The 72,089-nt window shown below is 35.9% G+C and overlaps 2 protein-coding genes across 3 annotated transcripts; one reads left to right on the plus strand and one right to left on the minus strand.

The window, feature by feature from the left end:
* Positions 1-12,433: 12,433 nt before the first annotated feature.
* LOC133294288 (ceramide kinase) lies at positions 12,434-30,555 on the plus strand. Of its 2 annotated transcripts, none has more exons than XM_061492939.1 (12): positions 12,434-12,646; positions 15,451-15,609; positions 15,697-15,864; positions 15,968-16,060; positions 17,690-17,782; positions 18,899-19,124; positions 19,734-19,827; positions 25,667-25,816; positions 28,242-28,343; positions 28,776-29,156; positions 30,006-30,072; positions 30,147-30,555. In XM_061492939.1, the coding sequence occupies exons 1-12, from the start codon at positions 12,470-12,472 to the stop codon at positions 30,282-30,284; spliced, it is 1,848 nt and encodes a 615-aa protein (XP_061348923.1). In that variant the 5' UTR covers positions 12,434-12,469; the 3' UTR covers positions 30,285-30,555. The 2 variants fall into 2 exon arrangements, with proteins under 2 accessions (XP_061348923.1, XP_061348924.1); XM_061492940.1 differs by having other exon boundaries at positions 19,740-19,827.
* A 15,826-nt stretch (positions 30,556-46,381) lies between these two features.
* LOC133294287 (U-box domain-containing protein 35-like) lies at positions 46,382-55,602 on the minus strand. The gene is made up of 10 exons (XM_061492938.1): positions 55,347-55,602; positions 54,569-54,807; positions 53,857-53,978; positions 53,652-53,773; positions 52,004-52,194; positions 49,975-50,297; positions 49,578-49,679; positions 48,920-49,348; positions 47,482-48,234; positions 46,382-46,961 (listed from the first exon to the last, which is right to left on the minus strand). The coding sequence occupies exons 2-10, from the start codon at positions 54,765-54,767 to the stop codon at positions 46,779-46,781; spliced, it is 2,424 nt and encodes an 807-aa protein (XP_061348922.1). The 5' UTR covers positions 54,768-54,807; positions 55,347-55,602; the 3' UTR covers positions 46,382-46,778.
* Positions 55,603-72,089: the final 16,487 nt, after the last annotated feature.

Genomic DNA, 72,089 nt, shown 5'->3' on the forward strand with positions numbered 1-72,089 from the left:
TTGCCCAAGTCTTGCATTCATCTAGGTGGATTCGCTTCCTTATTTGACCGGATCTAGATCTTCTTCCCTTTTTTAGAGGGAATCTCCACACCACCTGTTTGATTATTTTTTGCAAAAATATATGCAACATAATAAAGTATGAAGAAGGAAATTAGCAATAATATTGATTCAATCAGCAATCAATAATTATCCAAGTGGAATCAGATATATGAGATACCAGCATTTTAGAACTCAGTTGGCGCATGGGAGCTGAGCAGGTGGGGGTAAGGGCATGTGTTCGAATCTCCCCAGTACCACATTTGGGAGGGGTTTAAAGCCTTAATCCTGGACCCGCCTCGAATCGGACTAATCGCGAAGCGATGAACCGATGGAATATTTCCAAAAAAAAAAGAAATTTCAAAGCATGTAAAAACTTTATCCAGCAAGAAATTATATAAAATTAAGGAAATGAATATTTCCCTGTTAGTTTATAACTGTTGTAAATAATAGTTTAGAATAGTAGTATAGAAGTCCCACATCATGTATATCTCTTTGTATTTTCTTTCTTTTGAGTTATATAATAGTCTCTCCGCTGTGTAGTTGAGACACATGGATTACTTATAAATCTCCTTGTTCTTGATATTCAACATGGTATCTAGAGCCTAATAAGATCCGCATCTTTCCGGTAGACCCACTGTCTACCGAGTAAAAATCTTCCCGGAAACTGTCACCATCGTCAGTTTCCGGCCACCGTCTGCCACCACCGTCCTCCACCGAAAAAGTTTTCCGGCGATCGTTTTGATCAAAAAGTACATCAACGGACTCAGAAAGAGCCGATCTACCCGACGCCGCAAGACCCACCGTCATCAGAGGTTGCCAGCGTTGTGGACCACCATTTGACCACCGTTGACCGCCACCACAGACCACTTTTCAGGCACTTTTTCCGACGAGCCACCCACAGTTGTGATCGTCACAAGGAGGCGGTTCTTTCCGTTCACAGCCCGCTCCTAAATTCCGACTGAAGCACCCTCACGTGCGTGAAACATACGCTCGGCTTCCACCGTTAGGATCACCCTTTCCTTCCGTGTTCAGATCGATCCTTACCTTGTGGTTTCGAGTCCGTTGCGGCCCTTCTGAAGCATTTCTCCTCTTTCCATTACTGTTCACGATTCAACGAATTGTTCTTGATCCATGACTGATTCTAGCTCATTTATCCTTCCTCAAGATATTTCTCGGCTCACGATCACTAGTTCCACTACTACTGTTGTGCATACAGGTAATAGCGTTGCTGGTTTCACTCAAAGTTCATCATTTGGTCATTGGGTTCTTGATTCTGGTGCCTCTGATCATATTTCTGGTAATAAATCTTTGTTTTCCTCTCTTTCTACCTCTGGTTATTTGTCTGCTGTCACTATGGCTAATGGTTCCCAGGCTCAGTCTCATGGGATTGGGAACAATACATCTCTTTCCCTCCATTACTATTGATAATGTGCTCTATGTCCCTGGTTCACCCTTTAATCTCCTTTCCATTAGTCGTTTAATAAGTTCTCTTGATTGTCTCATTTCTTTACCCAAAATTCTGTTGTTTTACAGGATCGAAATTCGGGGAGAACAATTGGCAGCGAATTTGAGTCTAATGGCCTTTACCTGCTCTCCAGCTCCTCTCATGCTTATTCTGTATTAGATTCTCCACTCATTATTCATGCTCAGTTGGGTCATCCTAGTCTTACAAAGCTCCAGAAGATGGTGCCACGTTTGTCCAAGTTGTCTACTTTGCAATGTGAATCATGTCAATTCGGGAAACATACTCGCAGTTCTTTTCCTAATAGAGTCAATCGTCATGCCTCCTCTCCTTTTAGTTTGGTTCACTCTGATGTTTGGGGACCCAGTCGTACTGAATCAACTCGGGGTTATAGATATTTTGTTACCTTTATTGACGATTATTCTCGAAACACTTGGTTATTTTTACTGAAAAGTCGCTCTGAGTTGTTCTCCATATTTCAGAAGTTTTATCATGAAATTATTACTCAATTTGGTATTCCTATCCGCACTTTTTGTAGTGATAATGCTCGTAAGTATCTGTCTCAACCATTTCAATCATTCATGGCATCTCACGGCATTCTTCACCACACATCATGTGCGCACACCCCCCCAACAAAACGGGGTTGCTGAAAGAAAAAATCGTCATCTTATTGAAACAGCTCGGACACTCTTAATTCATGGGAATGTTCTTACTAGTTTTTGGGGTGATGCTGTTCTCACCGCATGCTATCTCATTAATCGCATGCCTTCCTCTGTCCTTGGTAACCAGGTACCGTATTCTATCTTGTTTCCTCATCAGCCTTTACATTCATTACCCCTTCGTATTTTTGGTTCTACTTGTTTTGTCCATGAACTCAGTTCCAATCGTGACAAGTTGTCTGCCAAATCCCACAAATGTGTGTTCCTCGGTTACACCCGGACACAAAAAGGTTATCGGTGTTACTATCCCAGTCTCCATCGCTCTTTTGTCTCAGCGGATGTTACTTTCTTTGAGTCTGTGCCATTTTTTGGCTCCACCTCCGTTCCCGATGACTCTGTTGATACTCAGTTACCTTTACTCTCTGTTCCAATTCAATATGTTCCGGCACCAGATTCTACACCACCACCGCCTGCACCAGATTCCACACCACCACCGCCTATTGTCACTTCTCCATATGTCCCAGCACCAGATCCTCCTCTCCAGGTTTATCATCGTCGGTCACATCCACCCATACCCCAAGACATTGATGAGGTTCCTATGGACTTAGATCTGCTGTCATCAACTCCTGCGGTTTTGGTCCCGCCCTCTGAAATTGACCTACCCATTGCTCTCCGAAAAGGTACTCGTAATATTCGTCCTCCACCCAGGTATTCAATAAATATGAGTTATCATCGCCTTTCTCCATCACTTTTTGCTTGTCTTTCTTCTTTGTCTTCTGTATCTGTTCCTAAGACTACAAGTGAGGCATTATCCCATCCCGGATGGCGACAGACTATGATTGACGAGATGTGTGCACTTCATGGCAGTGGTACTTGGGATCTGGTTCCTCTTCCCTCTGGAAAATCTGTTGTTGGATGTAGATGGATATTTACTGTCAAGGTTGGTCCTGATGGACAAGTGGATCGTCTCAAAGCACGTTTGGTGGCCAAGGGATATACTCAGGTGTTTGGTGAAGATTATGGAGATACATTTTCCCCTGTGGCAAAAATGGCGTCTGTTCGCATCTTTATTACTATGGCTGCTATTCGTCACTGGCCCCTTTATCAATTGGATGTCAAAAATGCTTTCCTCAATGGTGATCTTGCGGAAGAAGTTTATATGGAGCAACCTCCTGGATTTGTTGCTCAGGGGTAGTACAGTCTAGTTTTTCGACTCCGCAAATCTTTGTATGGTCTCAAACAGTCTCCACGAGCTTGGTTTGAGAGGTTTAGCACCATTGTCCAGCAGTTTGGTATGACTCGGAGTGCAGCTGATCACTCAGTCTTTTATCGCCACTCAGACTCTGGATCTATTTATTTGGTGGTATATGTTGATGACATTGTCATTACAGGTGATGACCATCAAGGCATTACTCAGTTAAAACAACATCTCAGTCATCATTTTCAGACAAAGGATCTTGGAAGACTACGATATTTCACTACAAAAAAATAGGCATTTAGCGGCGGTTCATTTTTGGTATACGCGACGGTTACAACCGCCCCTAATTGCAAAAATGCATTTAGCGGCGGTTGTAATCGTCGCGTATACCAAAAATGAACCGCCGCAAAATGCCTGTTTTTTTGTAGTGTTTCTTGGGAATTGAAGTGGCTCAATCCAAGGATTGTATTGTCATATCCCAGAGGAAATATGCTATGGACATTCTAGAGGAGACAACTTTGTTAAATGCTAAGCCCGTCGATACCCCCATGGATCCAAATGTCAAGCTTATGCCAAATCAGAGGGAGCTATTTTCAGATCCAGAAAGGTATAGAAGATTGGTTGGGAAGTTGAACTATCTTACAGTTACTCGACCAGACATCTCATTTGCAGTCAGTGTAGTAAGTCAGTTCTTGAATTCTCCTTGTGAAGATCATTGGAATGCAGTGATCCGTATCCTTAAGTACATCAAGAATTCTCCAGGTAAAGGTCTCCTCTATACAAACAAAGGTCATACCAGAGTTGAGGGATACTCAGATGCTGATTGGGCAGGTTCCCTCAGTGATAGAAGATTCACATCTGGGTATTGTATATTCCTTGGAGGTAACTTGGTTTCTTGGAAAAGCAAGAAACAAAGTGTAATTGCCAGATCAAGTGCTGAAGCAGAATATCGCTCCATGGCCACAACCACCTGTGAACTTATCTGGTTAAAACAATTATTGAAGGAACTCAAATTTGGAGACATTGGCACAACATCTCTCATTTGCGATAATCAAGTTGCTTTACATATTGCTTCCAATCCAGTGTTTCATGAAAGGACCAAGCACATTGAGATAGACTGTCACTTTGTTAGAGAAAAAGTCCTCTCTGTAGATATAGTCACTAGTTTTGTTAACTCAACTGATCAATTAGCTGATATTTTCACTAAGTCTTTGAGAGGGCTTAGGATATATCACTAATGTAACAAGCTTGGTGCATATGATTTATATGCTCCAGCTTGAGGGGGAGTGTTGTAAATAATAGTTTAGAATAATAGTCTAGAAGTCTCACATCATGTATATCTCTTTGTATTTTCTTTCTTTTGAGTTATATAATAATCTTTCTCCGCTGTGTAGTTGAGACACACGGATTACTTATAAATCTCCTTGTTCTTGATATTCAACAATAACCATCCTGCTTGCAATAGAAGACGGTTGCTGTAGTGGGGGTAACATAAACGAGCTCGGGTCCTTTTAATTAGAGTTGGCTTTCTTCTGAATCCACAGTGGGGGCAGTATTCCCCCTGCATGCTCAGTTTGTAAGGATTTTATACAAGAATTCAATCCACTCAAAGAGCTATTGCTTGAGTGGGCCCAACAGCTTGCAAATGTAGTTGACCAATGGATGGGGATTTTGAAATCCATTGCTTATAAATGATCCACAGCATTATAATCAGAAACCATTGTCAATTACTTTGGGTCGTGCCAATTCTAGAACGTCAAAGACAACTCTAGAAAAACCATGAATTAAAATTCATCAAATATAGGATTGTAATAAATTCCCGATCTTTGTACGAGATCAAATTATAATTAAGACAATTATGCATGTCACAACTATAATATGTAGCAATTTTGGTTAAAGGATGAAGGATAAAGTAAACTCCCTTTATTGCGTTGGTCAGTCTCCCTAATACTTTTTGGCTTATAGCCACATTCTCGCCAATCAGCAACAGTGGTGTGGCCTCCTGCACATCCTCTACCGACCTTGCAGTCGTGGGACGATGATAATGATGAATAGCTTCCAAGGAACACCAGCCGAAAGATATCTCCAATATTGCTGCTAGTCGCCACGTTGGCAGCTTTTAACAAAGGGAAAAGTATCTCATTGATCATGAATTGATCGCAAAAGTAGCGAGGTTGCTTCCCACTACAAATATTATAATTATCACAAATGTTTGCAAGCCAAGAATATGGCAAGCATCAAATGCGTGGTCCTTTAGATCTATTATTCTCTTCGTGATGGAATTTCATTAAAGTCGTGTTCCTTGCTAGCTAACGTTCCATATGATTTAACAAATTTATGGAAACTGTGTTTTCTGAGGATGACAACGATGATGACAGTGAGGGCAGTGTGGGTTTGAATGATCTGCTTCTGTCTTTTGTGTCATTTAATTCACCACGAATGTGGGACTCCCATAAAGTCCAACCAAAAGCAACTCTGGATGACTTAAAAATGTATGGAAGCATGCCAACTGGAGCAGGTGAGATACCAGCATAATAATTGCTAATACCACCATCTTTATAAGTATTTCTAATTGCAATGGAAGCATATAATATGAAAAATAATTCAAAGGAGCATGATAAAATATATTCATCCGCTTTAATGTGGAAATCCTGACATGATAAATATATATCTAGCATTAAAGTTTTTTTGTAGTTTCCACCATATATAATTATATATTTGGTGTGAGGATCACCCCGCTCATCACATTGAGGACGCCAAGCTATTGTTGCTTCTGGTCTTTGAGCAAGGAATTTACTGACGAGATGCCAAGCGGCCATACTGATCATGTAGGGATCATGTAAAATTGTGCCAATCAAAAGCAAGATGCAATACATGCTAAAAATAAAAAGCAAGAATCTCTTACCTTATATGTTTAGCTCATTTCCTTTTTCAAGGAATTTTTAAGTGATCTGCACTTACTACCATCATGGAAATAGACAATAGGGCATTCATATCCGGACCACTTGCACCAGTTGATGAGGTCGTGCTTTCTTTTGCAATAAAAACAAGAGCTATCTTTTCTACGCATTAGATTTTTAATTTCTTCACCATGAAATTTCATACAAGTGCCAAGCATGAATTTGCAGAGTGACACACGCACATGATCAGATATGTAATGCCATAGATTTTTTATATATTTAAGTCAACGAAGCATAACTTGCATATTGTACTTAAAAGTGGGCCATGAACATAAAGGTGTATTCTAACACTTGTCACAGAAAAAATCATAAACTATAGATGTCATTTTCTTGGTGGCCCCACGGATCCAAGACCTTCTCGTAATCCATGATTGTTATTTTTCATTTTTCATTCATGATTGTTATCTTGTTCATACGTCGGTTCGATTCTCATATACGACGCCAATGTTACGATCTGATAGATCTTGAATAATGTCCAATCATAGATTGGTATTTTAATGTTGGATCTGTTTGTCCTCTCTCATGTACCTACAGGGGAGGTACCCTAGAGATCAGCACGGATCACTGTGCATAATAATATAAACGACATAGTCAATGCGTGGGGTGTGTGCACAGTGACAAGCTAAGAGAGAGTGTTTAGAGAGTGTACCTTATTGGTTTAACCCCTTATTTATAGATGGATTACTTGGCAGGAGTGGACCTCTTAGGAGTATTGGGAGTCCAATTGTTGATCCATTGCTGCCGTAGTAGGATTAGCATAATTAAAGAATATTTCCTTAATTCCCTCCTAGTCATTAGCCCTATTTGAACCTTCTAGGATCTGGGTCTTTGTCAGGTCCATATCAATATTGCTCATTTATTTGAGCTTTATTGTGCATGTTTTGTGAAGTAGAAAACAATGTTAAATTTAAGTGAATACAATTTTTTGAATTCGTGCAATTTTATGATTTCACATACGATATTAGATGTGTGCGATGCAATGTGATAAACCTATCCTTACTAATTGTTTATAACCTTTAATAAAAATTTAAGTATTCTTCTTACTTAACTCATATAATTGCTACTCTATAATCTAATACTAGACTTACCCCGTATGACAATGAATTATGTGAGGAATTGAAAAGATTCATTAGGAAAACACATCAAAAGGAAGAAAATATAAAAGAATGGTGTTTTGGTTCGGCCTTCACAACCCAATGTATATAGGTTGACCTACAAAGGCACATTAAAGGTCACTTCCCTTCCTCCCCTCACTATAGAGGATATTTCACTCCCTTGTATAGCTCACCACAGTGCACGTAGTGGTGCGTGTCCTCATCATTATTATGTTCTCATCATTAGCAAATGGTTATGGTTCATCTCTCTCATCATTAGAGAATATTTTTCATTTATATAAACCTTTCTTCTCCCTTTGAAGAGGCATCTTGCATCCGTTATTTTTTCAGAAGCGATTACTCTACCAAATTCTAGAGCCATGTTACACGAAGAGCTTCATCCACACGAGTGAAGCAACATTCTGTGCTACTTAAAGACTTTGTAGCTTAAGGAATGTATCAGCTATAGGAGTTGAGTTAGTTAGTTGGCTAGTTTACTGTTAGTTAACTAAGGTTGTTAGTTAGTTGGTTAGTTAACTAAGGCTGTTAATAGGCGGTTAGTTGGTTAGTGAAGGGAACATGTATAAAATGAATTCTTGTTGTATGAATGGGTTACTTCAAATTAATAAAAATTCTCAGTTCTTTCAATTTTCCTTTTCTCTGTTAGGTTATCCCTAACAAGCCACCACGCCCATACACATTCCCTCATTCTCAACCCAACATGAGATAACACTCACATTGACTCTCTTAGAGATTTGATCTATACCGTTGTCTCTTTGAGCATCTATACAACGAGATATTATATTTCTAAAGGGATACAAAACTAACTCTAACTCAACAATAATTCAAATGATAAGTAATAAAAGTATGAAAAAAATGAAACAGAACTCCCAAAGTGTTTAAAGAAATGAGTACACAGATGAAAATACAAAGAAAAGAAATGTAATTGAATGTTTCTTAAAAAGATAGTGAGCTTGCGAAGTTTTAGTTTAAGGAAAAGATATTTAGGGCATATTTGGTGCATAGTATAGGATAAGGCCTGATAGTATGAGACCTGATAGTATAAGACCTGATTGTATAAGACCTGATAGTATAAGACCTGATTGTATAAGACCTGATTAAATTTTAATACTATCCAGCGTTTGGTATGGTATTGTATAAGATAATATCCTCCCATATTTTAAAAATTAATATATTAAAAAAATTATTTTAATATATATATTGAAATGATATATTAGTTCTTGGGAATTGTACTTGTAAGTAATATTAATACATCAACCCTTTATCAGGCCTAATCCACCACTCCTATGCCTGATTAAGTTATACATCATTTTGATGTATAAATGGATCCTGCTGTATAAGCTTATACTATACCATGGTCACACCAAACAACTGAAAATGCCATAACATATAGTATAAGCTTATACTATCAGGCCTTATACATCACACCAAACAAGCCCTTAATAGAGATAATCCCCTATTATTATAATTGTTCACTTTTGATGTACTCTTATTTTTTTTTTTCTGTTTTTTTCTCTTCTTTGTTTATCATAAATTCTATTATTGGATATATAAGATAACTTTTGTAAAACAAAAAAATAAAAAATCTTATCAACATTTGAAAATGCAATGAATTGTGCAGAGAAATGTGCAAATGACATTATTCTAATTCAATTAATTACGAAAAATTGATATTCGTATTTTCATCTCTATAATTTTAACAACTTAATTGACTTGGCTTGTCTTTTGAAAATTCTGCCATGAAGAAATATATTCAAGTCAAATTACCTTTTTTTCTAAAGAAAAAACGTCATCCTAGTTTTAAATATAATATACAAAAAATTATCACAGAAAACTTGTTCTGTACCACTCACATAAATTTATATGAATGACTAAGATTGATTTAAGTGGTACTGTTATTCAAATTTACCGTTTTTTTTTTTTGCAACCATTTTTTCGTATTAAATGGTTGATTCACCATTTTACTCATATTTTAAAAATAATTATTACTTTGCCAATCTTTTCAAACATTTCCCCTCTTAAACTATGTTTTGATCGGACATATTTAATTAAAATTTGATCAATACTTATTCAAGTAAATAAGTTGCTAAGGACCAAAAGCCCGTTTGGATAATTTTTTTTTTATTTAAAAAAAGTATTTCTCATTATAAATTAGTGTTTGGATCAGTGTTTAAAAACTCAGCCCGGCCATCGACCCGACCGAGGTCAGGGGTCACGGGTTTAACCGAGGGTTACGAGGTCACTTTGTTGACCCGATTTTATACATTAAAAAATATAAATATATATTTTATGGAAAAAGTATTTCTCCAGTCACCGGAGATAAATTTATCTACAGTGAGCTCAAAACGACGTCGTTTTGGGATTATAAGATTAAAAAATTACAATGATATAAAAACTAATATAACCCTGCAATATATTATAATTACAAAAATACCTTGTTTTTCGTCCCAAAACGACGTCGTTTTGAGCTCACTGGAGATAACTTTATCTTCGATGACTGAAGAAATCCTTTACCCAAAATATGAAAAATTCAAAAACACCACGAATCATTAAAAATCAAAATATACACTTACCATAATTCAACCAATTACATCTACAAATCAATGTTCACAAGCTAATCAAACTATCAAAGTATAAAACACATATTTCAATGGAGTTAATGAAAAGTTATATCATCAAACCCAGACCCTTCTTGTTCTTTTTATGCACCTACAATAGTATGTGAAAGGAGATATCCCTTACCCAATAGATAATAGCGGAGGAAAGGTGGCGACATGACAAATTAACGGTGGGGAAAGAAGAACCAGCACGATGGAAAAGATCACCGGAATAGGAAGACTGAGTCAAGTCACCGAGAAAAGATCGGAAGAGAAGAAGAAGAAGAAGAAGAAGAAGGATTCAGATTTCAGATCTAGTTCTAAATTTAGGCAGAAACGAGTATTTATTTTTGATTTTTTTTACAGATCAAATGACGTCATTTTGTGTATAATTTTTTTTTTTTAAAAATGCAGTTACCCCTCTGACCCAGGAGTTAAGGGTTTAATCGGGGGTTAGAGGGGGTTAGAGGGGGTTAGAGGGGTCAACGTGTAAGTAAGGTCTAACTACTAACCTGAACCCTCAGCGAGGGGGTTAGTGACCCGGAGTGGTCGACCCCGGGGTAGGACGGGGTTTTAAAACACTAGTTTGGATGTCTACTTTAAACAAAAAGAGCAATCGCGAAAAAGCTAAAAACTTATTTTTTTGAAAGCTAAAAATTTTAACTTCTCAAAAAAGTAGAAATCAAAAGCCAAATATTTTTTTTTTGCAAAAACCAAATATTTTTTCAAAATCTAAATATATTTAGCTTTTGTAAAAAATACTTTTAAAATAAACAAGACATAAAAAATTCATTTTTTAAAAGCTCATCCAAATCCAAAATTTGGCCATATCAAAAACTAAGGTTTGGTAAACTATGAACAAACTAATATATAACTAAAGAAAAGAAGCATATTATTATGTAATTTGGAAAGAAAAGTAAAGTGTTTTTTTTAAAAAAAAAAAGAACAAAACGATCAATCGATCTTATTAAACACAAGGAACCACTTTTTTATTTTTATTTTTTATTTTATAAATAAGAAAAGTGTTTGTCATTTTAAATAACATAAACTTACTTTATTTTAAGAGAGAGATAGACACATAATTTTATTTTTTTATTTAAAATTTAAATTAAAAAAAACCATCCACTTTCTCTCTCCCATGATTTCCATTCGCTGTGTCTATCTCTCTCTTAAAATGATATAACTTATATCATTTAGAATGACAAACACCAAACTCTTTATAAATATATAATTTTATTTATTTATTTAATAGGAAGGTTATATTTACGAATTTTTTATTTATAAATTCTTACAAACTATATTATATCTTAACGGTAAGACATTCTTGAGTGAAATCTTATCGGTAAGATATAATGTAATTTATAAAAATAATTGTTAATATAACCTTCTCTTTATTTAATATTTCAACTTCAATTGCTGCTAGAAAAATTACCTTGTCTATTTTATTTATTTTGCAAGATTTTTTTTTCCAGAGTTTAATGTTTCTTATGTTATAATAGATAAAATTATTATATATATATATATATATATATATATATATATATATATATATATATCAGAATCATTTTACACCAGTGTAAGTTACACACTTAATTTTATCCGTTGATCCCACTTATATCTAAGGGCTCTAATTTTTTTAGTAATGTGAGTCATTGGATACAAGTGGATCAATGATCAAGATTGAGTGTAAACTCTTACACCGGTGTAAGAATATGTTGCCCCATATATATATATATATATATATATATGGAAAAGTGTTTATCCTTTTAAATGATATAGAGAAAAGTGTTTATCCTTTTAAATGACACAACTTATATCCTTTCACTCTCACAAAGAGATGAGACCTACACCTTTATTTTTTTTTGTCAACTACTCTCTCTCCCCTCCTTTATCTATCTCTTTCTCTCTCTTAAAATGACACAACTTTACATCTTTTAAAATGACACACACTTTACCTATATATTTATATATATATAAAAGTATGTAAAATTTATTTATTTATTTTTTCTTTACATGAATCTACATAAATCTCACCTATTTTTATGCGTTGCAAAGACATAAATTTATTTACGAAATGAGAAATTTTAAATTTTTTTAATATATTTTTGCAAGAAAGAATAATAACCATCCACAATTCCAAAGCAATGTTTGGTAAAAGGGAAAAGGGTATTACATTGTCAATTTTTTGTGTTCCATTTCTGGCTTGGATACTAAATCAAGTCAATGGTTGTGTTGGAACCCAGACCGTGAAACAAGACAACAAAAAAACCATAATAATAAAAGACTTTCCTTGCATCTTCCTTCCACTTTTCAAACGTGGGTGTCTGCTAGAAACTTGAACCTCTCACGTTGGCTGAGGCTACTTTCAATCTTGCCAGAACTTGGAAATTTTTGTTGGGTTAAACATATTATCTCGTTTCCTTGACTCTTCCATTGGGAATGGAGAGAGAGGGAAACGATTGTGTTGTGGGAGACAAATCTCACCCTTCTGCTGCACCTTCCAATGGTGAAGCATCCATTTTGAGCTCTACCCTTTTGTTGGATCATGTTGGGGAGGTCACCCTCACCTTCAATTCAGATGGGTTATCTTGGAAATTGGTGGAATCTTTTGATAATGTGAGTCTCATTTGATTTGCTTGTAACATGTTTGTGAAAATTTCTTGGCTTATTTTGTGAAATTGGTAATGGGGTCTTGTTTTTGTGCATGCTGGTTTGCTGTTACCGTGTTTGTGCAATCTGATATGGTTGGATATGTTCTTCGGCCTAATTATTTGAGTGGGGTTTAAATCTTGTATATTCAGGTGGGGTTCACATGTAGTATTGTTGGATGTTGTAATTTTATTTTGTGGCTAGGATTAAATGCATTCTGTCATTGGTGGTTCAAGTTCTCATTGTAATTGAGAATGATATTGCTTTGAGTAGCTTTTTGTCTTAGTTTGTTCAAACTTGTGATTGGGGTAAAGGAGCTACCCTTGAACCTTGCTTGCTTGGCTGTTTGAAGTGAAGATTATTGTATGATTCACATGATCTTGGTTGCATGTAGAAGATTGATTTGACCCCAAGTTCAGATTATGAAAGTGGTACTTGAAATGAATATTGCTTTTCACATGTCTGCGGTTATGTTTGATGTAGTTGTCATTTTATCATTCTAATTTTCCGTCAAATATTAATGGAAATTGTTAAGCTCAAATCACGTGGCCATTTTTTGTACTAGATTTCTTGATGGAAAAAGTTCAATTTGCCCCCTCCAGCTTATACTCTACTGTACTTTGGTCTTGAAAATTTCTGTTAGTGTTTGATGGAAAATTAGACGGAAGGATTAAAACCTACACTTTAGAAAGTTTAGGAATCGTGTTGCACTTGTTTTAGGTTTTAGGACTAAAATGCATATGGGGTAAACTAGATTTTCCCCTAGTTATTATTGTTAAGAATCAATTCAACTCAAAAGTTTAAGCTGTTAGGTGAGGGCCTTTTTAATGGTTTTATACTATTCTTTAACACACTCCGTCACATGAGAGCCCACTGGGGTTGAAGGGTGGATAATGCACAGGCCCACTTACCTGTGTCAAGAAACTCCACATGACTTAATTAATTATTAATTAAATGGGGGGCGGTGAGGATCGAACCCATGATACGGAGGCTCTGATACCATGTAAAGAACCAATTCAATCCAAAAACTTAAACTGTTAGGTGAGGGTCTTTTTAATGGTTTTATACTATTCTCTAACAATTATTATACATATTAACTTCAAACTCTTATCTTTTTTTTTTAACTCAAAATTACCCTAAAATGCCATTTACAAAGCTAAGCTTTCTTATAAGATCATTTATAGTCTAATTAATGATAACTTAGTCCTTCCTAACTCTATTTACTTCTTCTCTTTAGGCAACAATTGCACAAGGGTCCTCAGCTGGATTCTCTTGGATGCATAGAGTTAATATTCAATTTAACATTTACATAATATAGACCATTCTGTTTTGAGGTGTCCAAGCCCGGATTACATTCCAAGTTCAAGATCAGACATCAATACACTTCCTATACTTTCCTTAACTAAGTATACATAAATCATTTCTTGCAACCAAGAATTATATATAACTTTAAAACGAAAATACTTGGGACTAGAGCATAAAGATAAGGACTTAAAGAAAAACTTTGGTATAAACCTACTCTGATTGGAAAATAAATTGATGTGCTATTACAAGCCTTGACACATGTAGTAACACCATCTTTTGTTAAGCCAATAGGTTCAAGTTAAATAGTCTTTCATGTAATGGTTGACATAGTTGATTCTATGTGTTTTGTGCCATGTCTGACCCTTGTATGCTAATTAGGGACTGGTTCTCTGTGCTTTCTGCCATCTTTGATCTCATTCAGGAACTGTTAGTATAGTCATCCTTTTTTAATAAATTTTCAGTATTTCTAAAATTAATAATAAGTTGAATATATATATGTTGAGATATATAGTCCCACATTGGTTGTATGAGCAACTAATGTGGAGTTTATAAGGTCTTGGTCACTCCCACCCTTTGAGCTAGCTTTTGGGGTAGTGTATCCCAAGGTTCTTTACATGGTATCAAAGCCTCGCCGCTCCCCACTTTCTCTTGTGGAATTTCTTAGCACAGGTAGGCTGGGCCTGTTGCATCATCCACTCTTCAAGCCCGATGGGCTCTCGTGTGAGGGGCGTATTGAGATATATAGTCCCACATTGATTGTATGTGCAACTAATGTGGCCTTTATAAGGCCTTGGGCACTCCCACCCTTTGAGCTAGCTTTTGGGGTGGTGTATCCCAAGGTTCTTTACAATATATATATATGTAATCAATTACAATTTTCGAGAATTTATTAGTTGGCTTTAGTTCCTCTCTTTTTATCTTCCACGGAGCATAAATGTATAAGAATATATTTTTGTTTTTAATGTCATTATTTCCCACTTATTTGATTTTTGGGGTTAAATCAAATATTTTTTAAGTTATTAATAAAGTGCACAATCAACTTGGGATAACTATCTTAGTATGGATGAACCAGGGATGCAATTTTATCAAGGTTTTGGTTGTGTCATGTATAATCGTAATCCTGACGTGATCTTGTTTTCTTAAGATTCGTTTTTGTATTTTTCCATAAAAATTTATTCGATCATTTTCCCTATCCAAACAAAAATTGGCAGAAATTCCACTGTCTAGCAATTTCTTCTGCCATTTCATCATAGCATCCCGGATGAATGGTCATAAATACCATTTTATGGTTTGATTCAGTCAATCAGTCTTCATGGCTTGTTTGACCATGTTTTATTTTTTTCCCTTGTCCCCTCATATATATTTAAAATAAAACACCTTACTGTGTTATCAAACTAATATTTGCCAAAATAAACACAGTTTGTGTTTCATCTAATACTATTTTCCCTAAATGTTCAATGGAACAGGATGATTCAATTTGTTTAGGCATTAAATCTGTTTCTAAAGTTGTTACCGAGATCAAACTTGCCGACATATATGCTGTCGAGTTAATCGATCATGGCTCGATTCATATATCAAATCTACCTCGTGCTACCGAACGTCTACTTTTAGGTCATGGCGTAAAGGTTTGTTCTTGTTCTCATTCTTGGTTTATGCGATTCTGTTCCTTTATATGTTTATCATGTTTAATAGTTTTTTTCTTACTACTGTAGATGTACCGCTTTAATGTGCATGGTGTTATAAGGAGCAAGAATCAACCTTCTCAGTGGATCCTGGCTGAATATACTTTTGGTCATAAAAAATTGCAAACATGTCAGAAATGGGTAAATCAACTTAATGCTTCCTTAAAACTTGAAGTTGGAAGACCAAGGAATCTTCTGGTATGTTCTGCTTTTGGTCAAACACCTGCCTTATTATTTTGCTTTTTACTTTCATTGATCAAATGAAATGAACCTTTCCCAGAGATTATTTCTGATTCACTAGGTTTTTGTTCATCCAAGGAGTGGGAAAGGTAGTGGCTGTAGAACCTGGGAAGCTGTGGCTCCTATATTCTCACGTGCTAAAGTAGAAACAAAGGTGAAATTTTATCATCTCTAGTAATTTACTAAGGGCATGTTTGGTGCATAGTATAGGATAAGGCATGATAGTATAAGACCTGATAGTATAAGACCTGACTGTATAAGATCTGATTAAATTTTAATACTATCCTGCGTTTGGTATGGTATTGTATAAAATAATATCCTCCAATATTTTAAAAATTAATATATTAAAAAAAATTATTTTAATATATTAATATTGAAATGATATATTAGTTCTTGAGAATTGTACTTTTAAGCAACATTAATATGTCAACCCTTATCAGGCCTAATCCTACCCCCTTAGGCTTGATTAAGTTATACATCATTTTGATGTATAAAGGGATCCTGTTGTATAAGCTTATACTATACGATGGTCACACCAAACAACTGAAAATGTCATAACGTATAGTATAATCTTATACTATCAGGCCTTATACGTCACACCAAACAGGCCCTAAATGGATAGCTACTGATAAACTTTTAATGTTATGTTTATATATGTTTAACTCCAATCTGCTATATATTGTTTAAGAAGCTCATGCCCAGTCTTCGTATGGGCCATCAACTCCTTGCTGAATAGCTTTTCAAATCTTATTTTGGACCATGGTAGTGGTTGAAGTAGAAATAACCGTTTCCATTAATTTCTAGCTGCTAACTTTGGAGTTTAATAATAACAATGAATATTCTAATCCTCTATACATTTTTAGAATAATATGTTGTTTTCTTTTATTATACTTGTCTTGGCTAGTCAATCCTACTGCTTATCACTAGGGCTATAAACAAATAAAACCACTTATAAGCTATTTGAGTTTGTCTTGTTAAAAGTTGAGTTATACTTGCTGTTTATAAATGTTTAAACAACAAGAATATATATCTTGGTAGATATTATTAAATGAGAACTGAATTCAGGTTATGAGATGCTTGACTAAACCGAGGCTGATTTAAAATTTATATTTAGGAATGAAGAATATAAATATCCATAATGACATGATTTTATTGATAATTAATAAAAAGAAATTTATTAGATGAAAACATGTATTAATATTTTTGAGAAGAGGAGAAAATGAAGTAAAAGCAATTTTGTGTGAATTTGTTTTTGCTCATGATCTTGACTGACTTGACTCTTGAGCTCTATTTCTTAAGCACAAAAAATATTGACGCTTGACTTATTTTTGAACTTTCGCTTAGGATCAATATATTTTAATTGGTAGCAGATAAGATAGCATCCTTGGGGTATTCTTTCTCAGGTTGGGATTTGCATGTTTTGCATGAGGTTCCTGTTGTTTGTAGAGATCTGTTGAGTAGAGACAGGATGGGTGTTTCTTGCCCCAGACTTTGTAGTCTTTTAATTTCATCAGTTTTCAAAAAAATAAATATATATTTTAATTGAATTTGCTTGAGCTGATTAGTATTTAACTTGGCTCATCTTAGTTGCAGCTCTTCTTTTGCATCTGCAAGTATTTGTGTTTAACAAATAGCTACTCACATCAAAACTGAAGTTTTTGTTTGCTCCAATACTGCAAATTAGAGCAAAAGAATTTCAGCTTTATTATAATATAAAGTGGTAACTGATAATCAAATAAGATTGTCAATTGTCCTAGTAATCAATTTTGCTTTTCTTCACCAGGTGATTGTGACAGAGAGAGCAGGACAGGCATTTGATGTGATGTCATCTATAACAAATATGGAGCTTAATTCATATGATGGTGTTATAGCTGTTGTGAGAACTTAACTCCCTTCTTTTACATTCTTATAGAACTGGACCCAAAATAGCTGAATAATACTGTATATTAGTGAACTACTGATGTCAACCAGTATGATATCAGTAATGGTGGTAGGTTTGTACAGAAACAGTAGATACTCTCTTCCCCTTTTTACAGAACAGAAACAGAAAATGTAGGATATCCGAGGCAATTTGAGAGGCCCGGTTCTCTCTCACATTGTCCCTATTTATTCCTCCCCTCCCTCACTCCCTGTTTTCTCTTTTTATTCAACTAACTTGCTGCATCTTTTCCTGTCTTCCCATGTTCTCTGCCACGTGAACAGGAGGTTATTTTTCCCTTCCACTAACTAGTCAAATTCCTTCATGTCCTCCAGCATTCTCGTCATGACTCCTGTGGGTCTGATTCTCTACATTCCTTTTTCCTCCTTCAATATTCCTTAGATATTATGGGCCTAGCAGTGGGCTTGCTAACACATTCGTACTCTGAAAAGTAACTAAGGATGAAATTGTTAAAGAATGTTTTGTGATAGTGAAATGAGATGCTTCTCAGAAAGCATAGCGAGCTCCATTCCTGTCTAGTTTCATGTTGACATACCATGCTGTTAGTTGCTTTCCTGTCAAACAATGAACAGTTTGATGTTTGAAGTAGCTTTTCTGTTTTCACCTTACCTCTACAATTAAAAAAAGTAATAAAATAAATTATAAATAATATCCATTGAAGGAAAAGCCTCTTTCTTTTGTTTATTATCTGAACCATGAAACCACAGATGAATAGGGAAAACCTAGCTTTCTGATCTAACATACCCTACCAAATGATGCAGTATCACAAAATGTCATCACTGATATAATGAGCATGTGCAATATTGAGATTTGAGATTGACATTTGGATTTGATATTTATTATATGTCCTGCTCAACGTTGCGAATTCCAAGAACATTATATGCAGAGATATTTTATTAATCTAATTCCTTGATCATGTTTTTGATATGTTTATGACATTTGTTCTAATAGAGTTTTAAACCTTAGTGTTTTAGATGCATCCATTTGTTATTTTCTATTTTTTTTTTTTTTTTTTTCTTTCCAATAATTGTATTCTAATTAAGGTGATTCCAGGGTGGTGATGGATTTTTCAATGAAATCCTTAATGGGTTTCTTTCTCCCAGGCTTAAAGCTCCCTACCCACCAACTCCACCAGATTTTGTTCATTTGGTTAAAGATAATGGTGATTCCTTGGTTCTTGATGATAATGAAATAGTTGAAGAAACTTCGAGTCAGAGTGAAGACCAGTTTCCTCTGATTTCAAGTCCAAAGCAATCTGGGTCCAGAATCTCAAATCCTAGTGAGTTCAGTTTATCAATACTTAACTGGATTTCAAAAAATGCTTTCTACTTGTGATTGCTAGCTGACTCATCCATTTACATATTTTCTTGGCTATTGTATGTCATTGGAATTACAGTAACTGAAATTATTGTTGTAAAACTCGAGAATAGATCTTGAGGACAAATTAAGAAAGTGATTTGTTAATTGCTTGAGTGGTTTTTACTCAGCATGTTGATAATTATATACAGGAAAGAACAAATACAACTTGTATTTACGAGAACAATAAATAAGAATTGAACTATTTCCTAACCCTTGTGTTTCCAATTCTACATTAACTCCTAGTATTTCTGATGCTGTATTAATTACAGTCATCATTCCAACATTTCATTAATTGCATTGTATCATTTTTTTTTTTTTTTTTGTAAATTGCATCATATCATTTCTAGCAGTAAATATGTTAGTTTTTCCATACTTTAATAACCAACATGAAATGTTAGTTTTTCCAACCACCATTTCTCTTTCGCCTTTACATTCTCTAGTTTACTTTATAGAAACACAAAGCCACAATGAAAAGATAAAGGGAAAAATCCATAACAAATTAATACTAATTATTATGTGGCTTTTGAAGATTCAGAAGACAAGGCTCCTGAGTTTCCTGTGCCCAACGAATGGTTTAGATTTGGGATCATTCCTGCAGGTTCAACTGATGCCATTGTAATCTGGTAATTTCTTTCCTTCCTTGTATTTTTTAATGTCCATTCTGCACGAGAGAAGAGTTATGTTTCATATCTAAAATCTTTTACTTTCCATTATAATCTGTATTGATTTTCATGGGTTAAAAATCTTAACCATATATGCAATACCTTCTTTCAGAAACATCTTTCTACCTTGTGCTGCATAAATTACTTCTAATAGTTATAATTACTTCTGCATAATTACATTTACGAGTTCGAATCCGGGAACTAGTCTCTTTGAAAATATGCAAGGGTAATAGTTATAATCACTTCTGCATAATTACACAGGGTGCTGAATATAAATCATTTAATAAATCCAAGCTATAATCGAGGAGGCCTTGAGGCGAGAGGCACCAGGGTTGCTTGCCTCCCTAAAGAAAAGCCTTACAAATATTATTAATTTTACTATTATGCATTAATTTGTCACACAAATTAAATATATTAACAATAAAATGTGAAATTATATATGACAGCCCTGAAGTTCCAAAGTTCAGTACCACACAAAAAAAGTTGAAGTCCTTGCTCTGGTTGGTAGAAGTTGAAGCATCCTCTCCAGCATTTCCTGTGGTTGCTTTGCTATTAGGACTGCTAAAGCAATATATATATATAGATCAATATACACCGATATAAGAATAATAAATCTTACACTCAATCTCAGTCGTTGATTTCCGTCTATCAAATGACTATAATTGTTTGCGTTATTCTCATTAATTAATTATTAATTCCCAATAAATTACAACCATCAAATGTACAAAAATTAACGGTTAAGATTGACTGTAATATTTATTATTCTTATACCGGTGTAAGAAGATTCTCCTCATATATATATATAAAACTTACATCGGTATAAGTCTAAAATCTTGTACGCGCTTTTTTAACCATTGATTTTATTTGTATCTAATGGCTCTCATGTCCAATCAATTAGAACTATTAGATGCAAGTAGAATCAACCATTAATAAAGGGATATAAGATTTTTTAGACTTACACTTTGGTAAGTTGATCCCTCCTCATATATACTTGAAAAGAGTATTCTGATATATTATAAAATTGTAAATAATCTGTACAAAGGGTTCTCTATTTATAGAGAATAAAAGACCTAATATTTGACCTAATGGGCTTGGCCCAATACAACAAATAAATTAATAAATAAGAAAATAACTATTATTTACAACACTTCCCCTCAAGCTGAGGAATAGATATTTATCATTCCCAGCTTGCTAGTAAGCTCTTGATATCTGTCTGAAGTAAGTCTCTTTGTCAATACATCAGCTAACTGCCTGCATGTGTTTCTCCTTTGGATCATGCATAAACTGACTGACAACACTAACAGCATAAGCTAAGTCTGGTCTAGTATGAGCCAGATATATTAATTTCCCAACTAGCCGTTGATATTGTCCTTTATCAACTGGAGGACTCTCCTCTTCATAGCCTATCTTGTGATTCTGCTCAATAGGAGTATTAGAGGGTTTACACCCGAGCTTTTCTGCTTCTTTGAGAAGATCAAGAACATATTTCCTCTGACTAATAAAAATTTCTTTTTTTGAATGAGCTACTTCTATCCCTAGGAAATATCTCAGTTTCCCAAGGTCTTTAATTTCAAACTCAGATGCTAGTCTTGTTTGCAGAATATGTCTCTCCACAAAATCATCACCTGTGATAATAATATCATCAACATATACAAGGAGCACAATGAGCTTCCCATCTTAGGAGTGCTTAAAGAAAAGAGTGTGATCTCCTTGACTTTGTTTGTATCCTAAGGTCATCATAACCTTAGTAAATCTTCCAAACCGGGCACGAGGTGACTGCTTCAATCCATACAAGGCCTTTTTTAATCTACAAACTTTATTTTCTCTATTCACAGAATCAAAACCAGGAGGGATTTCCATGTAGACTTCTTCTTCTAACTCACCATTAAGGAAAGCATTCTTCACATCAAATTGACTTATATCCCTATTGTAATGAGCAGCAAGGGATAACAAGACTCTCACCGTATTCATCTTTGCAACTGGAGCAAAGGTTTCTTCATAATCAATGCCACAGGTCTGAGTGTAACCTTTAACGACTAACCGAGCCTTATATCTCTCAAGAGTGCCATCAGAATTATACTTTAGGGCATAAACCCATCTGCACCCTACTGCTTTCTTTCCATTGGGTCTATCAATAACCTCCCATGTTTTATTTTTCTCCAACGCATTCATCTCCTCTTGCATGGCTTGAGCCCAATTCTCATCTTTCAATGCTTCATGTACTGATTTTGGGATTGAAATAGAATCTAGTGCTGAAACAAAGTTTTCGTGCTGCACAGAAAGATTAGTAGAAGAAACAAAATGGGAGATAGGGTATTGAGTAAAAGATTTTCTCCCTTTTCTTAGGGCAATAGGTAAGTTATCAGAAGCAGAAGCAATGGGTAAGTCATCAGAGGTATCAGAAGAAATAGGCAAATCATGAGAGGTAATAATATTAGAATCAGAAACAGGAGATTCAGGACTTACCAGTGGTTCAGACGATTGAGGTTGTTGTTGAGACAGTATGGGTTGTTTCCTCCTTTGATATACCAATTCAGGTGTCAAAATCTTTCGTATCTCAGGTGTATTTGAAGGTTCTGACACACCAGGAGCAGACACACTAGGAAGAAGTGTAGGAGTAGATAAGGACGATCCAGACTCAAAGAAGGAAGGGGATGAGTTTTCTAAAGAACTGTTATACCAGGAAGGGGATGAGTCTTCTAAAGAACTGTTCTCCCCCTGAAGATGAAGACCCAGGAAATAAGACTCAGATTCTTGAAAGGTGACATCCATAGAAACAAAAAAAGTTCGACTTGGTGGATGATAACACTTGTACCCTTTTTTATCAGGGGCATAACCAAGGAAGACACACTTAAGAGCCCTAGGATCCAACTTACTGCTATGTTGTTTATGAACATGAACCAAGGCAACACATCCAAACACTCTTGGTGGAAGGCTCTGCAAAATGGGAACAGAAGGAAAGAAGGAAGTCATGGAATCAATAGGACGGGTATTGTTAAGGACCCGTGAAGGTAAGCGGTTGATCATAAAGGCTGCAGCTAACACAGCTTCTCCCCAATAAGAACTAGGAACAGATGTCTGGAAAAGTAGTGCTCTAGCAACTTCTAGGAGGTGACGATTTTTTCTTTCAGCAACCCCGTTTTGTTGAGGGGTATCAACACGTGAGCTCATGAATCATACTTCTGTTTGAAATGAATTGTGACAGGCGTTGGTTGACGTACTCAGTACCATTATCAGATCTTAGTCTTTTAATAAACTTACCAAACTGAGTCTCAACCATGTGATGAAATCAAATAAATATCTCTGGTACTTCAGACTTGTCTTTCATCAAGAATATCCATGTTACCCGAGTACAATCGTCAATAAAAGTAACAAACCACCTTGCACCTGAAACACTATGCACTTTAGAAGGGCCCCAAACATCAGAATGGATAAGAGAAAAAGGTTCGCTGCTTTTGATAGTGCTAGAAGGAAATGACACTTGATGGTGTTTTGCAAATTCACAAACATCGCAATGGAAGGTCTCAACCGACTGATTTAGAAACAGAGAAGGAAACATTGACTTCAATAGAATGAATGGTGGATGCCCCAGACGCTTGTGATGGAGCCAAATCATAGACTCTGTAGTAGAAGGATGACGTGTCATTAATAACTGATTTTTGCTATCATTTATAACATGTTCTGGAAGGAGATAATACAACCCATCCTGCTCAATAGCAACCCCAATTGTCTTCTTCGTGGTAAGATCCTGAATAACACAATGAGAAGGGAAAAATGTGATGGAACAATTCAAATCAATTGTAAGTTTTTGAATGGAAATAAGGTTAGTAGAAAGCTGAGGAACATAAAGAACATTTTTAAGAAACAAGGAAGGTTGAATTTGAATGTTACCAGAACCAATAACTGATTTATGGGATCCATCAGCTACGGATATAGTATGACTACCAACAATAGGATGAAAGAAAGAAAAAACTCAGTACGACAAGTCATCTGATCAGTTGCACCAGAATCCAAAATCCATGAGGTTTTAAAATCAGTGCAAGAAGCAAGAAGAGATGTAGAACGTGTGTTCTTACCAGACAAGATTAAAGAACGGTCAGATGGCTTACACATATTATCAATAGCGGGTTTAAGCTGATCCATGAAGAGGAGACAAAACAAAGCAGGAAAAGTTTTTTTTTTTTTTTGTGAACAGTACCCGATGAACAATACCGCGTGAACAGTGCGCGATGAACAGTACCGCGTTTTTTTTTTAGCTGTTCCGGTCGTCTGATGAAAAAAAACCTCCGTAGAATGATAGATCTAAAATAACGGAGTGAAACAAGGGTCCTCACGGTCCCCGGAAAAATTTTTCCGGTGGCGGCGAGAGGCAAATAAGGTTTGGTTTTTAAAGATGGTGATATGCGGAAGCAGAACCCTCAGAATTGAGAGCTCTGATACCAACTTGAAAAAGGATAATCTGATATATTATTGAAATTGTATGTAAACTGTACAAAAGGTTCTTTATTTAAAGAGATTACATGACCTAATGGGCTAAGCCCAATACAACAAATAAATAAATATTATTATTTACAACAATATATATATATATATAGTTATATATATATATATATATATAGGGTTTAGCGGATGTACAGACTGCACCTATCCTTAGGTGTAGTCATATAAAACTATGTCATTTTATAGTATGAAAGCATTAAATATGGGGAATTATAACCATACAAAGGTGAAAATAGATATAAAACATTAAATATGGGAAATAATAACCATACAAAGGTAGAAATAAATATAATATTTCTCTTCTGTACAATTAATTTTGAACGCGAACTTTCTTTATCCCACACAAGACGATGTAGTTTTAGGTGACTGCACCAATACTTATATGCAGTCACATTATAAATCATTTTACAATTAATTGTGAATGCGAACTTTCTTTATCCCACCCAAAACGACGTAGTTTTAGGTGACTGCACCAATACTTATATGCAGTCATATTATAAATCATTTTTTCATATATATATTGAAATCAAAGTGCATGTTACTGTACAAGAAACAAATAAAGAAGGGAAGGAGAGGCCAGGCTTTGCAAGAAAGGGTTAAAGGCAGAGGTATAATGAAGGAGTCCTAATTATAGTAACTAAATCTAAATGATTAACTACTAACTACATACATTGAACATTGAATAATTAACTTAACCTAATTATATACGGGTTTCTAACAATACTATTTTTTGCTAGTTTGCCAATGAATAAAAATTGTGGTTTGCACAGTTGATGGTGCAAGGTTTGCACAGTTGATGGTGCAAGGTTTGCACATTTGCATCTAAAAACATATTGTGGTTATATAATGATCTATCTATAAAGTTGCATACTATTGAAATTATGGGGTTTAGACAGGGAAAGAGGAAAAAGAGAAAGTGTTGTAATGATATGATACAAGATATTATCCCAGTTCCTATTAATGCTAATAATTAGGTCAAGTACTAGTGTAGTATTACTAGTACAAGCCCAAGTCCACTAATACAATAGGCCTACTAACCCTAATTGAATGAGGTAATAAGTAAAAGAACATTAAATTAGGAAATAATGTCCAAGATTACTTCCTCAATTAGATAACTAATTGATTCCATAATATTTTCTGAAGATCTTTTAAGATATTTTGTAGATATTCTAATACATACTTTTACAAATTATATGATATTTAAATTTGTATAGCCAGAATTTTCTGTATATCCTTATAGTTTTTTTATACAATTCTTGTGGGTTATGTGAAATTCTGAATACAACACTATCTTTTTTAGTACAACTGGAGCTCGAGATCCTATAACTTCTGCATTGCAAATTGTCCTTGGTAAAAGGGTGCACCTTGACATAGCTCAAGTTGTACGGTGGAAAACAACTCCTAGATCTAAGGTTGAACCTAATGTGCGCTACGCAGCTTCCTTTTCAGGGTAATTTCTATCTATTATATTACCTGAAGAACACAGATTATGTGTTCTTTAATTATCAATAGAATTCTGTCCAAATTATTGCTCCTTTAAGCTTACTTTAGTTACAACTGTTTGTCTTTTAAGCATCTTGTTTTGGCTTCACTTCCAAACATTTGTCAATGTGCTAAGCTCCTTATGATTGATGTTATTGTAGGTTCACTAAAGGATTTTGTTTTGATGTTCTTTTTTATTATTATTATTTATTGCCAATATTTATTTTCTGTTAAAGAAATATATTGCTAGCTGGAAACTTGTTCCCTCTCTTTCTCTTGGACTGGAGAACATGCTTTGGTCAACTAGGGAAAACAAATATTTTTACTTGCACAGCTATAAACTAATTGTTAGGTGTTGTATGGCAGTGGAGTAGATTAAAACGACAAGCTTTTTGAAGTCTGATTCATAAGAATTTTAGAAATGAAGCTGTAAAGAACCTTGGGATACACCACCCCAAAAGCTAGCTCAAAGGGTGGGAGTGCCCAAGGCCTTATAAACTCCACATTAGTTGCACATACAACCAATGTGGGACTATATATCTCAACACGCCCCCTCACACAAGAGCCCATTGGGCTTGAAGAGTGGACAAATGCAACAGGCCCAGCCTACCTGTGCTAAGAAACGCCACAAGAGAAAGTGAGGGGCGGCGAGGCTCTGATACCATGTAAAGAACCTTGGGATACACCACCCCAAAAGCTAGCTCAAAGGGTGGGAGTGCCCAAGGCCTTATAAACTCCACATTAGTTGCACATACAACCAATGTGGGACTATATATCTCAACAGAAGCTACTTTGGGTTTCGTTCCATCTTGATAAACTTATTGGAAGTCCAAAGCTCCCTTTATGGTAAAGTCGTTTATTTGGACAGTTGTACTCAATAGAATTAATAATGTTGAAGAAATATAATATAAAACTATTAATGTGGCTTTCACCTAACAGTTTAAGCTTTTGGATTGAAATGGTTCTTTCATTAGTATCAGAGCCTTTGTGACCAAAGTGATTATGAGTTCGATTCTCATTGCTCCCTATTATAATAATATATAATTAAACATTGTGGAGATTTTAATATAGGTAGGTGGGCCTATGCATTGTCCACCTTTTAAGCCCAATAAGCTCTTATGTGAGGGGGCATGTTAGAGAAATATAATATAAATCCATTAATGTGACCTTCATCTAATAACTTAAGCTTTTGGATTGAAATAGTTCTTTACAAATAACAATGATATTTTGCAGCACACGGCTATTTCATCTGGTTTGTGTTATTCGTGCTGCAAGCTTAGAGTCTGTTCAGTATCATGTTTTGCACTGTTTAGTTGTCTCTTTTTCGAATTTGTTATTTGGCACTGTCCTAGGATCAATTTTACTGGTTTTGCTAGATGTAAAGAAACCAATTTTTGTGGCACTTTCCTGTCTATGCTACTCTTTGCTGCATATGATTGGAGCGTAATTCTTGTATTTTTATCGAATCTCAATGACCAAGCAGCGTCTTTGTTATAGGATTAGACATTTGGCTTCTACATGGTGTAAAGCTCATGGTCTTTTTAGAGTCCCTTACAGCTATGCTTAGGGACTGGGAATATTTGCTTCATTGATTTTTATTTTTTTATTTTTTTATTTTAGTTGAATTTTCCTTTTTAAAGAGGATGTCTTATCCTCCAATCTCCTTTCGATCTTTTTTTGTCTTAACGAATTTACTCTTTTATAAAAAAAAAAATTATATTTTGGGCTTTCGATTCACTTTCACATGATCAATAGGGGTGACAATAGAGTGCAGAAAATTTCTGAACCTATGATTAAAGTACATTTAATCTGCTAGCCTCACTGCATTGTTACAGCTTGAATGGAATTTGCTTTAACAAATAATCAAAAGTTTGTCTATATTCATTTTTAAGTTTGGATCTTTTACTTAGTTTTCAACAATTAAGGTTCTTTTCGCATTACGAATGAAGATGTAAATAACAGTTGAGATTTTTTGTGACTTATCAAGAAACTCTAACTTCAATTTATACACCTTGAGACATGTACTGGCATTGTCATCTTGCATATGTTAGAGATATACACCACCTATGCTTTTAGCATACTGTTGGTTGTAGTAGTTAGTTCAGTAGAGTTCTGTTTGTAACATAATCTGTTGTGCTGTCAGTTGAGACTGTTGTCAATTGTCTCAACAGACTCTACATATTGTAGAGTTCAAAACAAGAGTGAATTGAAGAATAAAAAATTCAGATTCACAGAAAGCACACTGTTTCTATCTGGTCTCTCTGCATTATTTTCTTTCGTTTTCTTTCACTTCTTCTCATTTTCTTATCTTATAACAGCATATAATACATATTAATCCTTAATTAAGATAAATATTTCTTCAGTAATCTTATATTCTATATTAATAACCTCAGGTATGGATTTTATGGTGATGTCATCACAGAGAGTGAGAAGTATCGCTGGATGGGTCCCAAACGTTATGATTATGCAGGAACAATGGTATTTTTAAAGCACAGGTATTCTCTAAGTGGATGCGAAATTGTGCTTTGATTATCTCAGCTTTAAATGTCATTTCTTGAATTCCATTCTTCTCCTTGTACACCTCTTTTATTCCTTTACATGGTAGACTATGCTATATGAATGCTTTCTAAGTCTTGGACTGCTAGCAAAGCATATTAATGTTGGGACTCACGGTTGAAAGGGGAAATATTGGAAATTCAATTGAAGTGCCCCATTGGTTAAGAATGAGTTATGTGAGGACTACATAAGTGAAAAAGATCCATATACTTCACATGGTAATGGTAGTGTCTCTCCACATAGAAATCATTTTTTGCATCATGTAATTGCTAGTATTAGTAATGAGCTATGTGTCACTTATTTTAACTATTGACACTTTTTGACATGTTGCTTATTTACCTTTTCCTTTCTTTTGAGTGAATATCATTCAGGTCATATGAGGCAGAAATAGCATACCTAGATGTTGAATCAGATGAAACAAATTTGACTTCCAAAAGGAATCGTCAGGGTAGTCTGTTACGGGCATTGAGAACCCCGCGCACATCAGAAAGATGTATCTGCCGTGCTAATTGCAAAGTTTGTAATGAAAAGCCAAGTCATGCATCTGCTGGATTTTGCAGCCTAACACCTCATTTGTATTCACAAGAAAGAAGATGGATGAAATCCAAAGGACGGTTTCTTAGTGTAGGAGCTGCGGTAATCTCTTGCAGGAACGAAAAAGCACCTGATGGTTTGGTGGCTGATGCACACCTTTCAGATGGTTTCCTTCATCTTATATTGATTAGAGACTGTCCTCATGCTTCTTATTTATGGTAAACACTGCTTGTCTTTCTTTCCACATTTCCCATGTGAAATTATGAAAGTCAATAAGTCTCCTGAAAATCTTGCAGATCTTCTGGTATCGAGAATGGAATCGGTCTAGTTTATTTTGAAAAGTAAATTAGTATCCTGTGTGACATGGCAATCCAATATCATATCAATTTGTTGGACACTTGAACTTGTCTGCATTTAGGGTCTGCTTGGTTGAGGTGGTGGAAAATAATATGCAACTCGTTTTCATGATAGGAAGTACCTTTGAACCAATCATGCATTGAAACTACTTAGTAACCCTACTTTTTGTATGATCTGAATCTGAAATAACTCTTCTTTGTACAGTACCTGGTTGCATGTGCAAGGGTAAAGTGGTCATTATATTTTTCCAGTTTTTCTACTTTCAGTCCTACAGTGCAAGCGGGAAGAAAATAATTTTTTACCTTCTAGTGTATTCATTGCTCAACCAAACAATTAAGAGTGAAAACCTAAACCTCTCGAATCTCACTTATATAAGCATTTAGTTGTGAGCAACATTTCGATTTTTTGGTCATATATCGCCCCACCTTTAAGCTCATAAAGTTTAGTCATATATATTGTTGTAACTTATAATCCGCTGTTGAGAAGATTGTTGAAGAGTGAAGAATTGGCATTTGTGAATAATATCATCCCTGTGATGATCTTTTCTGTAGAACTTTTTTTTGTAATTTCTTATTCTCTTCCTCATATTTCTTAACATAGTTTAATTCATTGCCTTTTTATATATTTGTCTCATTATTTCACTAGAATCAAATATAACTTGCACATTTAGTAACAAGATCCTTTCTTTGTTTGCTTACTGAATGATACAGGCACCTGACTCAACTCACAAGAAGAGGGGGAAGCCCCTTGAACTTTAAGTTTGTTGAACATCGTAAGGTTAGTTTTCCCCCATTCCTCACCACCTTATCTCATGAATAAATAACTTTCTAATTTTATTAAGCTTTTTGCAGACCCCTGCATTCACTTTTACTTCTTTGGGCAATGAGAGTGTATGGAATTTGGATGGTGAGATCTTTCAGGCACACCAACTCTCAGCTCAAGTGTTTCGTGGCCTTGTATGCTTGTTTGCTTCTGGTCCTGAAATTTAATTGAAGATGTATATTTGCTTCAAATTGTTTTGGCTATGCCATTAACAGTAACCTCGATGAAGCTTATTTAGTGCCAAGAACTTGTGTTGTGTATATATATATATGTAGCATTGCCTAGCTTCCATTATGTGGAAGATTTCTAGGTACTCTAAAGCTGTGTTTAGGCCTTGTAAACATGGAGGGGAATTTTTGCTACATTTGAGTACATATTTTTTACGCCTAGTTCATGATTTTTTTTTTTTTATTATTATTATTTTTTTGTAACGGGAATCCTTATAGCCTATGGCTCTTACGAGTTCAAAATGGTTTTCTTGTTTCATGATGTGACATAAAGTATGATTCACTTAGTTATATAATTACAATACTTTATAATGTTGGAATCAATATGTAACTTAATTGATCATATGTCAAGTCACACCCCTTGATGGTGTATAATTAACCCTATAAGGACCCGTTTGATATGAATGATAGATAGGATGAGATGTGACAATATAAAATTTAAATATTATGCAATGTTTGAGGTGACATTGTATAACATTGTATCATATAAAGTAAGGGTTTTATAAGAGTTATGTTGTAGGAAAAGTGATTGTGTAATGTTATAGAGATTCGTTTTGCGTGCCTTAATTTTTTATTTATTTTTTTGTTTTAAAAAGTGTGGGCTCCACAAAATGTTGTGAGCGTAGGAAAGTTTGTTGTGTTATGTTAAAGGATAAAACGAAAACCCATAAAGTAATGCTATTACTTTATTAGTGATACGCTACTTTTTACAAAAATACTTTACTTAAAGTGTTTTATTTATCTAAATGTATTATATTATACTAATTTATAAATAAATAAAATTAATTTGAATGAAAACAAAACTATCTAGAAAATAAGAATTTCATTTCAAATTGTTCTCTCTTATTTTCTTTCACTCACATTCATACATAATATCAATTCAGTAGAAAATAGATTGTTAAAAATTCAAAACATTCAATAGCGAATTTGAGATAAGCTCATTTTGGCAGCGAAAGGGAAAAGGGACAAAGTAGGGTTGGCAAAACGGGTCAATATGGCTCGACCCGGCCCAATCCGCATGCAGCCTAGAAAAAATGAGTTGGATTAGGGTTGACTCGAAAAAAAAACAAGTCAAAAAACCCAACCCGACCCGAGTCGGGTTAGGGTTGGCTCAAAAATATGGCTCGTGGGTTGGCTTGAAAAAATATCTCGCGAGTTGGCTCGTGAGTTGGCTTGAAAATTGCTCGCTGATTGGTTCGTTTTCAGCCTACTTAAATGAACCTATAGTATTAATACATCAGCTATGTGGCTTCCATCAACTTAAACAAAAGGTTACAAAATGAGAAATAAAAGCAAAATATTCTAATTTCGGAATTTTTCCACAATAAATTTGCACCCACATCAAGAAACAATCAGAACCACTTGTTACCAAGTGGGTAAGATATTTGAACCAAACAGAGCCAACACAATCTAACAATATAAAAATGGCAGGGATGTGAGAAGATTATGGACTTAGATTTAGAGAAGAAAGAAAGATGATGATAGCATGTGTGGGTTTTGTCCGTTTTTGTATATTATATTTTATATTTTTTATAAAAAAAGACTCAACCCGCAAGCTAGCCCGTTTGACCCGAGGGTTGGCTCGTTTTTTTCCGAGTTGGCTCCGGTCGGATTGGCAGCTTAACTTTACCAACCCAACCCGACTCATTTTTGGCGAGTTACGAGCCAACCCGATGGATTGGCTCATTTTTGCCAACCCTAGGACAAAGGACAAAGGTATTGGAAACATACGAGTATTTATAGTTGTAACGGAGAAGTTTTTACATTAGCTTATATTAACTTATTCTATTATATCTAATACAACATGTCAAACTAGCTCTAGGAGTTAGGGGTGCTAAACAAATCAAGGACCTTTCAGAGGTCTTTGGCTCGGCTCGTGAAGGCCTGAGCTTACATGTTTAAAATTGGTTGTTGTCACTAGGCTTGGACTTGTATAAAAGCTCGTTTAATAAAAAGGCCTCAGACTCTAATTCAAAAGCTCGGCCTTAAAGCCTATCAGGCTGGCCTAGTATATTATTTTTATTTATATTTTATATTTTTTATACTACTTGTAATAACCCTCTCTTTCTCCTCAATCCATTTCATCCCATTTTATTGGTTAAACCAACTTTTTAAATGATTTTGTTCTATATTATGTTGTTTGGATATAAATTGAATTCATGAATATTTATGGAATGACTAATATTGTTGATTGTATATTCTGTTTGGATAAATTTTTGTTGTCTTAATTTTTTTTTAAACAGGTTAAGAGGCTAAACAAAGCTTTTATTTTTTGTAAATAAGTCAAGCCACAGGCTGATAATTATATTTATAACAGGTAACAGGCTTTGTCAGGCTGATACATTTAAACACAAGCTTAGCCTTTTAAAATCAAAGCTCGGCTCAGCCCGTTAACACCCTTACTAGGAGTATTGTAGAGTTGGCCTGCACTGCAAGAAATATATGCCTATTAGGAATAGGCTAGAACGAAAATGAAAAGTTCAACTGAGTTATTTTTTTTTATGTGCTAAGATTACAATTGATTCCTTTGTTTGTCGAAGACAAATAAATATAAAAACCCGTCCAACTAGCTGACTGAGGTGAAAAAATGTAAATCCTACGCTTTGTTTTTCACACTTTTCTTTTACACCTATTTTTATGGGAAAAAAAAACTCAGATCGTTTGTGTTTATCATCAATTGGTATTTTTACATTAAAAATTACGAAAATAATGATCGAAACAGAACATGTAAAGGGCAGCTCAGTCACGAGACTCCACCATTGTGGGGCTTGGAATGATTAGATGAAAGCAACTTTATCTTTTGAGCAAAAAGGCTGTTTCGGCAACTATTACATGTGAACATCAAGTCACAAGGCAACAATATCAAGTCACAAGACAACAATCTTATTATTGCATTAAGGTGCGACTCAACACTAAACTGAGTTAGAAAATTTTGTGAGGGGGGCTAAAAAAGTAAAATTTACACTGACCTAGACAGGTTAACACATTAGTGGGTTAATATGTGGCTAGATTTGAAGAAATCTCTAGTTTTTTTTCATACATGAGGAATAATGAAGACCAAGGGGGGAAATTTATGCTAGATTACCTTTCTTTCAAGTTGAAATGTAGTCTAAGATAATTGTTTGGTAAAATTGAGGGGATGATCTCCTCTCATAATCCCTCTGTGACTTCTGGCATAAGCAGTGACATGTGAAAGCCACTTCCGATGGCCTAAATTGAAAATGTTGTGCAATCAATTTGCACGAGTTGATGTAGCATCACCGAAATGCGTAATTTACAATATGACTTGCAAACTTTTGGCTTATAAATAGAGGCCTTCAATATAAAATTTAGAGAGATGAGAAATAGTATTTTATGAGTGTTATTTTGAATGAAGCATATTCTTTTAATATAAGAGAGAATGATACTGTTTTCTCCTTGCATTTTAGAGAAAGATTGTAGTTTTTTTAATACAGTGAAAATCTTTTTTAGTCTTGCTATTGGTTTTTCCAATTAAGTTTTTTACATAAATCTCGTGTCATTTCAATTGATGTATTTGTACGTGTTGACCTTCTTGTCCGGTGAAGTGAAGATAAAGTTAATTCATACCATTGGTGTCTAAAAAAATGGTTATTTAATTAGTCACTGTTATATAGTACATATAGACTCATGCTGGATTTACATTTACCTTGCCAATTGATCTGATTAACTATTTAAAATTCATTTTTCTCTAAACTTTATTTTAACTGTATGATGCTCTCTTGCGTAACAACTCCCCCACTGCTCAAGAGAATAAATAAAAGTTGAACCAACTTTACAATAGGAACTCCATAAGGACACTGAGAGACCAATGTGCAATTCCTTGATTGTAAAAATATCTGAATCGCTAGGAAAAAGTACTGTGTGACATAAGCCATTATTATGATGTTAAGAGAGTTCTACTTAATCTGAAAAGCATGCAATCAAGACAATTTCCCAATTGTAATCTTCTTAACCTAACTAACAAATGACGAATACAATGTGACTACTGAATAGATGTTATATGCCAATGCCATCACAAAGCAGCAGGCTGATCAAATATTTTAAATTCAAAACGACAAAACAAAAACAAAAAAAGATAGATTATGTTCTATCCTAGAGGAACCGTGATAAATATTGTATAGTATGTGCTCAGAGATACCCTATAGAGAGGTATCTTGGTTGGCTTATAGCTAATATCTCAATCACTGCGCACAAGCAATAAGCTTATAGCCAAGACGTGGGTGTGTGCATAGTGTTGGCAGTAATAGTAGAATAGGTTGAAAAGTGTGTACCTGGGGTCTTAAGCCTCTTATTTATAGGGGTTAAGTCTTGGGTTTGTGTAGATCTCCCAGTTGTATTAGGATTCAACTCCTCTTCTGTTGGGATAAGGACTTTATCCTGTTTGGCTTTATTGATTAGATATTATTAGAATAATTGGGTAATTATCCATTAAGAGATCCTTGGGTGAGTAGTTAGGATATGGAATATATGCATAACAGTTTCCCCCCATCCCGGTATTGCGAAGCTCGGAATGCTAGGGTGTTTAAGTGAATTCGACTTTTAACTCGGACTTGGTCTTGCCGCGGTCGTTTGTATGGATATCATGATGTTCCATGCTGATCTCGTCGAGGATTGGAACGTGAATCCGATGTTTAATATGTCGGTTAAACTATGAGTCCGAACAAGAGAATTTTTCTTTTGTCGAGATCTCATTTGTCGATTCTGGTCGCGGTAATGTTCTCGGTCATACTGCTATGGATAAGGTCATATCTGAGCTTTGTCATATCAGGTTAAACTTTCGCTTCTTGCCTGCAATGACGGTTACGACGCTCCACGTGTCTCACGCCCATTTGGGGTTCGTGTGTCGTGGATAGTGTGCTGCTCTGAAACTGCTCGTGTGATGATTGCCTTGGTTTAATACATGGGCAGTGTTTTCACCCCCTTGCCCTTGGCCATTCAAACGTTTGAGGCCTTTCATATTCGCGCCCAAGGCTGAGATTGCCTTTAAATTCTCCTTCTCGTGTTTGTTTAGAGCTTTCACATCTTCGTCTCCTTTTCTGAGCATTTTCATTTCTGGGCATCTCCTTTGAGTAAGTCTTCTAGTTCCCTTGGTGTTGTTCTTCGTGAGGACCTTTGAAGGGTTGAGTTCTAGCTTGTCCTTTCCTTATTCCTCCATACTCAGGTAATTTTTACTCCTTTCATTTCCTTTCTGTCTTTGATTCCAGTAGTATTTGTGTTTCTTTCAATTTTGGAGACTGGAATTCACAATTGTTTCTTACTAGGGGGTTAGTTTGTGTCCCCTCCTTAAGTTCCTTCCTGTCACTGAGGAGGCTCTTCATTTTTGGGGCTTCTGATGAACATCCTTGGTTCATCTTCTGGTTCAGCTGCTGGTCAAGGTGATGGAGAACATATTGATGAAGAGATGGTGAAACAATTACCTCGGTCGGTTCAGTATTGGTTTTACGATAAAGAATACTCCGAGGAGGAGAAGCTTCAATAACTTCTTCAAGGCCATGGAGGAGGTTGTCGGGGTTCCCGAGGTGGACGCAGTAGGAGAGGGCGAGGCAGGAGAGGAGTAACGGAACGCCAATCTCAACTTAATTTTGGTAATGCTGTTGGCAGGGGTGAACCTTCTTCGGTCTCAAATCCCGTAGTTCCTCATGGGCCAAGCTCTTCTTGTGACCCAATTCCTCTTCCTTATATTTTTCCTTCATCTCACGTCACTTCGGGTCCGAGATCCATTCTAGATCAGATCCTTCCCTTCGGGCTCAGCGATAGATCTTCTAGTTTTTCTTTACCCGAATTAGGTTTTTCGAGGTTTAAAACCCCTTTTACCTCGTTTTGTAATTCGACTTCAAGTCAAGTACCTTTTATTGATCTAGACAGTAGTTCTGAGAGTTCTCTCCCTTTTTCTTAGAGTCTCCATTCGTGGCAATCCGATGTTAGTAGTCTGGTGTTGGACCCAGTTGATTTTTGTACTGACTTTCACCCTTCATGTTTCAGGTCTTTAGTCATGGATGATGCCGACGTTCAGAATTATGTCCTTTTAGAGATCCTCAACATGAGATCAGTTATGTCGGCAGCTGAGGTGACCCAACTTCCTGTTGGGGACCCTTCGGGGGTTGACATTCTTCCGGTGGGTGATAATCCGGTGTGTACGGGTCCTGGTGATGACGAACCTCATTATTTCTTTTTTTATCGGGATCTGATCACCAAAATTGGACTTCGGTTTCCCCTTTCCTATTTTCAGATTTCTATGGTCCGTAGGCTCTGAGTTGCGCCTACACAACTTCATCCCAAGTCTTGGGCCTTGTATTCGAGGTTTTGAACAAGTTTGTGAATATCTCTACCTTCCTTGTACAGTTGATTTGTTCTTTTATCTGTTCAATGTATATACAGCTCGGTTTGGGGCCGAGGTCAAGGAAAGAAAAGGTTGGGTTACCCTCCGAGGTGCTCCAGGTTGGGGTATTTTTATTTCCTTCACCCAATCCTTTAAAGGCTTCAAAGAGGCCTATTTTAAGGTGGCAGCTCGTCCTGATTCCCTCCCCTGGTTTGCGGTGAAATGGTTGGACAATGGGGATTTAGCGTCACAGTTTGAGCTTTATTGGACGCAGAATCATTACCAAAGGCGTCCTAAGGATTATACTACTCCTGGAGTAGCTCTTTCTGAATCGGAAACATTAGCTGCTTCCGTCCTAGTCGAATATGCCAAAGAGTTTGGCATCATCGACTTAAGTCGGATTGTAGATAAATTTGGAGATGATCTCCTTTATGAACTCGGTATATGGTTCTCCTTGCGATGTTTACTTTAATTTATCTCATAACTTGCATTCTAATTTTTGGCTCTCTTTTGCAGTTAGCATGACGAGCTCTGTGTACAAGAAATTTTTGTCGAAACCTAAGAAGACTTCTTCGAAGGGAAATGCGACTGACGATGCCGTCCTTGATGCCGAAATGACAAAGAAAAGGCTGCTCGATGTTGCTACCGGAGGCAGCTCGTCTGTCATGGGCGACACTGCGCTCTCATCTGAGGTCTTTGCCTTTCAGTTTACCCCTTCTATATCTCCACCTCCACCCCTTCCTCATGCTCCTCAAGGGGATGTTATAGTCTTGGAGCCCTGTGAGCTATGGAGGGTAGAGGTTTAAGACCGACTTAGGGCTGCCCTGAAGCCTCCCCAACAATTTATGGGTGGTTCGCCCTTGACTCCCGACATTAGGATTATGCTGGCTCGAATGGAGGAGGAGGTGTTGAAAATGGCTTCCTTGATCCAATCTTTCCAAGACGTTCATCAGAGGCTCGATTTGTCAACTGCCTCTAACTGTTCACTCACCATTAAGATGGATGAGCTCTTGGGGAAGCAGGATGAGCTTTGCAAATTGAAATTTGAGTTGGAAGTGAAGGTCCAGGATCTTGCCTCCGAGTTGGCTGAGGTGAAGGCAGCACTAGCTTCGTCCAATGTCCTAGTAGACAACTTGAGCGCTGAGAAGGAGGCTTTCTCAAAAACTTTGGCTAACAAGGATGCTGAGCTTCAGAAGGTGCAGGCCGACTTTGAGGAAGCTCGGACTGTCATTGCAACTGCCACCATTTATTCCTTTGAGAATACTGTTGCACAAGCTCAGGTTCTGAACCGCGGTCTTATCACGGAAGGGATGGACGTCGCCTATGGCGTGATGGATGGCTCCATCGTTCCTGAGACTCCGGATCCCGAGACCCCTGAAGAGGATGAGGGCCTGATCGAAGTCGATGAAGTTGTTCCTGCTGCTGCTGAGGAATGAAGGGGTCAGAATGCCGACTTTGCAATTTGTTTTGAGGACTTAGGTCCCCTTTTTACATTTACATGAACATCTTGGCCATTTCACTTCGGCCTTTTAATTTTAGTTTTGCAATTTAGTTTGGTATTATGCTTCCGAGATCATTGCTTTATTTTATTCGTTTGAGACCCTATTTATCATAATGTGGGATTCACTATCAATCTCGTTCTTATCGTACTCTGACTTATGATTGCCGAGTTTCGCGAGACAGTTATAATTAACTTAAATAAATCTTGTTCGTCAACAGAAATATTCTTCATTAAATGATTAGGCCTATAGGCCCGTATTATTTGTATAAAGATCCAATTGCCTCAAGATCGAGATCGAAGCTCATCTTATTTGCATATAAGTGAAATCTATCTACTGAATGAGCTTAGAAGCTCGTCTTATTTGCATAGAAATGAAATCTATCTACTGTTGAGCTTAGAAGCTCTTCTTATTTGAATAGAAATGAAATCTATCTACTGTTTCTTGGAGATCGAATTTTAGGCTTAGCTGTAGTAAGCCTTGAGCTTTTCCACGTTCCAAGTTCTTTTAACAGGTTTTTTAGAGATCGTCTCTAAAGCATAAAATCTTTTTCCCAAGTTTTCCTTAACTTTATAGGGGCCTTCCCAATTTGCGGTGAGCTTCCCATATCTGGCATTCTTGGTGCCGATGTCCGCTCTCCTTAGCACTAAGTCACCGTCCTGGAATGACCGTGGTCTGACCTTTTTATATCTGGCATTCTCTCTATTTTCATCTAGTAGGTCGAGCTCTACGGCCAATGCTTCATTATTCTTTTCCTAAGTTCCTTGTAGCCTTTGCACCCTTCTCCAGGACGGTTCTCCAATCTCAACTGGGATCATCGCCTCGCAGCCATACGTTAGCTTAAATGGAGTTTCTTCCGTAGAGGTTTGGGTACTCGTTCTATATCCCCATAAGATGAGGTGTAACTGTTGTACCCAATTTCCCTTAGCATCAAATAGTCTTTTTTTGAGGCCTTCTTCTATGATTACTTTATTAGCTGCCTCAGCTTGTCCGTTAGTTTGGGGGTGCTCAACTGAAGCAAAATGGTGTTTTATCTTGAAGTCGACCATCAATTCTTGGAGCTTTTTGTCAGCGAACTGTGTTCCATTGTTCGTAATGATCTCGGCTGGAAGGCCAAATCAGCTTATAAGATTTCTTTCGAAAAATCTTTGAATCCTAGCCGAGGTAATGGTGGTGAGGGGTTCAGCCTCAATCCACTTGGTAAAGTAGTCTACTGCCACTATCAACTACTTGAATTGTCCTTCAGCCGCGATAATGGGTCCTAGAGGTTCATTCCTCACTTGTAGAACGACCAAGGTGTTGTGATGGTTTGCAGCTCCTCAAGGGGTGCATGATGGAAGCGTGCATGTTTTTTACATTGGTCACATCTTTTGACGTGTTCCTTTGCATCTTCTTCCATAGTGGGCCACTAATATCCTGCCCTGAGTGCCTTTCTAGCTAGAGCCTTTCCTCCCATGTGATGTCCGTTGATGCCTTCATGGATCTCGGTCAAAACATAATCTGCCTCACCTTGATCCAGACATTTAAGCATAAGTGTATAAAAACATCTCTTGTAAAGTTTCCCTTCTACTATGGTGTAGCAAGCCGAGCTTTTTGCTAACTTCTTGGCTTCTAGGACCTCGTCAGGGAAGGTTCCTTTTTCGAGGTAGGCAACTTTTGCCCTCCTCCAATCCTCATTCTCAGTTATCAACATCACACAAGTCGGCTCCGGAATATTTTGCTCTAACACAGTTCGGTGGTTTCCCGAGCTCTTTGTGCTGGCGAGCTTAGACAAGATGTCCGCCCTGCTATTCTCGTTTCTGGGTATATATTGGACCATCGCTTCATCGAACTCCGCCAGCAATTCCTTCACCTGTTGGAGGTATTTCATCATGAGGGGGCCCTTGGCTTGATATTTTCCCTCTACCTGCAAGGTCACGAGCTGCAAGTCGCTGAGTGTTTTTATTCTTTTAGCTTTGTGCTCCTTTGCTTGTGATATTCCTGCTATGAAGGCATCATATTCATCCTGATTATTTGAAGTTGGGAATGTGAGGTGTAATGAGTGTTCAATAGACACCCTGTCCAAGCTTTCAGTTATCACCCCGACTACACTTCCCTTAGAATTTGAGGACCCATCGACGTATATAGTCCAGAGGTTCTGATTCTCTTTCCCTTTGATGGGAGTAAGTTCCAGCACAAAGTCGGCCAATGCCTGAGACTTGATTGCATGCCAAGGTTCGTATGATATGTCAAACTCTGAAAGTTCAACAGCCCAGTTGATCATCCTTCCAGCTAGATCTGGCTTATGTAGTATCTGTCTAATGGGCTGGTTGGTTCGTACAACCACTGGGTGTCCCTGAAAATAAGGTCGGAGCCTTCTTGCTGTAGTGAGTATGGCGAATGCCACCTTTTCGAGCTTTTGGTATCTGAGCTCAGGTCCCTGCAATGTCTGCCCTACGAAATACACTAGCTTTTGTCCCTTGTCTGTTTCTCTTACTAGGGTGGCATTGATGGCTTCGTCTCCTACCGAGAGGTACAAAATCAGCGTCTCTCCAGGCTCCGACTTTGACAACACTGGTGGGGAGGCCAGATACTTCTTTATTTCTTCGAATGCCTTTCTGCAATCTTCCCCCCATCCGGACTCTGCCTCCTTTTTCAGGAGTTTAAAGAAAGGCAAAGATCTTTCAGCCGATTTTGGTAAAAACATGGTTAAGGCGGCTAAATGGCCTATCAGTTGCTGAATTTCTTTTTTATTCTCCGGTTCTTTCATCTCCAAGATGGCTTTGCACTTGTCAGGGTTGACTTTGATTCCCCTGTGGGTGAGCATGAAGCCCAGGAACTTCCCAGCTGGCACCCCGAAAGCACACTTGGTCGGGTTCAATCTAATTTTTCGAGCTCTTAATTGCTCAAAGGTTTCTTTCAGGTCGAACACGTGTCTATCCGCATGTATTGATTTGACGATCATTTCGTCAATGTATACCTCCAAATTCCTTCCAATTTGATTCTGGAATACTCGATTCATCATTCTTTGGTAGGTTGCTCCGGCATTTTTGAGGCCAAAGAGCATGACATTATAGCAGAAGTTTCCCTTCTCGGATATGAAGGCGGTTTTCTCGTGGTCATCTGGATGTAGTGGAATTTGGTTGTACCCGGAATATGCATCCATGAACGACAGTAGCTGAAACCCTGATGAGTTATCAACTAGCTGGTCTATGTTAGACATCAGATATGAATCCTTTGGGCAGACCTTGTTGAGGTCGGTGTAGTCCACGCATATTCTCCACTTCCCACTGGGTTTCTTTACCATCACGACGTTGGATAGCCATGTGGTGTATTGTATCTCTGTGATGAATCCAGCTTCCAGTAGCTCGTCCACGTGGTCGTTTAGAGCTTGACGTCAGTCAGAGCCCATTTTCCTTTTCTTTTGAGAGACTGGTTTTGATTCGGGGTACATGGAAAGCTTATGACAATAGAATGTAGGATCTATACCGGGTATCTCTGATGTTTTCCATGCGAATACGTCGGAATTCTCATTAAGAAACGAGACTAGCTGCGATTTAGTTTCAGCCTCCAAGCCTTTTCCGACCTTGGTATGACGTTTGCCATCCTCCCTAATGCTGATGTCTTCTAACTCTCCTTGGGATTCTGGACGAGGTGCTTGAAGCTCCCCTTTCATGTCCAGCTCGACCAGATTTACTTGATTTTTGCAAGGGTATAGGAATTGGTCTCTGAGGGAGACTTTGTCTCCACCTCTGACTCTTGGAGGGGATGATGGCCCACCCTGAAATATCCTCATTGTTTCATAGTAGCATTCTCTAGAATCCTTTTGATCTCCTCGTATGGTGACGACCTCATTCTTTGACCCCACCATTTTTAGTGCTTGATGCTTGGTGGAGACTAACATGTCCCGTTCATGGATTGAAGGTCGGCCAATGATTAGATTGTAAGATGAGGTCGCATCTACTACAATAAATTTGACTCTGCCAGCCCGGAATGCCTCCAATTAGCTCGGTGATACATGGTTTCAAATCCTGCTCATCTAGGTTCATCTTTTGGAAGGCATTCCAAAAGAGTATGTCGGCAGAGCTTCCGAGATCAATGAAAATTCTTTTGACTCGGCAATTAACTAACATCCCAGTGATTACTAAGCCATCAGTGTGGCCTGAGACGACCTTTTGTAGGTCTTCTTCAGTAAAAAATAACTTTGGGCCCGGGGGGGGGGTCAGGCCTACCAGCTCTTCCTTTGAAGGAAGGTCTGTCTCTAACCGACATGACCTCCTTTAAGTATCTCCTTCTAGTATTTGCAGTATCACCTTCACCTCCCAAGGCTCCACTTATCACATTCAGCGTTTTAAAACTCCGCTCGAACTGGCCGGGTCAACCCGAAAACCCGAAAACCAATCCCTTCACCGGTTCGAGTTACAAGTCAGATCATACATGCATTCGAATCGTTTTGACCCGGTCATAACCAGGTTCGACCGGCCGGTTCTGTAAAAAACTGAAACCCGCTGGGTTGTTTAACCCATCAACTGATGACAGTTAAGAAACACAAGTTGTACTGTAACCATCCAAAATGGTTTATAAACTGATATCTTTTTTATGTACTGGTCGATGTGGAACCTACTCAACCTTCAAACCAAGCTCGTACTGTCAAATCTTCATTAAAGAGAAAATGGGTGTCAGAAATTTGTGAGCCACGCACCAAAACCAGAATCTGGTTAAGGAGCTTCAAGACACAGCTGCATATGACGTCTCATTCCATGAAATTAATTGCATTCCATGAGTCAAACACTCTTGAATTTGAATTCTTAAGTGAGGATTTCAGGTTCAGTAGAATTTGACGCTCTTCAGATTTGACACTATTTAGTAGTGAGAAGAATGAGAGGAGAAGAAGAAGAAGTGGATAAAGGATTCACGGGGAAGCAAAGGCTACAAACATGTTTTTGGAGAGTGCAGCAGAAAAAGAAAAACAGTACGCATTAAGTAGTAACATAGAAGACAAAGAAAGTGGCGTTCATTGGAGCAACAATGCTTACCTTTGGACTCACCTAAGATGTGGATGCAAATGACGTCAGACACGTTTACTTTGGATGATCAATGCATGATGTTTTAACCATTCTGGGAAGATAATGAAGAACAAGTAACTGTTTCATGGAATAAAAATTAATATTTATCCATCTTCAATTGATATACTTAATTGGATATTTATTTAATTTAAAATTAATGACTATTCAAATTTTTTGTACACGACTTGTTTGAGGAAACTTCAAAAGCACCATGAGTTGTTAATATGAATAATATATTTATTAAAATTTATTATATATTATTTTAAAATCCGGTTGAACCCGGTTGAACCACTGACCCAGTGACCCAGTACCTCGACCGAGTCAATGACTGGTCCGAGTTTTAAAACACTGATCACATTGTATTCGAAGTCAGCTTCTTGGTATTCCTCATCTTTGTCTTCGACCTTCTTCCCTTTATTGGGATGATCTTGTCCTCAATCTTTCCTGTCATCCTTCTTCGGGCTAGGGCTTTTGCTCCGGCTTCTCTACCTTCGCTTGCTATTTTTCTTGCCCTGAGTTCGGATGAGGTATTGCTTAAGCTTCCCTTCTCTGATGTGCTTTTCAATAGCATCTCGGAGATCCCAGCAGTCATCTGTTGTATGGCCATTCTGATCATGAAAAGCACAATATTTGTTCCTGTCCAACCCGCCCTTGTTTTTAATGGGTCGAGGCCTTTTGACATTATGCATCTCGGTTTGAGCCACCTCTTTCCATATCCGAGATCTGGACATGTTCAATGGGGCGTAACTGACAAACTTCGTTCTTGGGAACGTTCGTCTGACCTCTTGTTGTGAGAGTCAGATGCCTTCTTTGACCCTTGTCGATCTCTATCCTTGCTCTTCTTGCTTGGACTTTGGCGATTTGGGCTTCGACCTCTAGATTCTCCATAGGCTCTCTGCATGTCTTCGATGTCGATATACTTATCTGACCTCCGTCGAAATTCCTCTAGGTCGTTGACCGGGTTCTTGTATATGAATTTTGCGAGTGAAGATTCGCCATCCAGACCAGAGATAATCAAATGCAAATGGACAAGTTCAGTTAAATTTCGTACCTTGAGGGCGGCTTCCTTGAAGCGATCAAGGTATTTTTGCAATGATTCATTGATTCTTCCCAGAGCATAGGCTGGCATAGGATGTGCTTTACTGGTGGCGAAGTTCAGGCGAAACGTACGAGCCAAGTCCTCAAATGAATCAATTGAGTTTCTGGGCAGCCTGGTTATCAACGCCATTGCCTGACCTGTCAAGGTTGTCGCGAAGATTCTGGCCCTGATAGGTCCAATTATTCCATCAAACAACATCTCCATCTTGAACGCCTCCAAGTGGGCGTCTGGGTCCTAACTTCCGTCATAAGAAGGTATTTTGGCACTTTTGAACCTCGACGGAATTGCCAAGTTCATGAGCCTCTGGGTGAATGGACTGTCATTAGCATCTTCATCATGGAGATAGTTATCTCCTTGGTCGTTGTCCTAACCTCCGTTTTCATGATGGTTCTCGTTGTGAACACCTCGAACCTGCTCAGTTGCCGGGTTTCGGAGTTCTTGCCCCTCAGCTTCAGGTCGACCTTCTGTAGCAGGTCGGCCTTCTCTCCTAGCTCGGCCTTCAGTGTTCTGGTTCCGTAGCTCGGCTTCCAGTGCCTCCATTCTTTGAGCATCCAATCTCTGTTAAGCCAGGAACCTGTTCTCCATCTCTTGCATCCTTTGAAGGATTGCATTCAAGGCAGTGTTAACTATGTAATCATTAGCTCTGGGTTGTTCATTCTGCGGTGGCTGACATACTGGCTCCGTCGCAGGGTTGCTTCGGGTCGTGTCGTGCAATGACTAAGCGCCGACCTCTCCGACCTGCACATCCACCAAAACCAGTTTGGCGAGATGTTGAAGACGCTCGATGGCAGATTGATGCGGTGGTAGGGGTTGAGCATTGCGTGATGTCGCACGATTGTTCGTCATCGTGGAATGGGAATCGAAATTTATCGTTTCCCACAGACGGCGCCAATGTTCAGTCCTAGAGGAACCGTGATAAATATTGTATAGTATGCGCTCAGAGATACCCTACAAAGAGGTGTCTTGGTTGGCTTATAGCTAATATCCCAATCTCTGCGCACAAGCAATAGGCTTATAGCCAAGACGTGGGTGTGTGCACAGTGTTGGCAGTAATAGTAGAATAGGTTGAAAAGTGTGTGCCTGGGATCTTTAGCCTCTTATTTATTGGGATTACCTATTGGGTTTGTGTAGATCTCTCAGTTGTATTAGGATTCAACTCCTCTTCTGTTGAGATAAGGACTTTATCTTGTTTGGCTTTATTGTTTAGATATTATTAGAATAATTGGGTAATTATCCTTTAAGAGATTCTTAGGTGAGTAGTTAGGATATGGAATATATCCATAACAGATTCAGTTCCCATATTATTCAGATGAGATAGCACTTAACTCCTTAACTCTGGTGTTTTCAGGCACAAAATTGTTAAATCTAAAATAGTTAATAAATAAATAAATAATAATTAAGAAAACAATACTTTTTTTGGTAATTAAGAAAAAGTACTTTAACCTTTAATATCTATAAAAAAAATTTAAAAATCTAAAAATAAATAAAATAATAATTTTTTTAGTTAAAATTATTTAAATAGTTATTTTAATTTATTTAATTAAAATAAATAATGCAATATAAACTGACCCATAAACTTGTAAACCAAATTTCGTAAAAATAAGCTTACAATTTATATTCTAAACAAGTTTTTTTTAAGCAATTTTAAAAAATAAATAAAATAATATTATTTTATTTTATTTAATTAAAATAAATAATGCAATTTAAGCTGGCCCATGAACTTGTAAACCAAATTTTGTAAAACTAAGCCTACAATCTATTTTCTAAACAAGTTTTTTTTAAGACACCTATTATATTTGGAGAAGGTTATATTTATAAATTTTTAGTTTATAAACTCTTACAAATTATACTAAATATGACCGGTTATACTTTAATCAAGAGTGTATGATCATTCATACTTAGTATAATTTACAAAAAAAGTATGTAAACGAATCATTCCTCATTATATTTTACTAAATATCGTGATTGAGATTGGAATGTAAGTCCCTAATAGTCCATGTGACACATTTATATCTTTACAACATTACAAAAATTCAAATAGTTTTACCATTTTATTGTCGCAGCTTTATTGCAGGGAGAACAATGCACAACACAAAGAGTACCATAATAAATTTTACATTATTCATAGATATTACCAAATTTGCAATCTTGTGCTTGGTAATCAAACAACTAACACAAAAAAAACTGTACAGTAACTCAACCACTAATACCGTATTGTACTGTTCTATTTATAGTGTCCTTCCCCTTATATCTCCCTCTAAGCATTAAATGCATCCATCAAGTACATAAATCATAGAATCCCAAAATAGAATTAAATTTATTTACGCTTGAAAATCAATCACCCTAAATTAACCAAAACAGCAGGCTCAAGATACAAACTAATTTTTTAGCCAAGCTACATTAGATAAATCATTTGACTCAATATCAACATTGAGAAAGATAATGCTGATATCATATTTCTCTGGACTTCCACTCCATAATTGCTGACAGAAGTGTGTAATTAGGAATCAGATTCTTATGAGGCAAAGCCATATTTGTCATTGGTGATTTGTCGTTATCTTGAAGCCACTTTTCAATTGCTTTGCGATCATATGTATATCCATCCGCAGCAACACAAGGATCATCCATCACATCCTACATAAAAAAAGTATAATAAACATCTTCAAAAACATTAACAAGATAGTTTGAATGCAATGTATAGCTCAAGCAATGCTGTTTAATCATTAATATGGACAAAATGTTAGTTATGTTTTTACCAAAGCTAATCTAAAATGCCTTTTTTGGTAAACCCAGGAGGTATCCTCACTCGACCACCTCCAGCACCTTGCTCTCCAAGTATGACTCTAGAACTAACTCCTCGTTGGAACAAAGGATGTATTAAACTGGAGGTAGGGTGAGACTAAGCCCCCATTGAGGCTTAGAGCACAAAGGTTAGCCCAAATGAGTATTTCCAAGAATCGAACATGAGATCGATCCTTGAGGCACACTCTGCTACCACATGTGCCACCCCTTGAGGTTATAACTTAACTACTTAACCTACTCTTTGTCTTCATTCCAGACACACAAATGTCTTTGCCCCAAATGGGAGCTCATTCATTTTTTTCATTATACCATAGAAAATCAAAGTATTGCCATTATGGGAGCAATTGACTACCTGAAGTATTGGACAGATAAAGTGATTAGGAGATCTGGATTTAACAGTAACTATTGGAGCAGAATGTTGGCTCCTAGCAGCAACTTCTTTCAATCTCTCTAGTGTTGGAAGAACATGATCTTTCAAATCAGGCCGGTCTCTACGCCGAAGTTCGGCACAGCTCAGTCCTAACCGAGCCAAGTTTAGCGTCTCTTGAAATGGCCAAGTTCCTGCTTCTGGATCCAATATATCTGCCAAATTTCCTCCGTCAATTGCTGTTTCAACCACATGAGTAAGTGCTATTGCTGGTTTTGCTGTCAATAACTGTAAGATCACCATTCCAAAAGCATAAACATCAGATTTTGGAGATATCAACCCAGTTCTTTGATACTCAGGATCTATGTAGCATAGTGTTCCCACAGGTTCTGTGTCCTTATACATGGTAGATGAATTATCTGAATGGAGCACAGTAGAAAGGCCAATATCACCAATCTTGCTGACAAGATTACGACCGAGCAAGATGTTTGCTGGTTTCAAATCGCGATGGATAATAGGTTCTGGCTTTGAGCTGTGAAGAAATGCAAGAGCTGATGCAATTTCCCAAGCTATTCGATACCTCTCAAACCATGGGATTGGGGGAGTACTGTTTTTCCGGAGTAGTCTCTCCTCCAAGTTACCATTCTCCATATATTCATATACAATGCATCCGTGATCAAAACATGCGCCAAGAAGAAGAAGCAAGTTTGGATGACGAATTCTGCTCAATATCTCTAACTGGAAAAGCAAAGTGAAGATATAAGTAAGTCCTGTTGTGTGGCTCAATTCTAGTTTGTTCTCATAATTAGATAATGTATTTTTTCATTTTCCACGATCAATATTATTATTATTATTTGCAATCATCATCATCAGTGAAGTTTGTTAAGGGAAGTTATGGGATGCCAGTGCCACATATAAAATAAAAAAGCATGAAAACTTACAATGCCTCCACCAACTTGATTGAATTGGTGGGTTTGCATCTTGTAAAGAAGAATGAAAGAAAACAAAGAATATCTACTCCAACTTTTTTATGACAGGGAAATGAAAGTAGTGCAGAATGGTTAACCTTAAGAACACTAAAAACCACTTCCCATTGAACTTTGACTATGGAGGATAGGGGTGAGGATAATCCTTGTATGCAACCTAACCCTTGCATATTTACAAAGAAAATGTTTCCTGGATTCGAATCCGTGACCTTTTAGTCACAAAGGAACAATTTTATCACTGCTCTAGGCTCATCCTCTTACTACTTGACAAGAAAACATCATATTTGAAATAGGAATATAAACATGCAAATATATCAGTGAGAAAGGAACCATGCAAGAAAGATCTTCAGCAAATTCAAGCACAATAGACTTATTCTTTTGTCTTATGTTATGGAACAATATTTTGCATATCCATTTTATTCAAGTAACTTCCATACCTCCTGCTGGAATTGCTTGCTTTTGCGGTTTCCATTAGGGTGGAGAACTTTAACAGCAACAGTAGTATGATACAAAGTGCACTTATACACAATTCCATATGCTCCCATTCCAATTTTAAGATCTTCAGAGAAAGATGAAGTAGCTGAGACTATTTCATCCCATGTAAATTTGCGGTACTGGGGCATGGAACCAGTTAGAGCATCTTCGAGCTTTTCTTTCTCTTTGGCGGCATGAACAGCTTTCAACTCCGTTTCTTTTCTTTCTGCAGCTTCTCTTTCAGCACATTCTTTTAAATATTCAGCTTCTCTTGCTGCAGCTTGATGTCTCTCTCTCTCTTGTCTTGCTAATTCTTTGGCCATCTCCTCCTTAGCAATAATCTCCTTCATTTTCATGGATTCTTCTGATCGCCTCTTGTTTAGGTCATTCAGCTGCTCAAAGCAATAAAGGATGTTACTCCATTTGACATATGGAAGGATAATTCATCCTCCAATTGCTATTATAGGGCATAATTTCTCGATGGAGCTAAAATAGAAAAAGATAACCAAAGATGGAAGAAACTACATGCATTACTTAAAAAAATTGTACCTATTAGTTAGCAGAAACCGTAAAGAAAGAGAAGCTAGAAATTGTTTGTAGCCATAAGAAAATAGATATTACCTTTCGTGATGCATCAATGTTCTCACTTTGAGCTAATGCATGCATTCCTTGGGCATGTCTTAGTTCAATTCTCAACTTCTCCAGCTCAAGGTTAATATTTGCCTGACCAAATAAAATGGCCAAAAACAAAGTTCATTTGCAAATGAAAGTTGCATCTAACTGGAATTTGTTGAAGCAATAACCTACTTGCATTTAACGTTTTAATTTATTAGTCATGTGATAGCCGTTAGACGCAAACGAGATCAACAACTATGATTGCGAGTGTAACTTATACTGGTGTAAAATGATTTTGTGTTATATACATATGACAATGCTAATCAAGAGGGCACCATCACCTAGAGTATGAGGTTGAAATAAGTACCATTTCACGAAGTCAAAAGAAAGCAATTTCAATTACCTGCCTATTAGGTGACGGAGGTTCAGTTGCTAGTGACACATCCTTGCCAGAAATTTGATCATAAATCCAAGATTCAGTGTCTGAAATAATGCTTTTGCAACTAGAGGCCCGACTCAGAGCAGAATCAATATCCGAGTGTCTGGCAGAACTTGTAGCAGCAATTTCTCTCCCAAGATCTACAGACTGACCTCTAGAATGTTTAGTTTCATTTAAGCCAGGAGATGTGCTTAGAAGGGTCTGATTTATACTTGAAAGAGCTTGAAATCGCTGCGTTGCTAGGGAAGAGGAATGTAAAGTAGCGTATGATGCAATTGAGCCAGTTTCTGTACACATCAAAAATGGTAATTATTCTATTACAGGCAAGTAAATTTTGACGTTCTCCACAATGCAACACAAGCTAAAATTTTCAGAGAAAACGTAAGCAGATCTTCCAAACCAAGCATACTAGAGCTTTACCTTTATTAGCAATCTAAGTAAGTAATAGTAGAACTCAACAACTCTAACTGCATAGGGTCATAATAAAGTGTAGATGGCTTTTGCCATATTTCTTTATTTTCAATTGTAAAGAACCATTTCAATCTAAAAGCTTAAGCTATTAAGTGAAGGCCATTTAATGGTTTTATATTTCTCTAACACACTCTTTCACACGAGAGCCCATTGGGCTTGAATGGTGGGCATTGCATAGGCCCCTCCTACCTATGCTAAGAAACTTGTAACGCCCGGCCGCTTCAAGAATCAATGACTATCCCCACATACTAACACGAGACTTTCCAGTGTGCTTTTTCCTCACTCGCACATTTCCTGGAAAAACTTCCCAGGAGGTCATCCATCCCAGAATTGCTCCATGTCAAGCACGCTTAACTATGGAGTTCTTCCGTTCCGGGCTACCGAAAAGAAGATGCATCTTGTTTTCGGTAGCCCAGAACAGAAGAACTCTATAGTTAAGCGTACTTGACTTGGAGCAATTCTGGGATGGGTGACCTCCTGGGAAGTTTTCCCAGGAAGTGTGCGAGTGAGGAAAAAGCACACTGAAAAGTCTCGTGTTAGTATGTGGGGATAGTTATTGATTCTTGAAGCGGCCGGGCGTTACAAGTGGTATCAGAGCAGGGCCTCTCATCCAGTACAGTGTGGTTCGAGGACGAACCAGGCAGAAGCTGGTGGGCATGTAACATCCTGAGCGCTGACGAAGGCGGGGAGTGATCGCTGTGCAAAGAGGCACGGGCAAGGAGCGGCTCCTGACAGGCTTCCAGCGGGGGGTTACATGCATGAATGAATCGAATCGAATCGACACCCGAAAGAGAGGGATTCCAAAGGTTGTGCAGGTATAAGACTGCACAGTTTGGGATAGCTTATAAGAATTAATTGGTACTACCTATGCTAACAAGATGCATCTGCTTTTCGGTAGCCCGGATCGAAAGAACTCCACAGTTAAGCGTGCTTGACTTGGAGCAATTCTGGGATGGGTGACTTCCTGGGAAGTTTTCCCGGGAAGTGTGCGAGTGAGGAAAAAGCACACTGATTACAAAACTCTACAATATTTAATTATTTATTAATAAAATGGAGGCGGCTCTAATACCATGTAAAGAACTATTTTAACCCAAAAGCTTATGCTATTTAGTGAAGGCCATTTAGTAGCTTTATATTTCTCTAATATCAATAACCAAGATGGAAGGGCTAGGGAGGTTATTAATTGAATGAAATATAGGAAATCCAATTATTTACTGGACTATAAGCAGGTGCGCAACTATGTACTAACAATTGTGCAACACAATAATGTTGAACCAGAAAATTTTAGATATTGGAGAAGTACCTATGCTGATGTGATGATAGCAATTGAAATTTGTACACAATGTCTATGCATTAAGATACTAGGAAAAAATTAATTTAAGAATTTGAATATGCAGTTGACACATTTCGGTTTACAACTAGTGCTATGAAACTCCATTCTTCTTATGGACATATTGTTCTGTACCATAATGTGACACTTACTTTTTAAAACATAGTATTGCAAAACTTTGCATTAGCAAACCTGTCTGAGAGGTGGAAGCATAGTTTGATGGGCTGTTGGAGGAAAAACTGGTTTCACTAGCATCATCTATAATGCTTCCATCAATCTGTACATCCGATGGCCGTATGGACAATTTTCCTTTTGAAACAGCATAAACTGTACAAAATCTTGGAGTGGATACTGAGATTTTCGCTGACATACCCTTCTGTTTACTGAAAGCAAGACATTATTAATAGGAGGAATAAGATCAGATAAAGACCATATGAAAATGTCAAAATGACAGAAATTGTGTAAGAATATAAAAGAGACAGAAAATATTGATACATATATCTATATGATAAATCCATTCAGAGCCATTTGTGCACATATTGACTATTACTTGTGTTGCATGGATACAATGCAATGATGAGATAAAAGAATACCATGCCCGGAAGTTTAAGGAAGAAGTTACTTTTTAATATAGTATTTCACCTTATTCCATATTAAAATTTTCAAGGTGAGGTTTCATTTCCTTTACTTTAGAAAGAGAGGTTTAATATGACAATGGCACCTCAAGCGCTCACATCATATATCAAAAGTTATGATAATCAATTGTGACTGTGATATAGTCCACAAAAGAAGCTTAGGTCTATTCATATAAAATAATTTCACAAAACGAAGTAACATTTTATGACAAGACAACAATAGTAACATTAAGAATAAAGGGTAGTGAATTTGATTCCTAAGAGTCGCAACTCCTGTGAGGGTGGAGAGACTCAAATCCCGAAATCGGATTAGTCAGGCCTATTAAAACTTTGGACACTGGTTGGTATATACTGTAAAGAACCTTGGGATACACCACCCCAAAAGCTAGCTCAAGATAGTATCCCGGACATTATCATATTCTTCGGGGAGACCAGTAGAATGTAGAATGATTTTGTTGTCATTATAGAAGTTCCTTAAGAACCAGTAGCATTGTTTCATTATACATCAGTGCTTCAAAAAATACCTTGTAAATAAGCTACGAGATGAAGCTCCAACAACAAGTTTAGTTATAGCACCCTTAGCTACTTCCTCTGCTACTGCAGTTGCCACATCATCTGATTCAATCGGTACAATGATAGGACCCAACTTAATAAAGCCCAATATGATGTATCACAGCCTATTGAGCATGCTGAGTCAGCTTGTTTGTTAGGGGAGTTTGTTACACAGGCTGAGAGGTTAGATGATAAATAGGGGACTTGTTTGTTAGGGGAGTTTGTTACACAGGCTGAGAGGTTAGATGATAAATAGGGGACGTGAAGAAGGAATGGGTACCATGGAGGTCATTTGGATTGCTGAGGCAAATTGGGAGATCTCAGGGCATCTCGGAAGTCCCTGAACCATTTACATTCTGCTGATTTCTTTTCTTTATTTCTTTATGCACAATCTGAGCTATAGCAGCACTATAGCATGTAATTAGATTCTGTTCATGCTGAATATTGTTGAGTTTACTGGTTTCAGTTTAATATAGAGGAATTATTCTGGGATTACTCTTGTTTACCCCAAAAGCTAGCTCAAGATAGTATTCCGGACATTATCATATTCTTCGGGGAGACCAGTAGAATGTAGAATGATTTTGTTGTCATTATAGAAGTTCCTTAAGAACCAGTAGCATTGTTTCATTATACATCAGTGCTTCAAAAAATACCTTGTAAATAAGCTACGAGATGAAGCTCCAACAACAAGTTTAGTTATAGCACCCTTAGCTACTTCCTCTGCTACTGCAGTTGCCACATCATCTGATTCAATCGGTACAACATCTACATGCACCTGCACCAACAATATAAGAATATAGATACTATATATTTTGCATTAATTATTCTAATGAATCTCCATTAAAAGTAATATCTAACCTTTCTCTGCTCACACATTTTCTTAAAAGGTAGAAGCATTTGATTTGTTTGCCACTCCACTTCCTTTCTGAAAGCAGTTGCTATATCATTTCGCACTTGTGAAAGAGGTATCATATTTCCCACTGAAAGTAAAAAAATGTTGAACTATAAGAATGAAATAAAGAGAAAAGGGCAAATCTCGGTGCATAAGACTTCCTAATTTGCAAGGTTCTAGACTCAAATCCGTAACTTCTCGGTCATAAGGAGTAACATTACCACGGCTCCAAAGGTCACCCTCAAACTATAAGAATGAAATAATCTATAATAAAATATTCCCTTGATAATTCATAACAATCACCTGTAGTCACTTATGCATAATCAATTACTTGTTATACTAAAAACCTTATACTAATCTTATGCTGATAACTTTTTAAATAGTATTAAATAGGAAAATATATATAAAATAAGATACATGGACAAATTATATGTTCTAAAATTTTGTCAACATAATGCTGCTATAAAAATTCCATAGCTCTGAGAGCCAATGCAAGACTGCAAAACAGAACAGTCCTTGAAATTTTAAAAATAGATCCAACCTCATAAACCAATTTCTTCAGGATACAAGTGTAATTCTTGCAGTTATCTTCTAAATGTAATAAGAAAGTATTTGCAAACTATAATGCATCAAATGGTTTCTTTCTCGAACATAATAAACGCAAAACACATATATTACTTGGTGTCGGAACTCCTTTTATACCAGCATGGACATGTATCAGCTTGAAGATAATCATTCCCTCAGGAACAAACTTATTAAGTGCCCATTGTACCACATATTTGCTTTTCTTGTTACCCTTGATTGCTAGAGCTACCACTGAAGATGAGGAACGCTGAGATTTATTACTTTCATCTGCCTTATCCTGAATCCTATCCATTTCACTTCCCTATGTAGAAGAAAGTGAATTATCTGTAACACTGCAAAAGAAACAAGCATAAAAAGTATGCTCAATTTCACATTGAAATACTTTTGTTGCAAATGCAACACAAATTTCTGAAACCAAACTAACCCTTTCTCCTATACCGCATGTACATCATAACAAAACCAGAAATGCAATGAAGACTTAGAAACATATGAAGAAATGAGTATTGTATGAAGAATTTTTATTTTTTAAAAAAAGTTGGAAAAAGAAGAGAAAAGAAAATTCCCAAATGATGGGGAAATATTCAGTTAAATCAAGAACAACATATTTCAATCTCTGATTTCAAATAATTGAATTCATGAATTTCATGAGGTACTATTGTTGAATACCAACCCCCACAAAGAAACCCAGGCTATAATTCTCAACTCTAAAAGAGAAATGGAAATTTCAAAGATCCAACTAGATGAACACAGAGACAAAGCAAATGGTGAAGATTCAGATACCCATATGGTTAAATTTACAAAATTTGCACACATAACCAAAAAAAAAGGAAAAAGAAAACAACAACAAGAAGCTTAAGAGGTTTAAACTAACCAATTGAACAAGCTGAGTTGAACTTTGAAACTCTGAAGTGCCTCAAACTTTGGCTGGAAAAGAAGAGAGTCCCATCACTATTCTCACAAATGAAACCATTTCAAAGATTCAAACAAAAAAAAAACCAACTGGGTTACTCCAAAATCTCAGAAAAGTTTGGTTTACACTTGAAAGAAGAACAAACAACAGGAAACACCACAACTCAACGGTCCCATCATGCTTTCAACTAAATTTAAAACGCCTCACTTGTTAAGGAAATGGCCACCTCAAAAAAGAAAAGGTCTCTCTCTATCTTATTGGGTTTTTGTTTATGCAATTAATAATTCAACAACTACCAATAAATATAAAATAAGTGCAGCTATTTTGAGAGCATTTTGATTTCACTTGTGGCTTCCAAGAAGTAACTATTTACATATCTAGTTAGTCAAACCGCAAGCCGCCGCCAGCCAGAGCCACGTTGATTTAGTTTATTCGTGGATAATAGAATTAGTTGATTTAGTTTATTCGTGGATAATAGAATTAAATACGGTTATTTAACAACCATTGCCATATATATGGGTTTACATTTCTTTTCATTTTTTGAAAATATTTCAATCGGTTCATTATTTCGTAACTAATTCGATTCGGAGCGGGTCTAGGATTAAGGCTTTAAAACTCTCTAAAGGTGGTACTGGGAGGGGTTTACATTTCTGCAGCTATTGTAAGTGCAGCAATCAAATATTTGACATATATTAATGCGGAGAATCATAATCATACAAAGGATGAAAGCATTAAATATAGAGAATCATAATCATACACTTGTCGTTGTTGTACGTAAAGCAGCTGCAGAAATAATTTTACCATATATATATATAGGGAGAGATCATTTGACTCCAAAGTAAGACTTATAAGTCTTACTCCCCATCTTAACCGTTGATTTCCGTCCATCCAACGGTTATAGTTTAGGAAGTTATAATAATTAATTAATTATTAATTACACTATAAATGACAACCGTTGATTTCTGTCTATCAACGGCTGAGATGGAGAGTAAGACTTAAAAATCTTACACTATATTTGTGGGCTTATCGTTTCTCAAGTTGCTTTAGATAATTTTATCTCCGGCCACTAAATTATAACCTTACAAAGATGAATCAACGTAAAGGAAGAGAGAAAATGGGAATCATAGCCATTCAAAGGTAAATCAATTAATATAAGAAAATAAATAAACAAAACGACGAAGTTTTGGGCTGACCGGAGATAAATATATCTTAAGCAACTTGAGAAATATCTCTCTATATATGTATATATGAGAAAAATATTTCTCAAGCAGCCAGCTTGAGATATATTTATCTCTGTCCACCCAAAATTTGACATTAAATCACAATTGTTGATTTTCGTCAATTAATGGTTATTATTTATTAGGAATCAACACTTATCATATACGGAGAATTAATAAGTTTGATTCATAATAAATAATAAGCGTTGATTGGCGAAAATCAATGGTTAGGATTTATTGTCAAATTTTAAAGTTTGACACCGGTATCAAAGAATTTTATCTCTCTCTCTCCCCTATATATATATATATATATATATATCATGAGATAATTTTATTTACTGCAAAGTTTTGGACTTAAAATTAAAAACAAAGGGGTTTATTTTTATTATGTTACATAACATAAAACTATCTTCCTACACACAAATTGTATATAGAACTCACTTTAAATTTTTTCTCTTTTTCTTATTCTCTCTTCCTTTTGTGAGAGTAGGAAGTTTGTTTTTATGTTATGTTACATAACAAAAACATTTCCCAAAAACAAAAGGGTATTTTTAAAATTTTACATTACTTTTTCTATTATTATTTTTACTCAAATACAATTTATTTTTAATCTTTAACCCCAAAACGATATTGCTTTTGGCTTACAGAAGATAACTTTTTCTCATGTAATAGGAAAAACATTTCTCATGTCATAGGAAATAATTTTATCCCTTGCAATCCCAAAATGACATCATTTTGGACTTAAGATTAAAATTAAAGGGTATTTTGAAATTTTTACATTCCTTTTTATGTCGCTTTTGAACTCATTTGATAGAAGAGATGTTAATTCATATATATATATATATATGTGTGTGTGTGTCTATGCGTGCGCGTGTGTGTGGTATGGGAAATAGATTCGTCCTGTTGCAGGACCAAATTCCATGCGATAGAAAAAGTTTTATGGGACCCACCAATTTGTAAAAAAAAAATGATGCAGCGTTGTTTTCGATGTTAGAGTAGGATGAAAAATTTGGTCCTACAGATATATTTCCCTATTTCCCTATATATATGTATGTACGTATGTATGTATGTATATATAAGCAAATTAGTATGTATGCATGTATGTATATATATATAAGCAAATTATTCTTATACCGATGTGAGAATAAGACGTCTTATATCATATTATTATCATTGATTTACCTGAATCTAACGGCTCACCTAACAAATCACAATCATTAGATATAAATAATATCAATGGTCAAGATTGCAAGTGTAATTCACATTGGTATAATACGATCATACTATAAGTTTAATATTTCTGTTTTTGCAGCAAAGACTTTTTTTTAGTATACTAACATAAAAGTGAGTGAGTCTCATTTTTCCCATTAATTATTATTGTCTATTTCACTTTAATAGGACCCACTTAGTTTTATCTGAGTGTAATAGAAAAAAATTTCTACAACAAAAGTGTTATGATATGATAGATCGAGATGTCCAATCAGAGATTGATATGTTAATATTGGATCTGTTTGCCCTCTTTCAAGTACCTTTGGGAGGAGGTACCCTAGAGATCAGCGGAATACTGTGTACAATAATACAAAAGACATGGTCAAGGCGTGGAGTGCGTGCACAATGACAAGTTAAAAGGGAGGGTTTAGAGTGTGTGTACCTTATTGGTTTAACCCCTTATTTATAAATAGGTTACCTGTCAGAAGTGGACTTTTGGGTCTCTTAGGAGTATTAGGGATCCAATTGTTGATCTATTGTTACCGTAGTAGGATTAGTATAATTAAAGAATATTTTTTTAATTTCCTCTCAGTTGTTAGCCCTATTTGGACCTTCTAGAATGTGGATATTTGTCAGGTCCATAGCAAAACGCAAAAGGATTAAATCCAAATAATAAGCCTAAAAGAACGTCATTTTAAGGTTTAGGAAGAAAAATGCAGGATATTTTAAAAAATTCATTTTGCTCTTGTATCATAAATTTTACTAAAGTACTTTGCATTTTTGTTTTCAAACTGGATAGTGACATCATTTTGGAGTTGATGAAAATAAATTTATTTTTTGTTGTAGGAGAAATAATAATCGTGCATATATATATATATATATATATATATATATATATATATATATATATATATATATCTCGTAATCACAAAATAAAATTATTTTAGAGTTGTGAGAAATAATTTTATCTTTTGTTCATATAAAATTGTGATACGAATGTAGAAGTTTAAATCATGCAATGTATTTTATTTAATTTTTTCCTTTATTTTCTTCGTGAAGTCCCTTGTTGAGTTTGTTCATAACTTATTTCAATAGTGGATTTTTTTTTTCTCATATAAAGGAAACAAAATTTGAATTCAATGATTGAAGTTTAAATCATGAAATAAATACAAGTAAGGAAATGTTTAACTACTTGATTTGGTTCTATAGAAAGAATATCCGTGAGTGTCACTATCTTGGACTTGTAATAAGGTGGTTGTGTGGTTGAACATGAGACCATTTAATTTTTTCTTGGTGGCTTCTACCATTGTTCAACTTCACAATAACTTCGTTGTCTTCTACTCTTCTTCATGTAAAAGGTTGTAAATGGCAAGGGAAAATGACGTAAAAAATAATTAAAATAGAATTAGCAAGCGAGAATGTAAGATTGGGCCCACAAAACTCTACTAGAGTTGACCTTAAATCTATAAAATTCCAATTGGGCAACGGGTTTACATTGTTAATTAATACATGCGAAACTTTCGTACTTTCTATAATCAAATAAGCACTAAATCAGTAATTTTTATTCTTTGAGTTTTGTTGATTAGCATGTTAAGGACCTTCGTTATGAACCAAAAAAAAAAATTTAAAGGAAATTTTTTTTTCTTTTCAATTTTTAAAATGTTTTAGTTTATATTTTTAATTTTTGACCTTTTAACAAGTATTTTGTTACTCGTTAATAAAACTCTATACTTTTAATAACATAAAAACAAAATAAAGCCAACAAGCTATAGTGTACAAGTGGTTTCATATTAAACTGACACGAAATTAAAATATTAATTGCAATTTGGCACTTTTTCTAATAACTTAAGCTATACAAATAAGATTTGTTTGAACCCGTCATGAATACACTATAATTACAATAATATATCATTTGGTTCTTACATTGTACTAAATAATTACTCGAGTAATTGAAATATTATAATATTAAAAACTAGAAATATAAAAATAATGATAAAATAATATTATGAGCTTTCCAATTCCGACTAATTTATATCTTAATTATATTAAACACAAAGGTACAAATATTATTTTAAAAAATGAGGGGACATTAGAAAGAAGAAGAAGAAGAAGGGATATATCATATGATAATGTAAACAAAAGGGAGGCTGTAATTTTTTTGGTACTTTATGTAGATGATATGATTCTTATTGGAAACAACATGAAGGTAATATCAAGCATAAATAGTTGACTAAGTAAGCGTTTTGATATGAAAGTACTACGGAAGCCAATTATATTCTTGGTATAAAACTCTTATGAGACCGGAAGAATAAGTTGTTGGCATCACCTTAGGCTACTTACATTGACAAAACTTTTGCCAAAATTCTAAATGAGAATTCTAAGAGGGGAATTATATTTCTCAGAAGTGAAATTCATCTTCCTAAGGAGTAACATCTAAAGACTTCTAGAAAGGAAAAATGCATGAGCAGAATACCTTATGCTTTGGCAATAGGTAATCCCATGCATACCATGTTAGGCATTAAACCAGACATCTGCCACACAGTGGGAGTAATAAGACGGTACCTTTCTGGACCTAGAGGAACACTAGATTATTGTTAAGCATGTACTCAAGTATCTTTGGAGAACGAAAGGTTATATGCTGGTATATTTTAATAGGAGTCTTGAAAAGCTGAGCTTTCACAGATTCAGTTTTTCAAGTGGATATTGACTCAAGAAGATCGACCTCGAGCTATAGTTTTTTACTAAACTAGGATAGAATTAGAGGTGGGTCTTGCGGACCCTGTTACTAAGAGTTTGTCTAAACTTGTGTTCAAGAGGCATATTACTTCTTTGGGTCTTAGGAAGATCCCAAACTTGCATTAAACGAGTGAGAGATATTGTGTTCATTGTGCTCTTGGAGTAAGACAATGAAACAATGTAATCATTTTCTGAATTTTACAAATGAGATTTTATTCATTGTTTTGTTCACACAATTTACAAACATTAAGGTCTGGAGCAATTGTGGAGTATATGATCATTTGAATACGTTTACAGAGGACATGATCATAGGTTCTCACGATTGATGAATAAGTTCACAATTGTTAAATAAAGTTGGGCGCTTTATTTAGGTTGCAATATTTTATGAAATGGTTTTGTCCGAATCATTATAAAATATTGGTGTGAATTAATATTCACATTGAAATGACCAAGGAGAGATTTGATTAAGATTATTTTTCTGTCATAAGGTATCAAATCTCCACATAACTATAGTTATGTGATTGCTCTTAATCCTGATTTTATTTTAAATAGGTAATCAAATAGTTTTCATTGTTTGATTTACCAATGGGTGAGGTTCGATCTGTTGATGACCAGTAACTCGGCATTTTAGGAGTGAGATTATTTGATTATCGGTGTTTATGAGATATTAACATGGAATTTGTAGGATATATCCCCTTAATATGTTTCGGTACTTGGATATTGAAGACACTGACCAGTGCATGTAATCTATTAGAGAAACTATCATAGTCAAGAGAATAAATAATTAATTGAGTTACAGAAAACTTGTCAATCAATTATAGACATTCTACAAAGGAGTGATGCATATTCATGTTATATATGTTATTAATCTTGGAGTTTAAGTTCAGGCTTTTCTCAAGAGAAAGTGGGATAATATTGTTGGGTTTTGTTCTTTTACTAAAGTCCAATTGGGCCTAGTGTTAGAAGAACCCAAGAAATCTAGAGCTCATTCAGCTTAGGACTAGAATTTCTTGGAATCCATATATATTCTACAATTATAGTTATCAACTTCCAAAGTCTTCACTTGATGGTTGCAGAGACTGAGATAAGGTCATCTTTGTAATAGTAAGAGAGTGCCCACACACCAGCCCGATTTCCCTTAGAGAGATAGTCTGAAAGATCTACCATACACCAGCCAGACTCAAAGAGTTTTTTTTTTTTTGGAAACAAAAGGAAAGTAAAAGACAAAACAACAAAACTAAAACACACTGGGCACAAGCCTAGGCCAGTGAACTCCCATTTGGTCACTCAGCAGACGGTGCAAACAACCAAACGGAGGATCATCAAACAACTGGATAGGCCAAGAAAAATTGCTAGCATACGCAGCCAGCCAGTCCGCCACACCATTACCCTCACGGTGGATGTGCGAGATCTTAACATTCCAATCTTTGGCAAGCTATATCCTGATACGAAGAATCAAACCATACGAAGGATGGGATGAACTGCACTCCCTCAAAATGAGCTGCTGAGCTAATTGAGAATCCCCTTCCAGCCAAACTTTTCTAAATCCTTTGAACCGAGCAACCTCCAAACCTACAAGGATCGCCGAAAGCTCTGCATTCAAAGTCGTTCCACTTCCCAAATTTTTACAGAATCCCGTTATCCAGTCCCCGGAGCTATCTCGAAGAACTCCCCCACAGCCAGAACTAAAACCATTAGCAGAGCTGGTCCCGTCGACATTAATCTTAATCCAATCCAAAGGTGGAAAAGTCCAAACTATTGGACTCTCCCTTTTGCTACGCTGGTTGACTCCCGTTACTGATAGCATCTCCCTGACCAACAAAACGTTATCCTTATAACCCAAGGCTGCTTGTGCGATGCCCTCTGCATTATTCTTTGTACCATTAAAAACCAGGTCGTTCCTAGAACGCCACAAAAACCAAGCAGTGATCCCAAAGAGAAGCTGCCAATGGGGATCGCTACTCCAAAGTTTAGTGTAAATGACATTATGCAAAATCCAGTCATGAATATTCAACTCCGAAAACTCCTGCCAGAATTTACGATCCACCAATAGCCGCCAAGTATCCATGGAGACGCTGCAATCTCTAATGGCATGAAGGGTAGTTTCACGAGCACACTGGCACCTCGGGCAAAAATCAGTCTCAGACATTCTGCGCTGGAGCCTCTAGAATTAGTCATGAGTTTATCCCCCATCATAAGCCAAAGAAAAGTTTTGATCCTTTATGGACCATCCTATCCCCAAATGTAATCCCAAAGGATGGTGTTATCGATGCCTTCATTATTAAGCAACGTCTTGTAAGCGCTCCTAACAGAAAAAACACCATCGGATGACTCTCCCCAAATAACACAATCCTGGGCATCCATCGAGAGAGGGGGAAATTATGTTCATGATTCTCTTGATGATTTGGTCTGGAATAAGATGCTGAAAGGATGCCGTTTGTTTGTGCAGAGGAAAACAGCTTGTGAAGAAGAATCAAACACGAGAAGATACAACATAGATCTGCACAACAAGATATGAACATAAAGCCATGATAATCTGTCTCATCCCAAACCGAAATGGCCTAAATGCTTCCCGAGATGCAATTGCTCCAATAGAAATTTGGGTTGTTTTTTGGATTATTAAACTGGGGTATTTTCAAAGTTAACCTATTAAGTTGTTGCAGTTTTAAAATGATTTCTTTCTACACATGACAGAAATTTCATTTGTTTTTTCCCCCTTATCACTCAAAACACAATATCACATGTTACACGTAACCACGTAAATAATTTGCTGTGCAAACGTAACCAGAATGACGCAATATGAAGTGGACCTTGTCAACGTTGTTTCGTGCAAATTATATTGCAACCCTTTTCCTGCAATAGTGTTTGACCGATGGGCATGTATAATTCAACTTTAGTTTCGTTAACATTTGTCTTCGTGAGATGTAACCATTTAAAAAAGGGTTTTGTATCTATAATTTAATATGACCACAACAATTTTCCTACACACACAATATTTTGTGGGACCCATAATTTTTGAAACCAAAAAAAAAAAAAACTCTGGCACGCAAAACGAATCTCTATAACATAACACAATCACTTTTCCTACAACATAACTCTTATTAAACCCTTTAAAAAATTAAAAAATTAAAAAATAATTAATATTTTTAAATTCCTACAAAGAATTAATAAAGAATAATAAATACTTGTTAAGTTGTGCCATTATCTCATTTTTGTCCTCATCGCTGCTCATATACGTGATTCTTGTATTAGATAACATTAAAAACAGTCAAAGTCAAACTATTTGACTTTTATCACCAACTTTTCCGGGCTTTTGGAAAACACATCGACGGGAAATTATCCACCGGTGGTAGCATTTTTGCTATGGCTTCTACTTTGACTTGATCCATCTTCAGTCCTTTTCTGAAAATCTTGTGTCCCAAAACTATTTCTTCTTTCATCATGAAGTGGCATTTCTCCTAGTTAAGCACTAAATTAGAGAATAGGCATCTTCAGAGAGTTTTTGGGTTGGTTTTTAGGGTTTCAATTTTTTTATATAGCAGTAAAAAAATTTCTCATGCAATAAATATATTTTATGTGAGGCCAATATTTATTAAAAAAAAATACTGTTCGAAAATTAAAGGATCACTAATAAAAGAATAATTCTCCTAAAATATGAATTTTTTTTTTCCTATTTTCTAATTATCAAACTGGGATACTTTTAAAGTTAATTTATTAAGTTGTTGTAGTATTAAAACAACTTCTTAGTTTTGGGATTTCTTTCAACACAGATAAGAAATTCCATTTTTTTCTTCTTATCATATCACTCAAAACACAATACCACATGTTACACGTAACCACGTAAATAAGTTGGTGTGCAAACGTAAGAACCTAAATGACGCAATATGAAGTAGACCTTGTCAACGTTGTTTCGTGCAAATCATATTGCAGAAATCAGATTCCTGTAATCAACCCTTTTCCTTCAATAGTTTTTGACCGAAGGGCATGTATAATTAAACTCAGTTTTATTAACATTTATCTTCGTGAGATGGTTAATGAATAAAATAAATATTGTTAAATAAAAATAAATTTTTACTATTTTAAAATTAAAAATAATTAATACTTTTAAATAATTTGACAGAATCATTAAAAAATTAATAAATACTACGAAGTTGTTCCGTAAGGATTGACATGAAAAAATTCATATAAGAAAGAGAATTTATGTTATATACTTTAAACAAATTTTCAGGCTTTTTGACTTTTTTGTTCCTCATTAATTAATTAATAATTATTTTTTCCTTACTCAAAATTATCCACCAACCTGTCCCTTTTTAATCGATTAACTTAAATATTTAATCGGTTAAGTAGTCAAAATACGCAAAAAAATATTGACCCGAGGTTTAATCGATTAAATATCCCTCTTAATCGATTAAATCTAGGGATATTTAATCGATTAAACCCATTAGTTAATCGATTAAAAGTCGGCATATGCATTTTTAAAAAAACCCCTATTTGACAGAGGGGGTTATTTTCAAACCCTAATCGATTAAATAGGAGAGAAAAGCCCCAACTCCGAATCCAACTCCACAAATCTTCGTCCAAGCGTGTGGATATAGAAAACAAGGTCTTCTACTAGCTTCTTCATCCTCCACGGTAAGTTTGCTTCGTTTTGCAACATTTTTTTTTTGTTATTTTTTGGATTTAAGAAGTGTGGACCAAATGGGTATGGGGTTTGTTCGATTGGCATGATATATAAGGTCGTTTTATGTTTTGATGGTTGTGTAGTTATGTGTTTTGATGAATTTAGGGTTTTTTTCATGGATTTTTAAGTTTTATTATTATTGGACGAATTATGCATGTTTCATATTTTTTTATTCTTCTGTTTTATTGGTTGTTGATACATTATTTTGTTATTGTAGAGTTTCTGTTGCAATGGCGGGTGGCAGAAGATCAAGCAACATCGACGGTGAGAGACGAACGAAGCAATGACAAGACCGTCCTTTTTCTTCAAGGCCACAAGACGCTGAGCCTGAGCCCGTCGACCTCCCATTTGGGAACCTATTTGAGGATGACACCTGGGTGCACGCTACATTTCTACGTGACCACGTGTGCACCAAAATCATTGGATACGTCATTCTTTATGACAGAGGGATTTTAGATTGTGGCGGTGTTGGAGGCAGCACATCTGAGGGTGTTGGCTGAGATGCTATGTCCCTATTCAGAGGTTATGGTGAGGGCCTTCTACCATAACCTCAGCTACCTAAAAGGTGAGTTGAGGTCCCGCGTCTGCGGTGTGGACATAGTCATAACGACTTCGGTATGGTTGGATGTATTAGGCTACGACTTTGATGCTCAGCCCACTGTGAAGTATGATGCAGATAACGATGTATCACTTTCTGGATTTTTTAGAGTTGATGCTGTGGATGAGGCCAGGAGGCTTGATATCAGACGTAGACGGACCATTCATTACACTATGAGGTTGCTCAGTGTTGATGCCTGTATATTATACTACGTCATCACCCATATACTATTCCCGCGAGCTTTCAATCATTCTAGGGTGTTGGAACATGACATTCCTATCATGTGGGCTATCCGCCATAGCGTACGGGTGAATCAGAGGCACTATATTTGCTGGATGATGTATAAGGCCAAACATAAGGGTGCACTTCCATTCGCCTATCTGGTTCAGAGGATATTGGTTCACTTTGGTGTTTCCATGGACACTGAGCAGCTGAAGAGGCCCACAGGCTATATTGCCAAGTTTGGAAAGTGTCTACAAGAGTAGTGCGAGATCTCCAAGAACAGGGCGGATGTGTGGCAGTTCTCAAGTAGGATTGAGGTATAGGTGCCTGATGTTTCCCCAAATGCACACATGGTTGAGCTTGAGGCGGAGAATGATGAGGAGGAGGATGATGAGGCTGACCTACAGGAGATAGCTGAGCTTGAGGGTGGATTTTTCTTGCGTGATGTCATGAAGGGGATAAATGCCACACTGAAAAAGATAGGAAAAAAGGCGCTTAAACAAAAAAAATGGAGGAAGAGTCATATCCAGAAAGGGAATGAAAGGTTTAGGCACATTCAGGGTCGATTCAAGGGTGTGGAGGATAGGATTGCTCGTCTAGAGCTTGCACGAGGACACGAGGTTGAGGAGCCAGTAAGGGAGAGGACTCATGTGTCAGATGAGGAGGACGAGGAGACAGAGTCTGATGAGGACGAGGATTAGATTTAGGGTTTAGTTTTTAGTTCATGTGTTTTTGGTTTATTTTATGTATTTCCTTTATTTATCGAACTATTTGATGTAATGAAATTAATGTTTCCTTTCGTTTATGGAAAATGCTTTTATGTTGTAATCGATTACCCACAAATGACGTATATGCCTATCTTGTGCTAAATTGTTCAACACGGGTCAAAGACTAATGCAACAAGTCATAATATTGCATTACAAGTCAGAACAATCACTATTAGGTGTTTAGAATGGTTCACTAATGTTTTGGTACACCTAAATTAACGTTAAAGTACAATCCGATGGAATTTAGGGAATTGAACGTGTACGTTTGTATTTTGTGTCCCAAAACATGTTCCCCAAGTCACACTAACTAAGTTTATAAGTTTAGAAACTCACTTAAGTCAAAAAAATTCGTGGAAAACAGAACATAATGTCAAAATCAATGTTTTAATCGATTAACCTGTAATGGTTTAATCAATTAAAATATAATGGATCCCCTAATTGCCAATCACTGTGCAAGTCATCGTCACCATACAATATATCCATCTCATCGTTAGGGTGGGCCCAATTAATGAAGGAATAATGCGGGCTTTCGTTCCAAAATGGCTCAATCTCAGGACCTATGCCTAAATTATTACTTTTCAGTCAGTACCAATAATAACACAAAGATGAAATGTTAAATTAAAACTTTAATTTACTGTCTTACCACTGCTAATTGGATCAACGCGAAGTGGTGGCATAACCGGGGAACTCAGATTTCCTGAGTTCGTGTCAGCGTCAAAATCACCCTCCACGTCAGTATCTGAGGTGTTACCTAGTGGAATAACACTCTCAGGTTCACCCTCATCATCACTCTTCATATCCTCTTCGTGCTCATCCTCATCTATATCCCTCAATGTTATCTGACTTATGACAGGTGCAGGTGCAGATAAATCGACGACTATGTCTTCTTGCCAAAATATTATTGACTTTTTGTATGCATGGGTGCAGATGAAGATTGACCACAATCAATTTCAACAGATATCTGAATAAAATTTTGAAATTTTCGGTCAACAATTGCATCTATGACACATTCCACGTCTTCATCATCACATATATTGTTACTGATGTAGTATATAGCATCCTTACCAACTGTAGACTCTACCCTGGCTATCATCCGATGAATGCATTGGCCACCTTGTAGCTCCAATTTTTGGTGAATTCTCCCCTTCAACTCGTTGTATGTAGTGCCCCGTTTGATTTTCAACATTTTTGTTTTTCTTCAAATTGAACACCATTGGGACCTTCATAATGCCTTCCATCGTGGTAGATCATTGTAATATACATGTTTGGACTTGACCTCATCTTTACACGAATTTGGGATTAGGGTTCAGATTTTGGGGTTTGGGTTCAGATTTTCCCAACAACAAAGGGAATACAAAGGTGCAATGACAATGATTTCACAAGATTAAGGCTTTAGAGAGGGTGGGATGAAATAGACTCTTGATAGTTTGGATTACAGATGACAAATAAGAGAGATTTGGTTTAAAAAATGAGTATAGTTGAAATGAGACCGAGAAATGTAAATACAGGGTTTCTGCCGAGTTTTAATCTATTAACTAGGGGTTTAATCGATTAAATATCCCGAGATTTAATCGATTAAGAGGGATATTTAATCGATTAAACCTCGGGTCAACATTTTTTTGCGTATCTTGACCGTTTAACCGATTAAATATTTAAGTTAATCGATTAAAGAGGGGCAGGTTGGTGGATAGTTTTGGATAAGGAGCAAATGATTATTAATTAATTAATGAGGAGCAAAAATGTCAAATAGCACAAATTTCCATGCTTCTTTTTCCTTATTTAAAGCAATATATCATTTAAATGCTATTTTTATAATTTTATATCCTGATAATAATCTTAATTACGTAAAAAATTTCGTATACTTTTATAATGAAAAGATATAAGATAGTGTGTTAGAAGGATATTTAAATATGAACCGATGAGTTGGAACAATTAAACAACAATATGTTAGGTGAATAGGTGCATATTTTAAGCCATTAGGTTTGGTCTAATAATGAAAGATTTGGGTATGTTCTATTAGATTATATGTTTAATTTTTTCTTATATAGGTGCATATTTTTTGTTTTATAGTTGGATACTGGCATTTCATAATCAAGTAATTGGGCCTTGAAATCAGAATGAAAAGATGAATTTGACAATATTTTGTGTATAAATTTGTTGTCAGAGTTGTTGCTATTCTTGCCAACTTACCTTGTTATTTCTTTTATGATAATTTTTTATTGCTAAATAATTAACCCCACTTTCTTCTCATTTTATTGAAATAGACAACAAAAATGAGGTTTGGCTATTGTTGAGATATATAGTCCCACATTGGTTATATGTGCAACTAATGTGGCCTTTATAAGGCCTTGAGCACTCCCACCCTTTGAGCTAGCTTTTGGGGTGGTGTATCCCAAGGTTCTTTACATGGTATCAAAGCCTCGCCGCCCCCTCTTGTGGCGTTTCTTAGCACAGGTAGGCTGGGCCTGTTGCATTGTCCACTCTTCAAGCTCAATGGGCTCTCGTGTGAGGGGGCGTGTTGAGATATATAGTCCCACATTGGTTGTATGTGCAACTAATGTGACCTTTATAAGGCTTTGAGCACTCCCACCCTTTGAGCTAGCTTTTGGGGTGGTGACCTCAAGGTTCTTTACAGCTATATTTGTAAAGCAGTTCAGGGGAAAATTTTCATTTTCAAAATAACCAAAACATTATAACCTGCCTAGTAGATATTGTTGGGTCTTTATTCTTTTACTAAAAGCCCATTTGAGCTTTAGTGTATAAGAAAAACACAAGAAGTCTACGTTTGGTTTTCTTAGTGCCTATATTAGGAAAATTATTCTCTCATGTAATAAGAGAGAGTTATTTTATGTTGTAAATACATCAATAAATATGTTTTTTATTTATTTTTATTTTTTAACACATAGTGGGATCCACCATGTGTTGGGCCCATATATATATATATATATATATATATATATATATATATATATATATATATATATATATATATATATATATATATATATATGGGAGATGATTTTCTCATGTCACTGCTGAGAAATCATCTCCTGTTGCCATGCTAATTTTTTTTTCCAAATTTTTCTTTATTTTTTTACTTTTAATGGTGATGGGTCCCACTATGTAATTGTCTCTATGGCAGAAGATATATATAAACTGCAATATAAAAAAATGTTTGCCATATATATATATATATATATCTATATGAGATTAACAGACAAGATTAAGAGTGTAACTTACACTGGTGTAAAATGATCCTGATCATATATATATATATATATATATGAAAAAATGTGTGTTCTTTTAAAGGACATAGACTTGGATTCTTTTAAGATAGAGATAGACACAAAGAGGTATGAGTCTAACTGAAAAAAAGAAAGACAAAAAAAGGTGTGGGTTACACCTCTTTGTTTTTATCTTTCTCTTAAAAGAACCTAAATTTGTGTCCTTTAAAAGGACACACACATATAGGTAAAATTATATCTAAAGTTGTTGTACGTACGACAATGACAGGTGTATGGTTATGATTCCCCACATTTAATACTTCCACATTTTGTGTGGTTATAAATTCCCCACACTAAATGTTTTAACCTATATATATAGAAAATTTGTCAATGGTATATGTAAAGCGCCTCCATAAAAATAAATAAATAAATAAATATATATATATATATATATATATATATATATATGTATATATGTATATATGTGTGTGTGTGTGTGTGTGTTTGTGTGTAGAAGGGAAAACTTACATCATGTGGCATGAGAATAGTTTTTTCCATATATATATATATATATAGAGAGAGAGGTTTAGCGGATGTATAGTGACTGCACCTAAGGAGTGGTGCAGTGATATAAAATTACGTCGTTTTATAGCGTGAAAGCATTAAATATGAGAAATCATAACCAAACAAAGGTGGAAATAAATATAAAACATTAAATATAGAAAATCATAACCATGCAAAAGTGGAAAAAATATAATATTTCTATTTTCTACAATTAATTTTGAACGCGAACTTCCTTTATTCCACCTAAAACGACGTAGTTTCTTGGTGACTGCACTAATGCTTATATGCAGTCACATTAAAAATAATTTTGCCTATATATATATATATGTATGTATATATATATATGGAAAAATATTTTTTCTTTTAAAGGATCTAAACTTATATCATTTTAGATCCTAACTGTTGATTTTCGTCAATCGACGATTAGGATTAATGGATTTTATTGTCTTTTAAAAAACTATTCTCATGCCACTTGACGTAAGTTTTCTCTCCTACACACCCTTCGATAATTGTGTCACTTTTTTCTTTGCTTTTCTTTTTATTTTTTCAAGTGGTGGAGCCTATAAATTTGTCTCTATGACATGAGATAATTTATCTCCTTTAACATGAGATTAATAAGACCTTATATATATATAGGGTTCATTTTTTCTAAAGTTACTTTTGATAACTTTATCTAATGTTCGCCAAAACGACGTCGTTTTGGGGCGAAAATCATGGTGTATTTGTAATTTTAATTTATTTCAGGGTTATAATAGTATTTATCATTATAATTTTTTAAATTTTCAACCTCAAAACTTATCATTCTAATTTTTTAATTTTTCAACCTCAAAACGACGTCGTTTCGGTGAATATTCGATAAAATTATCTAAAGTAACATTAGATATTTTTCCCCACATATATATATATATATATATATATATATATATATATAAGGTTTGCTTTTTCTACTGTCAATGTAGATATCTTATCTACATTGAGCTCAAAATGGCGTCATTTTGAGACGGAAATTAAGGTATTTTTTAATTATAATTTATTTCAGAGTTATAATAGTCTTTTTTGTTATAATTTTTTAATTTTTCAACCTAAAGCGACGTCATTTTGGGAGCGAATGTAGAAAACTTATCTACATTCACTTTAGAAACATTAGAGCCATATATATATATATATAGGCAAAATGATTTGTAATGTGACTGTATATAAGCATTGGTGCAGTCACCTAAAAACTATGTCGTTTTGGGTGGGATAAAGGAAGTTTGCATTTAAAATTAATTGTAGAAAATAAAAATATTATATTTATTTCCAACTTTGTATGGTTATGATTCTCCATATTTAATGCTTTTGCATTATAAAATGATGTAGTTTTATATGACTGCACCAATCCTTAGGTGCAGTCACTTTACATCCGCTAAATCCATATATATATATATGGGACAGAGTATTCTTACACCGCTAGGATCATTTGACACCTGTGTCAAATTTGAAATTT

This window comes from Gastrolobium bilobum, unplaced genomic scaffold (genome assembly GCF_033153095.1).
Source record: "Gastrolobium bilobum isolate Gb01-03AN ecotype WA unplaced genomic scaffold, APGP_CSIRO_Gbil_v1 utg9731, whole genome shotgun sequence".
Classification (NCBI taxonomy): Eukaryota; Viridiplantae; Streptophyta; class Magnoliopsida; order Fabales; family Fabaceae; genus Gastrolobium; species Gastrolobium bilobum.

Coding starts and splice junctions, on each gene's coding strand:
- LOC133294288 (XM_061492939.1), top strand. CDS start 12,470: ATGGAGAGAGAGGGAAACGATTGTGTTGTGGGAGACAAATCTCACCCT. Junction 16,061..17,689: donor GTGCTAAAGTAGAAACAAAG/GTGAAATTTTAT, acceptor TTTCTTCACCAG/GTGATTGTGACAGAGAGAGC. Junction 30,073..30,146: donor AGTTTGTTGAACATCGTAAG/GTTAGTTTTCCC, acceptor AGCTTTTTGCAG/ACCCCTGCATTCACTTTTAC.
- LOC133294287 (XM_061492938.1), bottom strand. CDS start 54,767: ATGGATAGGATTCAGGATAAGGCAGATGAAAGTAATAAATCTCAGCGT. Junction 53,774..53,856: donor AAATGTGTGAGCAGAGAAAG/GTTAGATATTAC, acceptor TTGTTGGTGCAG/GTGCATGTAGATGTTGTACC. Junction 48,235..48,919: donor GCAAGCAATTCCAGCAGGAG/GTATGGAAGTTA, acceptor TTGCTTTTCCAG/TTAGAGATATTGAGCAGAAT.